Genomic DNA, 58,527 nt, shown 5'->3' with positions numbered 1-58,527 from the left:
CCAGAAGAAACCACCAACTGAACATATTCGCTGCACAAATCTGGGGGCGGCTGTCACAAACTGTAAAGGGCAAGTTCCCCTCCGCTCCACAAGGAGACTCCACAGTGGTTCAGGAAGGACTCGTGGCAGTGCCTCACTTCCTCCCCCTCACTTCCTCACAATAAAGCAGGCCTGGATGCTCACTTGTCCCTTTATCCCCAACCACACAGCCATACCCTTGTTTGCTGTGTGCATTCCACAGATGATTTCCTATGCGTCTTTGAACTTGTTTCAATGTAAGTCACCTCCATGATGTGGGTTATATTTAAGACTGCATTTGATTTATGACTGATATTCTGATTTATAGTATGAACTTATACTACATATGTGGCTAATTATTATTTGAATATGCAATAGGAAATGTATAAATATGAACTAAAGGCCATACTTTATAATTTAATGTTTATATAGAAATATATATTATAATTTGTTTCCTTTCTTTGTTTATAGAACCATAAAGGCAATCATAAAGGCAATCTTCATGCAAATGTCAACCTTTATCCTGCAAATAAAACTGGATAATACAAAATCCTGATTTCCTGGTGGTTTGTGGCTCCAGTTGAACTTTATATCCTAACAGGCTATAACCCATGTTTTTTGAAATTTTGAATTTTCTTCAAATCCTCAAAAATGATGAAAAATGGCGTGCTATAGTATGCCGTACGTTAGGGGCTATAGCCCATGTTCAAAAATGATGAAAAATGAGGATAACATTTTTTTCAAAAATTCAAAAAACGATGGGCTATAACCCATGTTTTTTGAAATTTTGAATTTTCTTCAAATCCTCAAAAATGATGAAAAACGGCGTGCTATAGTATGCCGTACGGTAGGGGCTATAGCCCATGTTCAAAAATGATGAAAAATGAGGATAACATTTTTTTCAAAAATTAAAAAAACAATGGGCTATAACCCATGTTTTTTGAAATTTTGAATTTTCTTCAAATCCTCAAAAATGATGAAAAACGGCGTGCTATAGTATGCCGTACGGTAGGGTTTATAGCCCATGTTCAAAAATGATGAAAAAAAGAGGATAACATTTTTTTCAAAAATTCAAAAAACGATGGGCTATAACCCATGTTTTTTGAAATTTTTAATTTTCTTCAAATCCTCAAAAATGATGAAAAACGGCGTGCTATAGTATGCCGTACGGTAGGGGCTATAGCCCATGTTCAAAAATGATGAAAAATGAGGATAACATTTTTTTCAAAAATTCAAAAAACGATGGGCTATAACCCATGTTTTTTGAAATTTTGAATTTTCTTCAAATCCTCAAAAATGATGTAAAACGGCATGCTATAGTATGCCGTACGGTAGGGGCTATAGCCCATGTTCAAAAATGATGAAAAATGAGGATAACATTTTTTTCAAAAATTCAAAAAACGATGGGCTATAACCCATGTTTTTTGAAATTTTGAATTTTCTTCAAATCCTCAAAAATGATGAAAAACGGCGTGCTATAGTATGCCGTACGGTAGGGGCTATAGCCCATGTTCAAAAATGATGAAAAATGAGGATAACATTTTTTTCAAAAATTCAAAAAAACGATGGGCTATAACCCATGTTTTTTGAAATTTTGAATTTTCTTCAAATCCTCAAAAATGATGAAAAACGGCGTGCTATAGTATGCCGTACGGTAGGGGCTATAGCCCATGTTCAAAAATGATGAAAAATGAGGATAACATTTTTTCAAAAATTCAAAAAACGATGGGCTATAACCCATGTTTTTTGAAATTTTGAATTTTCTTCAAACCTCAAAATTGATGAAAAACGGCGTGCTATAGTATGCCGTACGGTAGGGGCTATAGCCCATGTTCAAAAATGATGAAAAATGAGGATAACATTTTTTTCAAAAATTCAAAAAACGATGGGCTATAACCCATGTTTTTTGAAATTTTGAATTTTCTTCAAATCCTCAAAAATGATGAAAAACGGCGTGCTATAGTATGGCATGAATTGAACAAAGGGCATTGTTCAATTCATCAAAACATTTAGAGACAAACAAATAGACACTTATATGTAGTTAAAGCAACAGAGTTAAGCAACAGAAACAAACAACAATGGATTCTACAGTGTAAAGACACCAATTTAATTATAAATGTCAATAAGTTGAATATCTAATAATATCAATTTAAAATGTATTATCCAATACAAATTTACTTACCATTTTTAATGTTTTAGTTTTGTATGGCTATTTTTATTTGCTAATTGTAGATTGACCTACTTTTTGTTTCTGGCATTCCGCTGCTTGTTATTTTTTATTTTATTCAAAAAACGATGGGCTATAACCCATGTTTTTTGAAATTTTGAATTTTCTTCAAATCCTCAAAAATGATGAAAAACGGCGTGCTATAGTATGCCGTACGGTAGGGGCTATAGCCCATGTTCAAAAATGATGAAAAATGAGGATAACATTTTTTTCAAAAATTCAAAAAACAATGGGCTATAACCCATGTTTTTTGAAATTTTGAATTTTCTTCAAATCCTCAAAAATGATGAAAAACGGCGTGCTATAGTATGCCGTACGGTAGGGGCTATAGCCCATGTTCAAAAATGATGAAAAATGAGGATAACATTTTTTTCAAAAATTAAAAAAACAATGGGCTATAACCCATGTTTTTTGAAATTTTGAATTTTCTTCAAATCCTCAAAAATGATGAAAAACGGCGTGCTATAGTATGCCGTACGGTAGGGGCTATAGCCCATGTTCAAAAATGATGAAAAATGAGGATAACATTTTTTTCAAAAATTCAAAAAACGATGGGCTATAACCCATTTTTTTTGAAATTTTGAATTTTCTTCAAATCCTCAAAAATGATGAAAAACGGCGTGCTATAGTATGCCGTACGGTAGGGGCTATAGCCCATGTTCAAAAATGATGAAAAATGAGGATAACATTTTTTTCAAAAATTCAAAAAACAATGGGCTATAACCCATGTTTTTTGAAATTTTGAATTTTCTTCAAATCCTCAAAAATGATGAAAAACGGCGTGCTATAGTATGCCGTACGGTAGGGGCTATAGCCCATGTTCAAAAATGATGAAAAATGAGGATAACATTTTTTCAAAAATTCAAAAAACGATGGGCTATAACCCATGTTTTTTGAAATTTTGAATTTTCTTCAAATCCTCAAAATTGATGAAAAACGGCGTGCTATAGTATGCCGTACGGTAGGGGCTATAGCCCATGTTCAAAAATGATGAAAAATGAGGATAACATTTTTTTCAAAAATTCAAAAAACGATGGGCTATAACCCATGTTTTTTGAAATTTTGAATTTTCTTCTAATCCTCAAAAATGATGAAAAACGGCGTGCTATAGTATGGCATGAATTGAACAAAGGGCATTGTTCAATTCATCAAAACATTTAGAGACAAACAAATAGACACTTATATGTAGTTAAAGCAACAGAGTTAAGCAACAGAAACAAACAACAATGGATTCTACAGTGTAAAGACACCAATTTAATTATAAATGTCAATAAAGTTGAATATCTAATAATATCAATTTAAAATGTATTATCCAATACAAATTTACTTACCATTTTTAATGTTTTAGTTTTGTATTGCTATTTTTATTTGCTAATTGTAGATTGACCTACTTTTTGTTTCTGGCATTCCGCTGCTTGTTATTTTTTATTTTATTTTCATGTGAAGTACTTTGAGTTGCATTTTATGTATGACATGTGCTATATAAATAAAGTTCAATATGTGAAGTACTTTAGTTGTCAAGGATGCAGACAGAGTTGAACCCAGGAGCAAAGTCACAACAAACTAGAGTATAATAATAAAGTATTTAATAAAGAATTACGAGATATCTTACACAGGGGAATGCAGGTAGGAATCAGGCATGAATCAGAATGACATCAAAGTCAACACATGAACAGGCAGGACATCTGTGACACAGGTTATGAACTGACAATGAGTGTTTGTACTGAGTCCAGTTTTATAGTGAGCAGGTTGATTGGAGAAGTGTTCACTGCTGGGCTGATTAGGTAGTTGACAGGTGTGTAAATGGAACTGGGTGTGCTGGAATGGGATATGGGAGGCCAGTGTGGAGACTGAGGGAGAGACAGAATGTGACAGAGTTGCATTTTATGTATGAAATGTGCTATATAAATAAAGTTTACACCACTGACTGTCCCTCCATATAAAATAAAGGCGAAAGTCACAAAAGAAAATTGATCAGTTACAATTCCAGACTATGAAGAATCATTTAATAAAGGAATACTTCCAGATTCAGTTAAAGATTAGCTACAATAATTGTGATATTAAAAGTTAAATGCTCGTCATATGACATAACAGAGAGGAATGGGCCGGACCCTCCCTGCAGTGCCCTGCTCAATGTGTTGTATTTACCGGAAAGGATGGGAAACATTAGCAAATTGCGGAGTGTTAGAAAAAAAAGGATGGGTTATAGCCCATGTTTTTTCATTTTTTTGAAAAATTGCGGAAATTGCGGAATTTTGCGGAAAAAACGATGGGTTATGTTTGGTTTTTTTTAAACGCACAATTCCATAGTTCGTTCGCAATTAGCACAACTTACCTCAAAGTAGTCATATCTTTCCAACTTCTGCAGTCATGTTGAGAATGTGTAGAAGCAAACACTTCAGCTGGTTTGTTGCACATGGGTGTAATTTTCACAAAAGACCACTACATGGCAACAAAGTGCTTCTTATGCTTCCTTATTCCTAATGAATCTACAGTACACCAACCAACGTCAACAGGCATTATTGCCTGTCACCACCACCGCAGCAGCAGCTCCATTAACCCCTTCGGTTTGATGCAAATTTGCAGCGAGCGTCCAAAAGGGGTATGCATAGTTGCATACCCATATTATGAGGAGGACATTAATGATCAGAAGGTCAAATCAAGTTCATCCTGACAAACATAGCTCACAGGAACACCTGAAGAGGTCGTGCACTTACAAGCATACATTACATACATTACATCTTATATTAATGCTTGTTATGTGGCAGACTGCCCGACAGTGTTATGCCTGACAGTATATAATAGGCAGTATAGCTACATAACCAATACAGAAAGGTATTTGACATATTTGTTCTGGTGTGTCTATTTTTACATTTCTTACAGTACAGCATTGTTATATCTCCCTTCCTCACCAAGCTTGTTTATATTTTATTATTGTACACCAGTTCTTAATTTAAAATGTCCATGTGTTTGATTGAGTATGAATAGGCATTTCTGTTAATCAACTTCTGGTAGTCAAAGAGCTAAATATTATGGAAAAAAACCCCTCTTCCTCCCAGCCAGATGAGCGTATGGAACGATGGACTGCCAAAAAGTGTCTGAGTCCCAGGGACGTGCTGGGCCTCTAATTCAGCCTGGGAAATGGAGTTAGAGAGGTCGATTTACTGGATGCCCTCTACATTTAGTCTATATCTGACCATAATCCTTGTTTTTTTGCCCAGTGCCTTCAGCCACATGCCCAGAAAAAAAAGTGCCCTCCGGCGGCATGGACCCAAAACTAACCGAATTTGGCCTCAATTCAGCCTGGGAAAGGCACAGCATTTAATAACAAATTCTGGCAAAAACCATGATACTTGCAACCCTGAATAATTCTCCCTTTGCTCATCTGCTTTACAATCATTCTTTAAAACGGCTTTTGTCACCTTTGATGGTACAAAGGTTGACAGCCTTACAGTAGACCATAAAGCCAAGGAACAAAAATGAGTGCTTAAAAAGCCATAACTGCACACGACACGACAAATCAATATGAACACGTTTTATGAAAAATAATCATGCACAGTAAAAGTTCTGAAGACAAACAGCCGAAGCAAATGGATACACAATAGATATTTACATACTGTATTAACGCCACAGATATTTTCAGCATGCCTCTGTTTACCACAAGACCAAGTAGAGATAAAACATAATGCTTGACTTGAAGCTTGATTAAAACAACCCACAATGAAATGACAGCATTGAGAATCTCAGTTGTGTGCTTAAAGATGCTGTCCATGTTTATAACATAAAATAAATAAACAATAACAGGTTGATGTTATTGTTTACAATGTGTTTAAGGAGATCACCTGTAGCAGCATTCTGAAAAATACTGATTTGATTTGAAACTTGCAACTGTGTTAATTATTCCATCATCATATCCATATTTACTTATACAGTGGAAATTAAGCCCAGTTGAATTCATAGCAGTGTCAACAGCCAATATTTTTTGTTGTTGACACAACAAACATCTGCGAGGAAACTTAAATGAAAAAAGCAATCTGTGCATAAAATGTATTGCTTATTTGCTTTGTTTAGTTTTTTCCCTTGTGAGCCAAGAGTTATCCAAATGAATAAACCTAGGCAAAATCTGAATACAAGACATTTTTAGATTTTTTTGATGTAGGGTTCATTCATTCTTGCCGGTGGGGATGTGTTTTATCCCTGTTTCTATCAGACTGAATAGAAATGTAAATTGTAGACTGCCTGATGTGTTTGATATTTATGTTGATAATATCAAAATTTAACAATGTAATTAAAAGCGTATGTCATACAGTTAAGTACTGTATATAGGGCTTAGTGGTTAGAGAAAGAAAAGAAAATCCCTCCTCTCGTTATTTTACAAAATGTAACCCTGATTTACCTTTCTCCACAATTTTTTTTTTTTTAAACGGGCGCATCACATTTACACCAAACATGCAAATTACTTACACATACATAACATGGAAGAACCATTAACTGTTTGTTATTAGGTGCACTCTCTCTTGCATTACCATCTGCAGGCAATTGGATGGAGATCAAATAAAATCCATTCAAAATGTCTGACATTAAGACCACTTAGAATTCTCTGGAAGCATTAGGCATAATGTTATTGCAAAGGAGATGTAAGTAGGCAGTGACTGAGATGGTTATGCAGGCGGAACTTTGAGGTTAGAACAAATCAGGTTTTAATGAAAGTTCCAAATCCAATTTTAGAAAATCAAACAAACAAACTGGATAGATGAATAATGAGGGCTAAATTGCAGATTATAGAATAATATGATTCACCATCCCGGTTTAATTTTCTTTTCACATGATTTAAATTAGCTTGACAGTTTGGGATCTATTATATGAAGCATGGCTGTACTGTAAATGACATGGATAAAGATGAACAGATTTCTATGAATACCATTAAAATTCCCATTGTGTAAAGCTATACTGCTGACGTGGAATGTTTCACAGATTGGATCTTCCAAGAAGAACTTGTCCATGAAGAACATAAACATCATCATAGACCAGTAGTTCTCAGAGTGGGAAGTTCCAGGCGGTATCCCCAACCAAATTTGTTAGAATTGCATCAAAATCAATTGAACCATTTAAACCCTATACGTCTTTATGAAAATAGTTGATCTACAAGCTCAGAACGTGTCTCGTTCGTAGAAAGAAAATGGATACATTTGGAATCTTTTTTTAATCATTTTAACAACATAAATATTGTATGAGGGTCCCTGGCACAAAATCTATTCTGATAGGGGTCCGCGGTCAAATTCATTTGGGGTCCTTAACATGAAAAAAGAGAAGCACTGTCATAAACAGTTAAGTATGCATTTTTATACTAATTCGATTTTCATTGATAAGGCCTAAGCTATACTCCATCACATGACGCACGGCACAACACATTTTCAGTTGTTTTTAACAAGCGACATCATGCAATGGAGTATAAATTATTCTGTATTTCACTTTTCATATCCCAAGTGTATGAGGACCCCCCACCCTCCGGAATTATTACGGTTACGGAATTATTTATAACACAAAATGAGGATATAAATCTCTCAGAGTCATGCAGTAAATCTCCAAAACATGCGGTGAAATGTCTCCGTCCAGAATCGTCAATAGATCTTGTTAGGTGTTTGGTGTGGTTGGCTGCACTGCTTATTCTGGCAGTGTGGATCCAGGCAGCTCATTGGTCAATGTGTGCCAGCGCTCCACCTTAGTACCTTTGTTCTTCAGACAGTCTATCCAGTGTTGGAGCGTTTCCCCTTGTGAGTGACATCCTAAGGACACTCCTCCTAGGGGGCAAGGAAAATAAATTATAATTTTCGTTCGAGAATTCTAAATACACCATTTGGGGATTTAGCAGTGGGGACTAAAGTGGCTATTTTGGTCACCTGTCTAAATCCCTAAAACACCTCCGCTACCCGTTACATTATGCATAGGTGTGGTTTGGGCGTTACAATAATGAAACCAATCACTGTGCCACGTGCCATTGCCTTTAAGAGATCCCTTATCCATTGCCCGTTATGCCCAGTTCTATATTGCTTCATAGCCTTACGATTAATGGAAGAGTGATGCGTTGCTTCCTTGAAGTCTCACTTGTGCTGCTTCCCCCCGTGCCGTTTTTCTTCTTTGTTTTTTCCTCCAGCGCACAGAGCCAAGAACACTTCTTTTCAGTCACAACTCGCTCAGAGTCACAACTCGCTCAGATCTCACTCATTGTTTTACATTTCAAAGTGCTGTGCGAACTTTCATTTGGTATATAGATTGTGCGTGTAGGCAGTCTCTACGAAACGGTATCAAGCGAAAATGAAATGTCAGGGGCACGGTGGCACAGTTGGTAGTGCTGTCGCCTCACAGCTAGAAGGTCCTGGGTTCGATTCCCGCTCGGGACGCTGTGGGTGCTGGCGGCGTGTTTCCTCCTCCGCGTCATCAGTGCCCATACCCGAAGGCGGGGTTGGCGAAAGGGCCTTTCTTTGTGGAGTTTGCATGTTCTCCCCGTGTCCCCTAGGGTAGGTACCCTCACAAAAAACATGCAGTAATCCTGGTCACTAAACTGCCTTCCCCTGGCCAGCCGGGGCGCCTGATGGAGGGGAAAGGAACTGGTTGGAATAACGTGTTCCTTCCACGCGCTACGTCCAACCAGGGAAACTCCCCCCTGTCAGGTGTAAAGGAGCAACTTGGACACTCAGGCATGAAGGAAGCATGAGTTCAAGTCCGTTGCTCTCCCCTTGTCCCCCATATATGGGGACTAGGTTGGTGGAGGGTGTGTAGAGCCCAGGTTCACATTAGATGATTGACACAGGGGTGAAAAAATGGGTTACAAAATCGTGGGATAAAAAATATATAGAGAAAATGAAATGCCGGGAAATCAGATTAAACCACATTTGCTGCGCTGTGATGAAACTGAACGAGCAAATGGAATCACGCACAATGGCTGGCACAACAAGTCAAATAACTTCTTTGACTAGACAATTATATGGACACAAGGAAGTGACAGGTCACAGCAGTGAGTGCACTTCTGCTGATTATAGGAAAATTACAAAGAGACGCAATAGGAGAATAAGGAGAGATGATCAAGCAGCCTGACTCCGTGGACATCTCCATTGCAGGCGCGCGGTGCGCGCCGCTCTACCACACTAATTTGGCATACGGCTTACGGGTGCTTTTAAACTCCACTATCGCCTTCCCAAATATGTGTGACCAAAATAGCAATTTAGGGGAAAGCGTGCCAACACGCCCATTACCACACCTCTAGGCGCAAATACCGTTGTCGGTAAAATAGATAGCGGGTGACGCTGGACCAAAATAACATGAACTCTTTTTTCCCCAAGTCTGTATATATACGTACGTCGACGCTAGGTGGCGTCATATCCCAGGTCTGTATATATACGTACCCCAACATATACTCCGTCTATATAATGGTTTAGTCCTATGGAAGCTTTTAACATTGGTCCGGCTCTATAGCAACGCCCCACTGTTCCAACTATGGGATTGAAAATATATTCACAGTGCAAAGCAGTTGAAAGGAGGATTTTCAAGCCTCCATAAGTCGGATTCGCTGCCCGCACAGAATACAAAACTCTGATGCTGGCATTCAAAGCAACCAAAGGTATGGCTCCCCCATATCTTGCAAGTTTGATCGAACCCTACAAACCCTCCCGCACACTCAGATCAGCCAACGCAGGGAAGCTGGAAGTATCCTCACTAAAAACGCCGGGACAACGCTCCACACATCCCAAACTCTTCTCCCTTCTGGCTCCAAAACTGTGGAATGCACTTCCCATTGCAGTCAGAACTGCAGCATCACTCCTAATCTTCCGCCGTAGTCTGAAAACCCACCTTTTCAGACTCCATCATGGCCCATAGCACAGGGGGGCGGGCAAACTCAGACTGAAGTGAAAAATTGGAAATCGAGCCCCATGTGTCTAAACTGCCTCCCCCTGGCCAGCCGGGGCGCCTGATGGAAGGGAAGGGAACTGGTTGGAATAACGTGTTCCTTCCACGTGCTACGTCCAACCAGGGAAACTCCCCCATCAGGTGAAAAGAAGCGGCTTGGGCGCTCATGCACTGAAGGAAGCATGAGGTCAGTCCGTTGCTGAAAAAATGAGTTACAAAATGTGATTAAAAAAAACTCTCGTATGCCTTCGGCTGGTGGAGACAAAAAGTACCAATGGGGGCGAGCAGCCCACAGATTTTTTATTATTTTGGAACAAGCGTTTCCGGTTACCACGAAAAGTATCAAAAGTAAAGAGCTTGTGTCTATAATAACTGCATTGGGTCCATTCGAAGACAGATTATCTTTCCCCTTTCCTGAACAGTAACAGTTATGGACATACAAGGTGTCCACCGTGACCCGTCAGCGACTACTCACCTATGAAGTCATTGGATTTTCCAAGGTCATAGTCCCACACAGTGACCTCCAGTGTCTTGGTGGACAGCTCTGTGAAGGAGATCTCATAGAAGAACTCCTGCGCACAGAGGAGAAAAGGACAGCTCTGTGAACGAGATCTCATAGAAGAACTCCTGCGCACAGAGGAGAAAAGGACAGCTCTGTGAAGGAGATCTCATAGAAGAACTCCTGATCACAGAGGAGAAAAGCCAAGTCCACACGTCGGTCCGTCACATGGTCAATGCTGCTTCAACAGATTAGCACTGATAGAAGGCATGAGCTTTGAAATAAAAGGATAATAAACTACGTACAGAGTGGTTTAAATACTATTTAGGAGCTAATAAATTCAACTATTTCAAAGTTTCATGTTTTTTTTATACAGTATTTTTGTATTTTGAAAACTTCATACATTTTGAAAAAGAAATCTGAATCATATAATGACTTGATTGATTGTTGAACTGTCATGTAGAAGTGTCAGGGTGAACATCGACATTAACACTATATTACATTATCATATTCACAATAAAACAATTAAATAACTCCTACACGTTGTCACGTTGAACTTTAAATACACTTAATTAGATATATGTTTCGTACATTAGAGTAAAGTTGAGTAAAAAACAACATTCCAGACAGATATCCAACACCTCCTCAGCTGAGTCCAATCAGGGTCCATCAGCTGTCAGCAGTCTATGCATCTACATACTATAATTTATGTGTGTCACACATAAATTGTTCCATGCAGAACTTGGACTCAAACTGTGTCTCATAACCCTGAGGTGGTGCCAGGGACAGAATTGAGATAAGACAGTTAAGCCCCATAAGTCATCCTTTATTTCGCAGGTTTTGTATAATTATAAATATAATTACTTTTGAGAAACACTTCTCTGATGAGACATCTGGCGTTGGGTTAGATTTGTGCCCAGCAATTAAAAACAGATATTTTAGAGTGGCTCTGACGTCAGAGCCACTCAGAAAATCTAAAATATCTAAAACCAGAGATTACACACAAAATAACCCCAGGAAAGTGTTCTAAATCACACACTGCTGACATCTCATGGCCTGATTGGCCTCTCCTGAGGTGGTGTTGGCTACACAGTATCTGCCTGGAATGTTCTTCACTCATCTTTTTCTAATCCTCAACATTTATATTTATATATAAAATAACAATAATGTTTATTGCAAGTTGCCAAGTTCAATTCTATGTTGATAAAAGCAGGCATCCGTTAATGGGAAGTCTACTTGGAACTGTTTGTTTGCCATTTCATCCAGAAGATTTTTTTTTTTACAATAATCCTCCCAAGTATACTTTGGGAGCCCTTCGTCTAAAATGTCAAACCTAATGGTTAAAGGGACACTTCACCCTTTTTGCAAAAGAATATATGTTAATGACATTTAGGAGCTTTAGAACACTTTCCTGGGGGTATTTATGTGTGTAATATGTGGTTTTAGATATTTTAGATTGTAGCAGTGAGCCTGTTGTCTCTGATGTCATGGACACTGGGCTCACTTCCTTCCTGGACTACATGTTGTCTCAGTAAGACAGCTCTCCCCCCTATCCACAAGGAGGAGCAGTGCACCAAAGAATTATGGGAATTGTAGTCCAGGAAGGTAGTGAGACCAGTGTCCATGACATCAGAGACAACAGGCTCACTGCTACAATCTAAAATATCTAAAACCACATATTACACACATAAATACCCCCAGGAAAGTGATCTAAAGCTTCTAAACATCATTAACATATATGTTTTTGCAAAAAGGGTGAAGTGTCCCTTTAAGGGAGCAAAAGAAAAAACATTGTGCATTTATAATTGGCAAGAGAATGGGTGCTGCAACTAGGTATACATACAGTATGATGTCTCTGTGGACCGCCTATAGCCAGAAATGAACTGTTCCTATACACAACATACTGTACCACTGGTGTAAACCTAGCTCTGGTCCATAGCTAGTGTAAACCCAGAGGGGTTCAAAGAATCCCTTGGGTGTAACATAAATATGAATGCACGCACGCGCGCGCACACACACAGTCTCACACACACACACACACACACACGGTTGCGTACCTCATTAAACTCTGGGTTAAGCGTCTTTTTTATGACCGCCGTTTTGTGCTTGGATTTCTTCTGCAGGTCTGGCTTCAGGTACCTGGGACGAAGGAATGTGATGCCATTAAGTTATGGGCAACGGAGCAGAAAACTATTCATTGTCATTCCTGAGTGTGCTGAGTGTTATTGATCCAAATGTAAAGACAAATACCACTGACAACGTTGACAAAGGTCACAATAATGTCTGGTAAACAGCAAATCACTGGAAAATCCTGAGTTATATTAAACACACAATTTTGCCATTAGTGAAAAATGTACTGTAATGTTCCTTTAAAACAGTTTAGCTGCATAACCCATGTACCACGCTATTTAATCCATGTTTCTCCCCTGCATAATACGCTAAACCAGCCATTTGTTTTATGTGTTTAATTCACAATTGTTTAATAATTAAAAATAAATAGCGGATTTGTCGCAGACCTGGTGACGAGGCCGTCGCGTTATGATGACGACAACGGAAATCGACCCGTGCTCTGGGCTGCAAGGGCTTCTGGAAAAATGAGTTCAATGCAAGTGAACCGTATTTTCAACTGGGCTCCAGCAGCCCCATAGAGTATAAAGAAGGATAGAGACTGATCTGGCGCGAAGCTCCGCCCCCTCCGCTATTCATGTCAGTGGAAGTTGCTCAGTGGCGTTTTGAAGCACCCGACAGGACCGTCTCAAAACGACTACTTCCGCATTGGACCACCAAATTTTGGTGGTCCAATGCGGAAGTGCAACCGAGCGCTCAATGTTAAAGCCAAGGGGCCAGCTAGGCACTCCAATGTTGAAGCGCTGGTCCCTAGTGGTAAGAGGAAGGACTGCAGGCGGACCCGTGGATTCTTGACGAGGAAACCCCGTGCAACCGAGCGCTCAATGTTAAAGCCCAGCTGCACTTCCGCATTTGGACACCAAAATTTGGTGTCCAAATGCGGAAGTGAAATGCTGAATCAGCGAAAAGACGGTACTTCCGGCAGCCTTCCGGGTGCTTCAAAACGCCACTGAGCAACTTCCACTGACATGAATAGCGGAGGGGGCGGAGCTTCGCGCCAGTTTAGTCTCTATCCTTTTAATACTCTATGGTTAAAGCCCAGCTGCACAGGGTTTCCTCGTCATGAATCCACGTGTCCAAGGGGCCCGTGAAGCTGGGCTTTAACATCGAGCGCTCGGTTGCACTTCCGCATTGGACCACCAAAATTTGGTGGTCCAATGCGGAAATGCGCCCAAAAAGGCGGAAATTGACGGTCCTGTCGGGTGCTTCAAAACGCCACTGAGCAACTTCCACTGACATGAATAGCGGAGGGAGCGGAGCTTCGCGCCAGATCAGTCTCTATCCTTTTAATACTCTATGCACTGGCCCCTTGAGCAGCCCTCACTGCTTGTTCTTCCGCATCGCGACGGTGGAATATTTTTCGGTTCGACAACAAGCCATGGAACTAAGGCGCAAATACTTCGGCGTATGCTCCAAACGTAAATAAACAATCCCAGCAGCCGCGGTATATGTCATCTTTTAATATAAAGCCCTCAAAGTTTAAACATGTTATGGGATATATTTCTTTTCACAAATTGGCACCACAATTCTAACACCACAGACAACGAAAATCTAGGTTCAATCTATAAAATCAATTATTTTCGATTATGAATTGATTATTTTACAAAACTAGAACAGTGCCTGTTGGGGGGTGATCAGGTGTTATCACTTGGCTAATAATGGGCGTTGTTGCCCTAGACTAGAGTGGTGTCCGGTGGGCACTGGCCTACTTGGAACGATGCAAGTTGGAAATGCATGCCCCACCCAGTTATTATGTCCCTTTTATGCCCATATGTCAAGCATGCCCAAATATGGAGTCTATGCAGTGTGTCGAGTTTGAAGTCTGTGGAGCAAACGGTTATCGAGTTACGTGGATTACAGAGATTTAGGGGTGATCTGGATTTGGGCCCTGTCCGAGCCTGGACAGAGGCTTTTGTGCTGATTCTGGACAACGTGGGTCCGATGGACTCGACACCGGGCACTGCACTCCCTGTGTTGGTGTGGCATGCATGTGTCGGTTCTCGAGTTACATGGATCGGGACATCTCTAGTATCAATGTTATATCCATATTATGATATTAGACTGGATATTGTCTGTTATTTTGGATATTGTACTATTGTTGTGACATGACAAAAGTGTAAAATATTTCGTATCAGGAAAGATCGGTATCGGCAGATACTCAAATTTCAATGATCGAATCGTATCGGGAGCAAAAAATGTGATCGGGACATCCCTAGTTATCAGTTATGATCAATTAAATGGATTGGTGCGATTAACCGCTGTAACCCTAGTTCAATCCACGATCATTGAAATAAGTCCTGGCTTTGTGCAGCAAAACAAAATATGTGAAATTCAAATTCACAAATAGCAGTTATAGCACTATAGCACAGCAGTTCATTTCTCAGGATATTTTTAAGCTACAGCCTCAGAGCATAGCGAATCTCTCACAACCACTTCCCTCCTGCCACCCACAGCTCGTATGGTGCACATACGAATATGCACCAAAATCGCTGTATGTATGTTCCCACACACTCAGACACAACAAAGCAGCTGCGGAGGAAGCTTAACCACAGAAGGTCAGAGATTGGAAATGTGTGTATGCGTGAATAAACAATTTGTAGCCTACAAGTATGTCTCATACCAGCGATTCTCAACCTGTGGGGCTGGAGCCACCTGGTGGGCCATGAGGATATTGCAAGTGGGACCTGAAATAATTGCCAAAACACCACGATTTAGAAACTTAAAGTATATTGAATTTGATACAGGCCGGAATACAATTGATTGTTAGATATATTCATTTATCATTGAAACAAAAAACGCATGCGGCCCACCCATCTAACCACTTAGGCCGCGAACGCTTTCAAGATTTTCAAGCAGGCCGTGATCCAGAAAAGGTTGAGAACCACAGTTTTATACTGCATGTCCACAGTAAAATGGATATGTGTAACACGGGCGATTTCACTGTGACGATGTCGATGTGTGTGTGTGTGTGTGTGTGTGTGTGTGTGTGTGTGTGTGTGTGTGTGTGTGTGTGTGTGGGGGGGGGGGGGGGGGGGGGGGGGGGCAGAGAGAGGGGAAGTGAGAGATAAAGAGAGGGAGGAGGAAAGGGAAGTGTGACTGTATAAAAATGGGATGAAGACGAGATTGGATTGAATGACACAAAGAGGAGGAGGGGCACTGTGTGTGAGTGTGAGTGTGAGTGTGTGTGTGTGTGTGTGTGTGTGTGTGCGCGCGCAGCATATCTATTTGTATGCTGCGCTTGTTCTTAACCACACAGGGTGATATGGCTGCTGCTGAGGATTATTTCATCCAAGAATAACTGTATACAAGTGTGGTGTTTTTGCTTGACTGGTGTGTGTGTGTGTGTGTGTGTGTGTGTGTGTGTGTGTGTGTGTGTGTGTGTGTGTGTGTGTGCGTGTGCGTGTGTGCGTGTGTGTGTGTGTGTGTGCGTGTGTGTGTGTGTGCGTGTGTGCGTGTGTGTGTGTGTGTGTGCGTGTGTGTGTGTGTGTGTGCGTGCGTAAAGCGTAAGCCAAAAGCATGATGTAATCTATGGCGTTTTACTTATTCCTGGTGCAACCTCGAGGTCATCAGTGACATTCAGGACACCATTACAGCGGTGGGCGGTTCAGCCTATTTGTATGGATTATCTGATATATGGATTTCAACATGCCTCATTCAGCCTCCTCTCTGCCCCCCACACACACACAATATATACACTGTATATCACCACTGGTGGGCAGAAACTCCATATTATAACTTTTTTTCGTAAATTACCGCCCTACTTGTTCGTACTACAGCGTCACAAAAAAGCATCCACAGTTGCAGATCCACAAGTTCCAAACGAAGCAATGCGTTTCCAGCTCGTCGAACTGCTATTTTTGATGCTTTTGAATTTGAATCCTGAAAATTCTTGGACAAATGAGTGTTTTCCACCCGACAGAAACGATATACTTTCTTTTGTACAGAGCAGCTCTTTACCATGAATTACAGCAGTTGTCACACTTTTGCTATTTCAGTGTCTGCTGTGCCAATTAGTCCTGCAGCTGACCACACTGGCGTAGAATACAAAACAGTATTGTCAAGAGGGTGTGTTCTTCAATCTATCAGACTTTTAGAAGGGTGTCAATACGTTTGTAATTACTTTGACAGATGAGTAAAATACTTGACACGGGGCTACCAACAACATGGGAAGTGGCCTCATCTATCTCCATTACTTCTAATCTATATTGTTAACTTAAACCAATCCATCACCGGGTCAACAGCAACAATAGGGGGCCAATCGGAGCCAATGGTCAACAATTGCCCCACACAGCTAGAAGGAGAGGGAGATTGGGGCCAGATAGGTCATGTTGAAATGGCTGTGCAATGGAGCTTGAAAGATATAACGCCCCCATCAGTCTTAAGAGTGCATTCATTACTGCCAATGGAAAATAGGATACCATAATTCCACTAAATACAGATGTATTGAATTACAGTTCTATTGTTTTGGACGAGCTCATGATTCTCACATGTAAAGTTCACCAATACACATGAAACCATATGACCTTCACATTAAAATTCGGTATCCTCACGTTTTTACATAGGGGTCAGAGAAGCCGTTGACATCCATGGCTGCTAGGTGGGCACAGCGCTTGACGCCTACACAAAGTCCGCCTCGGGCCCTGTCCTTGGCCTCGCCCTGGTGATCGCCCTCACCGGACGGGGGCAGGTACTGCAGGCAGAGCAGCAAGCGGCCCCTCTCCTCCAGACTCGTCTGCTGCTCGCTCTCCCACTGAGAGAGAGAGAACAGACAAGAGGACAAACCCAGTAGATGTTTAGAAAGGCAGAGAGTAAACAAGAACAAAACAACAATGATGTGCAAGCTCCATTTCCTCCAATATTCTGCAGCTGTTGGTGTTTTGCAGGTAGTTTTAACCACAACTCGTCACATACTCTTTATGAGTGTTCTGATTGATCTGTGATTCCATCGGCAACACAACAGAGGCTACAGCAACATTCACTAAAGCATCCCTCAGAGCTCTCAAGTTATTTATTAAAAAAAAGACCCTGAGAGCACACCTGCCCTACCATATCATTAAAGCCTGGTTATTATGTGTCGGTGACAAAGCTTGACAAACGCTTGCCTGAAATAACGTATTTTGTGTTTTCAACAAATTTTCTAAATTGCAGTGGTGACCTGCTGCACCATACGTGTGTGCCACAGACTATGTGGCGGTCTGTTCAAAACATCTGACAACAGAAACAGTGCTGGAACAGATTAAAAGTGACAGATGCAAGTAGACGAGGATGCAGCAACTGGAAATGATGCTCTCACAGGCCCCGTGACTAACCCCCATGGCCAAAGGCACCGCCACACGTAGTGCACGTTATTTATAGTGAACGTGCTATGTGCACAGCTGTTCTGCCGAGCTGTTTTTGTCACTTCACATGTGCGCTTCTTCAAATAACAAGGTGGCCATCTCAGTAATTTGATCACTGCAAACGGGATGCAGTGGCACTACGTCTCATAGTCACAAGTTAAATTAAGTAAATGATAATATCACATACATCACTCTGATGTTTTGCCACATGCATAAAATGGATAAAGGCGCCTATCCCTTCAATCTCTGTTGAATCTCTCTTTTCTCCTGTTTATCTCTTCATCTCTCATTAAGTCTTATCTTGAGGCAAACGGTGGAGAAAGACAAGTGGATCGATAGGCTCCACACCCCACATTTCTCCCTTACTTCACTCTCTTCATCTAGACCCTCTTTATTTCCAACTCTCCTTCATCTATCTATCTCTCTCTGTCTGTCTTTGACTCTCTGGGCTACCCAGTATGATCTGGTATGATTAACTACTGTATCGAAAACTAAGGCTCAGACAAAACCAGTTAGTAAGGATGATTCCCACCAGCTACGTGGGCAATAAAATAAACAAATCAATAGGAAGTAACTCATTAGGCAGGTTGAGACAAACAACTACTGCTGTGCTGACACATGGCCAAGAAAGATGGAACAGAGAGAAAAACAGTAACAGATTTTTTTTCAATCACTTAAGACCTATTGCACATGACGATGTCACAAGAAAACAGCAAACATTATGTGTCCGCAACACTTCGTAGCAATGTCCATTGCAAATCTTTGATTAAAACCCAATTATTGTACCATGCTGCATTGATGCATAGAGCGAGTAGACTATACACAGTGGCCGACTTGCCAGTTGCCACTCTCCAAGTTTTCTTCAGAATAGGTGGGACACTGATTTAATTAATGCAGAAATATGTAGTACATTAATTGGCATAGACACTATGGCTCATTAGGGGTCATTTAGTTAGCCTAATAGCCTGACACTCAGACTGAAAGCCCTCCCCACGGCAGCAGTTTCTGGAATGGGCGTTGTCAAAGCGGCAGTCTTCTGCGATTGGTTCATACCAACCAATCTGAATTGTAGGAAAGCAGATGACATGTTTGTCAATCATGTGGCTATGGCTAACCTGGTTGCAAAGCGATTCAGGGCTGGAGCCAGGCTAGCATTTAGTATGTCCGTGGCAAAAACAACATTTTGACGAAAACGTCCATCTCAAGCCGGCATATATGATAACGCCTGCTCACAATGCATTGCAGTGTGATCCGCCGTGAGGTTGCAGATCTACTATTTTTGCTATATTTGAAACTGTTGGAAAATCTGCGCTCCAAAATAGGAACACCAGGTTGAAAGTGGTTAAAACACAGTGAGACGGAGGAAAGACTAAAGAGACAGTTAACATATAGATACACCAGCTATCACAGGACACATCAGACAACCTGAAAAGAACGTAGAGACAGACACGCCGGTTGGTAGACAATTTGTACGAGGAGGACCGGTCAAAAGGGGGGACAGCCGGATAAATGGATTGTCAGGCAGACAGAGAGGAGAGTGACGCAGCCGGACAGACATACTGTAGGTGACCAGGCCGGACGGCGCTCGTTACCTCTCTCAGATAGCACGATATCCCTCTCAGGGCGGCACTCATCGCAGAGGGAGAAGACAGCTGGAGGAAGGAAAAAGGGACAGAAATATATAAGCTTACGTACTAGCTTACTGTTGGTGACTATACACTTAGTTCTATACGCCTGCTAATAGCTGTTGCATCGCGCTAAGGAACAGCAACGACTAAAACGAGAACTATTTTTAAAATGATACATTTCTACAGTAGCTCTAGTTAGTTAAAGGGACGCTAAAATATATATGTTAATAACGTTTAGAAGATCTAGAATACTTTCCTGGGGTCTTTATGTGTGTAATATGTGGTTTTAGATATTTTAGATTTTCGCCCAGTGTCTACACTGCATGGGCTCACTTCCTTCATGGACTACAACTCCCATAATGCTTTGGTGCACTGCTCTGTGGCTAGGGGGAGGGCTGTCTTACTGAGACAACATGTAGTCCAAGGAAGCTTTGAGAAGGAAGAGAAGTGGTCACGTGACGGGGCTGCACCATGACACTATCATGGACACTTTCATGGGAGACAAACTCACACCGGAAGTGAAATGAATACATGGCAGTGAATGGAGCTGGCTGGACAGCTCATAACAAACATTATTTATGAACAATTGAGACCTTTGTCATATAATCGGTTCAGGAATATAAAAGAAGACATATCACAGGTTGTTTTCTAATCACTTACTTTTCGATGTGCACAGAGTGCACATAAGTATAATTATATATAATATAATTTTATCTGAGTATCTAAACAGCAGCAGGTATCGTTTCTGGCTCCGAAGTATCGCGATATTTGGCTGCCAGACAGGAAACGGTGGGAAGTCTCGCGATACTTGGTACATTCAAAAAGGTACTTTGTGTTCTTTAGATACCATACCTATATACAAATTACACATGTTCACATCGAAAAGCATCACAGCAGACAATAATGTGTTACATATCTTCTGTTATTGTGATTACTTTACAAAAGGTCTCAGTCATTCATAAATAATGTTTGTTCATGAGCTGGTCACTGGTCAAGTGCATTCTGCGGGTAGTTTGGCTCCCATGAAAGTGTCCATGAAAGTATCATGGCTCGTGTCACGTGACCACTTCTCTTCCTTCTCAAAGATTCCTTGATGTAGTCCTAGATGTAGTCCAGGAAGTAAGTGAGCCCAGTGTCCATGACATCATAGACACTGGGCTCACTGCTAAAATCAAAAATATCTAAAACCACATATTACACACATAAAGACCCCCAGGAAAGTGTATTCTTTTGCAAACAAAAAGGGTTGGTGTCAACAGTTCCCAGGCAGTCCAAGTGCAGAGGAACTTAAGATTTCTAAATTATTCCTAAATCCCCTTGTTTCTACTCTATTTCTAATCCCTGTAAAGTTACTACTTGCTTACTCTTTATTATTATTAATTTATGACTTTTTAATGACTATTATTTGTTCTTCCTAGCTGCATCTCTTTTTCTGCACCTAACTTCATAACTGTGGCACTGCATGCCAACTGAATTTCCACCGCAGAATCAATGAAGGCCTATCTATCTAAGGGCGGGTGACGAGGACAGTGTGAGGAGGGCAAGGGCTTACTTTGTCACACAATACACTTGACGAAAATAACAGATTATTATTATTATAAATTAGATATTTTTGTCAAGCAACACGGTCTTGTGCCAAAGTATAAATTAGCCCTGGGGGTGTGCAAAGGATGAATAGATGGTAAAATGGAGAACTGAGGGAGAATTCTACTTTGAACAATACAGGCCTGACAGCGTCTGGTCTATTGGATGACAAGGAGCTTTGGCTTTTGATCATCAACAGGCCACTCACCGAGATAGGCCAATCTAATACCAGCAGCCGCTCTATGGCTCTTACTAATAGAAAACAAACCCCCCCTGAGCATGGAGCTACCTCCCTATTTCACTTATCTATCTCCTCCTACTCTCCACCACGCTCATTTATTTTTAATCCACTTGCTTCTGATCTCTCGACTTTGTCCCTCTCCATTGATGTCCCTCTGCTCTTTGTCTCCACCTTCTCTGCTTGTCTAAATCTACACTTTTCCCTCTCGCTGCTACTGGTATTTTAGATGGTATGATAGGAAGCATACAAATCACAGGACGTCTGGTTTTTAGAGTACAGTGGAATAAATCTCAAATAATGTGGAAGTAGATTAGCTTTGATATACTGTATGAGAACATCTTTGAGTAATGGCTTTACTGTAGCTATCTATACAAGAAATGCACAGAGTAGTGTGAAGACCTCTCCACCAAGGAGGCAGTTTATCCATAGTGTTGTGGTGGTTGTGGCACAAACTGCCACATCCCCTTATGGGAAAAGTAGCAATTTCATACTTTTACAAGGACATGGCCCCCTCTGAAGGCATTTGAATGACTGGAAATGGGTGACAAGTCGGCAGCTCTGAGCTGAGTCTGAGGACACCCCACAAGGTCTGGAGACAAATAAAATAGGGAGGGAGGTCAACCAGCAATCGGAAAAAAAGATAATGAGTTCTTCCATGCCCAATGACAAACTTTTCATGTAAAAGAAATGTCATAACGTTTGGAGATATCCTTCTAACAGTCAGACTCAGAGAGACAAACAGAATGTGGGCAAAAATATAGGCCCCATCCATTTGATGGCTGCATTGTAGGGATTTTGCCCATCACATTCTGTCTTTATTATAAGAGCTGGTTGAGTGTTTGTTGCAGAACTAATCTGTTACGATATAGGCCTACCGTATCTTAGGATTGACATTTATCTACTTGACCAGTAAATGTATGGTCCACTCTCAACTGCATAAGCATGATACTGATAAACTTGTTGTTGTGACACTACAGTATGGCCTGCATCCCATGGTCACTGCTTCATCAGGACACTGACACCTATGCACAATGATACGAGATGCAGCCGTTGTTTTCTCATTACTTTCTGCTCTTTTCCATGACTCAAATGAGTCATATCACCTGGTCAGTCGTGTAACGAGGCCAGTGGCCACTGTACTATATATATTCTGTTTAATAATGCTGCCTTGGTGTCATATTGTTCTGCAAGCTTGCTGCTTGCTTATAAAAGATTCCTTCAATCTGAATCATCACTCACTGTCCATAATAAATAATCACTCTTAGGACTCTTCGGGTTTACTAAACGATGTCAATTAACTTTCAACTTTTGCTTTCCCTCCACTCTGCTGCGCTCTCGTCTTCTTATCCCTTATGCTTAATTTATACCCAGTTCTGCACAGGTGCCGTGTGCTGAAAATAGCCGATCACCAAGCGCACAATACGTCACTAACCCTCTACCCTACAACCCTGTCCTTGCCTTATTGTCTTTTCCTCCCTGAGATAATTTTTGGCATTCATGCGCCGCCATCGGACAATGCAGTGCTGAACTACAGTCAAAGTTGACCAAGATGCCAGCTCGCTCATGTCCGCCGTCTCCCTGGCTATCTGAAACTCTCAGATCTGAACGAACACCTCTAAGGGCAGCCGAAAGAAAGTGGCACAAGACAAAGCTACCAGATGACCTTTCCCACTTTCACTCACTCCTCTCTGCCTTCGCCCACTCACTAACCACTGCTAAAACCTCTTTCTACCACATGCTCTTCTCCACTTTCTCCTCCCTCCTTAAACCCCCTCCCCCCACTCAACCTTCATCCCTCACTGCTGATGTTTTTGTCAACTACTTCGAGAAGAAGGTTGATGATATCAGCAGCTCCTTTCCTCCCCTCCCACATAAAGTGGCATCTGACTCAACCAACACTAACCCCAACATACCATGCATGTCCCCTTCTCTCCTCTTTCCCCAGACGAGGTTCTACAACTAGTGACATCCTCAGTCTAGACCTACCACCTGTCCTCTTGACCCTGTCCCGTCTCCAATCTTCCAGACCATCGCACCTGATCTGCTCCCCTTCATCACCTCCATCATCAACACCTCAGTAACCTCAGGCTGCGTCCCTCAAGTCAGCCAGAGTAACACCACTCCTCAAGAAACCAACCCTTGACCCCTCAGATGTCAAGAACTACAGACCGGTATCACTCCTTTCATTTATTTCTAAAACCATTGAACGTGTTGTCTCCAACCAGCTCTCTCTCCATCTCTCACAGAACAACCTGCTGGATCCCAACCAGTCCGGATTTAAGAAGGCCCACTCCACAGAAACTGCCCTGCTGACAGTCACAGAAGCACTACATGCTGCCCAAGCTGCTTCCCACTCTGCAGTACTGATTCTCCTAGACCTATCGGCAGCATTTGACACAGTGAACCACCAGCTGCTCCTAGACACCCTAGCGGATCTAGGCATCGGTGGAACGGCACTAAAGTGGTTCTCCTCCTACTTCACCGACCGGACCTACCAGGTTTCCTGGAAAGGTCTGTTATCATCCCCAAACTCTCCAAACTGGGGTCCCACAGGGATCTGTACTTGGTCCCCTCCTTTTCTCACTGTACACTAAATCCCTTGGCACTATCATCTCTGCTCACAATATATCCTATCACTGCTACGCTACACACAACTGTTTCTATCCTTCCCCCCCTCTACCACTCAGGTGGAAGAGCGCATCACTGCATGCCTGGCTGACATCTCACAGTGGATGTCCTCCAACCACCTCAAGCTGAACCCAGACAAGACTGAGCTTCTCTTCTTCCCAGCTAAGTCCTGCCCTATGCGGGAGCTAACTATTTCTGTAGACAACGCCCTGGTAACGTCTGTCCCAACAGCCAGGAATCTTGGTGTTGTCCTGGACAGTCAGCTCTCGTTCAAAACTCACATCACAGCTGTCACTCGATCCTGTAGGTTCACACTCTATAACATACGACGAATTAGACCGTTCCTCACCCAGGAATCAGCCCAGCTCCTAATCCAGACAACAGTCTTGTCAAAACTCGACTATTGTAACTCCCTCCTTACTGGCCTAGCAGCATGTGCACTGAAGCCTCTCCAGCTGATCCAAAATGCCGCAGCTCGCTTGGTCTTCAACCAGCCAAAATTCTCACATGTCTCCCCCCTGCTCCGCTCCCTCCACTGGCTCCCGGTCGCTGCCCGCACAGAATACAAAACTCTGATGCTGGCATTCAAAGCAACCAAAGGTATGGCTCCCCCATATCTTGCAAGTATGATTGAACCCTACAAACCCTCCCGCGCACTCAGATCAGCCAACGCAAAGGAAGCTGGAAGTACCCTCACTAAAAACGCCGGGACAACGCTCCACATGTCCCAAACTATTCTCCCTTCTGGCTCCAAAACTGTGGAATGCACTTCCCATTGCAGTCAGAACTGCATGTATGTAGTCATAGCACGTCATAGTACATATGTATAGCATAGTAGTATATATGTATAGTTTCATTATATAGATATTCCACTGTTACTTTCTTAGCTTAGCTTACGCATGTTTCATGATAAATGCTTTTATGTGATGTATTCCCATGCTTTTTTTTTCTTGTTTAATGTAAGTCGCTCTGGATTAAGAGCGTCTGCTAAATGCCTAAATTGTAAATTGTAAGATGCAGACAGCGAGTGACAGGGCGACGAGACGAGACCTCTCAAACCCTCAACGTCACGAGCACATGGCAATTCACCTCCAAGAGTGTCATTATTTAAATCTTGCATACTCCCTCCATGTCTCCTGCCTTCATCCTCTCATTGGGTGAATATATCAGTCAGATTCTGCCTCATTTCCCCCCGTTACCACCACTTTAGCTCTCCATTCCTCTGTGCAAACTCCTTTTAGCTTTTGCCTCTCTGGTTGCAGCTCTTTGCACTCACTTTCTAGCTGTCCGTTAGCCCCGTCAGTGTCTCTGACCTACTCTCTGTCTGTCTGTCCATCTGTTAGGTTGCCTGTCCATCTGCTTCTCTGGACCGCTCTCTCTCTCTCTCCCTGTTCCTCTCCCATGCACTCTGTATCCCTCTCTCCCCCTCTCTCTCCCTCTCTCACAGGGGGTGGGTGCTCCAGACAGATGTTAAAGTGTTTGGTCTGGTCAGGCTTCACACGGCGCAGGGCAACCCGTGACTCCCCAATGAACTCATTATGCGTCAACTTGTCCTCGTCACACACCGACACCCTGGGAGAAAGAGGGAGAGAGAAAAAGAGAGAGAGACAAGGAAGACAGAAAGAAAAGCAGGGTAAAGTAAGGTGAGGAGACAAGGAAGCAGGGGAATTCAAAGGAAAGAGAGCAGAGGCAGGCTGTACGGGGTACAGCTCGACTGAAATAAGCAAACATACCTCATTAGCCATAGTCGAGAGATAAAAAAGAAAGTGTGAACGATATGAACGATTCTCTGTCGAAATCAGCAGGGGGATTGCTATGCTACAATGGGGGAGATGGAATTAGAGCTAAAAGTCCAATTTACCAGCACGAAAAGCAATCAAGCTAAGAAACCAAACAAACTGAATACTGCTGTCTGTCCGTCTGTCTCGACCCCCTTACAACAAACAGGTTCTATACAATCCAGAACGCTGTCTGTGGTTCAGGGGTTCTGGATTCCATACAATCCCCATCTGTCCCTCTACACACAATAGCATAGACTGTACAAAATATGTACTAAGGGATTCTGACGTCACCTAATTGGTGTCTACAGACCCGTTTTGAAGCCACTAGTTCAGAAAGAATTGTGACCGCAACCAGTGTGTTATTGGTGGGTAGGGAGTGGGGGTTGCGTGTGCCTGGGGCGCCGCCCCAGTAGTTCTGAAGCTGCACGCACTCCCCCCACATACACGCACATGCACGACAATACGTGTTGACGGCACGCTCAACACTTAAAACAAAGCAAGCGGTGGCGCCGTCTACTATAGCTGGCAGGCTCCTTTGTTATGCTTTGCATCACATTACCTGATGTTCTCACTTAGTGTCACTTCACATCCTCTCAGTGCTAGGCTATAAACGGCCAAGCTTAGCCTAGTATTATTCTGAAGACCTACCGAAGAAAACATCGTTTTGTGCCTAAACCTGTGCGCCTGTCGACATATAGACCATATGAAAAAAAATGCATATTATATCGGCTCCTCGTGGCATTCATTGCGCTAGTGTTGCGTTTTCTGTTATTATAGACAGTCACTCTTAGACAATTTAAGTGAAATAACGTTTAGTTTAGTTTTTTCTATCATCAACAGTATTCATAAACATTATACTGTACATCCAACATTTCTTTCTGGTTGATTGAAAAGGTTTAGGCTGAAGCTCAAAGCTTTTATGCCTATCCTACATGTTGGTTTATTTACAAAAGTTCAGTGAATGAACACATTTATGTTTTCTTTCCATTTAGCTGTAAATTTACTAAATAAATACTACTGATCAGCTCAAAACCGATTGTTTTATATCCGCTGTTTTGAAAGAAAAATAATGTAAGGGTGAGTATATATGCAAAGGGTTTTTATATAAAACTAAAAGGAAAATAATTCATTGAAACAAAAATAAAAACAACAAATCTACAATGCAACTAAATAATAAGAAATATAATTACATTATAATAGCTGGTTTCCATCATATAACTAGCACGAGCTGAGTGGCTATGTGCACATGCATGCGCGTGCACGTGATGTGCATGTGACATCATTCAAATATAGCCCTACTAGTTAAAAAATCCACAGCACACCACTGAGCATAACCCAATCACAAGCCCGGAAAGCATACCCTACTGTGTGAAAGAAGTCTTGAAACTATACTGTGTAGCGATTGAAAACATAAATTAATTAACATGAAACATTTTACAAAGGTAAGTAAACCAAGTGTAAAGTCGCGTCAAGCCCCCATTGACTTCAACAGAATGACCTTCATTTTACAGCTGGAGGAGGGGAATCAGCACCAGCTTGGTGGGCCATTAATGAAAACTGTAGCGTTTTTATTACTTCCACATTGGCTTCATTTTCAAGACCAACCCCTTGGCGCCTGCTACAACAAACAGCGCTGTCCATGGTTTTGGATTCCATACAATCCACAGCTGTCACCGGATTGTCACCAGGTGGCTGTAGCGACCGTACCACAATACCATAAGGCATATTTAATCTAAACCAAATCATCCCCATATCTATCATGGAGCTGCAGCAGTATGCTGACAACAATGTCCTCGTGGCACGTTCAGAAGGACATGATATTTGTGCATTCTGGATGCCTTTGCGAGGCATAAAAGCATCAACATAAATAAGACCAGTAGTACTGTAATTATTACAGTCTGTTCTATTGCAGTGTAATATACCAAAAAGACTTCATACTTTTTCAGCCTTCTGTCCTCCAAAGCAAACAATTGATGATAAAATGCAACACTGCCAATGTTCAGTTCTCGATACTGTGAAAACCCAAACGCACTAGGGACCTCAAGATCATCTGGGAAGATGGAAGATAGACCAATGCCAGCATCCCCACATCCCCACCAGCACTGCCACCATTGTCCAACACCAACTCAAGCCCATAATTCCCAGCTTCTTAAAACAACTCTGCCCAGGGAGGTCAAAAGTATATGTATAACGTCAACATAAAAGAGAACATAAAACAGAAGTGCCACACAGACTTTAGCACTTCATGGGAAGACACATGGGAAGGCACTCAATGACCAGAAGACAGAAGTAGAGAGGAGAGAGCTTCCACCAAAACGTCCCAAACTAAACCCAGAACCACCAAAACCCACCCAGCCCACACGGAACCAAAGTATGTGGCTCCAGGATTAACCTCTTTCCACCAAAGACCCACAAGTACTGTGTGTGTGTGTGTGTGTGTGTTTGATCCAGACAGTCGTTCGTTCGATCGATCGATCGATCTATCTATCCAGACGGTCGATCATCCGTCTGGATCGTTCGACCGACCGTCTGTTGGGGGGGGGGGGGGGGGGGATTTGACAGCATCTGAATCGATTCGCTACGTCACCCTCATTAAAAAAATCTCACTGATGTATGATGTATCATCATTCATTCATACATCATCACATTCTGTGTTCAGCCAATCAAATCATCACATTCCGTGGTACACTCAAACACACCTATATGCACACAAAGTTGTGCATAGGAGAAGATGTTTTGGCAATTCATTGAATAAAGTGAAACTACATTAAAATTGGAGTGTCAGCCTATAGTGCCTCAGGAGATGCATTGGGACGGGGTTTTAAAGAGCCAACATTCAGATCACACGTAGTTAATATATGAATTAATCAATAGAATTGATAAGAATGGTGTGCAGGTTGGAACTGAATGAGCTGTTGAGTGGGCGTGAATAATGAAATGATAGGAGAAGAGATTGACAGGGAGGAAGAAACGCATGGGAGGAGTACATCAATAAACACGCACAGCCACACACACACACACACACACACACACACACACACACACACACACACACACACACCCCTTAGTTATAAAAGTGATAATGCTTAAAGAGTAAAAAAAGAGACTTCTTGCTAGTACCGTATGTCACCTGCATACGCAAAACGCAAACCGCGCATATAGGCTCTAATGCAGCCTGACAATGAGTCGTGGGTTCGATTCCATAGCCTGACTCCATTGGACCATCAAACTGTCTGCTAAAGCAACTAACTCCACCACTCTCCACCATCAAACTGTCTGCTAAAGCAACTAACTCCACCACTCTCCACCATCAAACTGTCTGCTAAAGCAACTAACTCCACCACCTCTCCCCCTCTCATGCAAGTAATTAACAATACTAGTCCTTACCCGTTCTGAATATATGAACAGAAAAAAAAATATATATATATATATATATATATATATATATATATATATATATATATATATATATAGAATATTAGTGGTCCATGACATGAAAATTATGTTTGACAGTCAGCAATAGTGTTGCTTATTGTAGATTAATTTTCGGATTTTCATAGACCTGGTTGCTTGTTTCCCTCTCAGTCAATGTGGCAACCCTGGTCAGTGCCGTGTTGACAATGTAGCTTAGCAGTTATCACACAACAGCTAGGAGGAGCAGCCTTCTGGCGTGGCCGCGTCATGTTTAAAAGTATTTTGCGCAATTTATGTCCCCTAATGTATGGATAATGGACTTATGGCTCCGTCGCTGCCTCTTTCTTTAGTAGAAGTAGAAATGTAACGTGTTGCAGAGTGTTTCCCGTCCGCGCGCGCGCACACACACACACACACACACACACACACAGCGCCTCCTGGCCTGAGGGGGTTGGAGTGATGTAAAAACAATATTTTAACAGTGAAATACGTCGGTAAAATGGGTAAAAAGTAGGCTAGGTTCATTCTGGGAGCGTGCAGATTTTGTTTTGCGTGGAGAGATGTTCGCCAATAGTGTGGCTCGGTCGAAGATAGACGACAACGGCTGTGCTGTGTATTAGGAGAGACACACACACACGCGGCGCCAAATTGTATAGGGCACATTTTGTTGTGTTGCAGCGGTAGCTAGAGGAAGCATGCCAGTGGAGGGACGGAGGTGGACGGAGGTGCGAGGTTAATTCACTAATAAAGTCATTATTAATCATTAATGTGTGAAATAAAAAGGGCTCCGTTAAGACCTCCATATAATTATGGTCCATGCCTGTGTGAAAAGTGGGAGTGATTGGGCCAGCCAATGTTGAGATAAAGCTCTGTCAGTGACATTAGGAGATTCGCTGAATTATTATAAGGATAAGGATATAAGGATATAAAGTCACAACAACAACTTTGATGAGGCAGTAATGCTTTGTTTTAAAAATATAAGGTTTTCTTAATTTCCTGAAAATATTATATTTTTAATTTCCTGAAAAATGAACATTTTGGAGCTAGGTGGTTTCTTCCCGATAGCAGAGATATATATATAACATTTAAAATCATCTGTAAGAAATGTGAAATAATTGGGTTATTTTGGCTGATTGAGACACAGAGGCCAAAGTAATGCAGAGAGTCCTGACCATATTGGCTGCCGTGGGGATTTAGAATGTGAGAGTGCATCATATAGGAGCAAAGGCTCATATTACTCAATCCATATTTATAGGCCCGTCCAACATCTGTAATGTAACCCACCATCATCACCTGCTCGAAACGCATCAACACCAAGCAGAATGGGAGAGAGAACAAAGAGCGACAGAGGGATAAAAAAGATTTTAGAGGCAGCATCAGTAAATCGTGTGCGCACTCACGAGTGCGTGCATGTGTGTGTGTGTGGGGGGGGGGGGGGGGCATGCACGCACGCGTGCGGAAGATTGTCGTGCTGCAATTTAAATTCAATCGAGCGATTGTGTTCCTCTCCATGCTTTATGTAAATGTAGATGTGCGACTTCTGCGGGAGAGAGGCAGAGAGATGCAGTGATGAGTTGATGGTACAAGCGAGGAGGAATTGACACAGAATGTGTCCACTTTAGTTAGTGGAAGCTTTTAACTAAATCCATAAGGGTGTGTATTAAATGGTCTGATTCCTTCTCTGTCTTCAGCTGCTCATGGAAAACACAACATGCAGAAGTATGCAAGGTGCAGGGGGGGCGGTTGTGGAGGCTGCCTGGGGAAAACACTCAATAGCTTTTAAAGGTTCCCAGAGGTCATTTCCAGTCCACTGCCTTATTAGCTAAAAAGAAACCTTTTTTTTGCCCTTTCGCTGAGATCGAACAGCGAGGAATCGAATGGCCAGTGTTGGGGAGGGGGCAGACAGACGCAAACAAAGAGCGGGGAGTATGGAAACCAGGGTCAGAGGGGGGACAAGAGAGGGAGGGAAATGAACAAGTGGTTCGATAGGTCTCGAAAACACAGGCGAAGGGGGTTGTGGGAGGGTCACAGCAGGTCTGTAATCACAGCGCCTGGGGAGGGGGGTGGGCAGCCTCGGTGGGGTAAGAGTTAAGTAGATCGAAAATAGATGGATCAAAACATAATGGTCTGGAGGAGTGTTTGGGGGACGGATTGGCTAAGGCTAAAGTGGGGTCCGGGGACCCCCAGGGGTGCTTGAGGGAGTTCCCCAGGGTCCACAGCATTATAGTTTGAAACCAAATGGACCCTTAGGGGTCTGGCTCTGAGTGTACACCTTGTAGCCAAATATGTGAAAAACGGTTAACTTTTCAGCAAGTGGAGCGTTCGTGGAGCGATCCTCGCAGGGATGTCAAAGACTGGACTAGGCAGCTGAGCTATACCATTACCTGAGTTATATGAAATAGAAAGATTATTAACTATGGGCCACTCGCCATCTACATGACTAGCGGCATGGGAGGCACACATTATGGGAAGGTATATGTAATAGACTGGGAAATATCGGGGGGACAGGAAAAGGACATATAGTGGCAGGACCCACCCAGTTAGTTCTAAAGTCTGAGGTGGGTATTAAGGTCTGCATCGGATCATGCCGCGGTTCATATCACAAGTTAAAAGCTATAAACTTAATAAAGTTGTGCTGCAGGCTGCAGCACTTTGGTTCCCCTTCCATTTAAATTAATGCCATCCTCCTTGTACAGGTAGGAGTTTTGCCAGAAATAGTCAAATTAGAGTAGATCGAATCACACGGCAGTGCAAAAATCCTTTAGCCACAGGTGGAAACCATAGTCTAATAAAATGTTCAGATTTTTTCCCTAGGCCTAGACTTTCTATTGTAGTGCAAAGAGATTCCATGTCAATCTGCATCTGGATGGATTGTTTATGCATGACGTCATTGATGCACATGTGCGGTGCGATATTACAATGTTGATGGCAAGATGTCGTTCAACAAGCATTGGAGCAAGCTCAATTAAATATTTCCCCCGGAAAGGCAGTAGGTAATAGGTAAGGTAATTTTATGTATAGAGCGCCTTTCAAAACAGTTGTTACAAGGTGCTGTACAATAAAATAAAAGGAATAAAACAAGAACATCTCAATCAAAAATAAACCAACAATGAAATAAAAAACAGAGCAGCAAAGACAGTACCTAGAAATAGATAAGATAGAACAGTACATATAAATCAACAAAAAATTTAAGCAATCACTGGAGCAAACCAAAATGTTTGCGGTACAAATTCGTTTTTAGTAGCGTCTTAAAGATGCCAACAGACACAGCGTTTCTCAAGCAGAGTGGTAAATCATTCCACAGCGTAGGTGCAACAAATCACCTTTGGTTCGCAGCTTAGTGGCGGGGATAATGAGAAGACCTTTGTCTGAAGACCTAAGTTGTCTCATATTCACCTTGGGGTGCACCAGTTCACTTAAATAAATTGGGCCCAGCCCATGAAGAGATTTATAAGTAATTAATACAATTTTAAATTGAATTCTGGAGTCGATTGGTAGCCAATGCAAGGCTGCAAGCACAGGAGTGATGTGTGACCTCCTTTGTGTATTGGTTAGCAGTCTATAGCAGCCGCATTCTGCACAAGTTGGAGGCGGTATATAGAGGAGCGACTCAATGTTGTAAACAAGGAATTACACAATAGTCCAGGCGGGACGAAATAAAAGCGTGGATACGTTTTTCAAGGTCTTGTGGTGTTAATAAAGTCTTAATTTTGGCAATGTTTCTCAGTTGGAAAAAACATGTTTGGACAACATTTTTTTACATGTGGTTCGAAACTAATTTGGTGATCAAAAAGTACACCTAGGTTTTTTGACACCTTCGGAAAATTTGCTGTAATACCCATAGACTGCCGTATTTCACAGTGGGTGCTCTCGGGTCCTATAATTAGGATCTCAGTCTTGTCAGGGTTCAACTGTAAAAAGTTTTGGGACATCCAGTCCTTAATAGAATTAAGACATTCTTTTAAAATGGATAAGTTAGAATGCTGAGAGGATTTAAAAGAAAAATACAATTGGGTGTCATCAGCATAACAATGATATGAAATGTGATTAAGGTCTCGGGAGCACCCACTGTGAAATACAGCAGTCTATGGGTAGTACCCGGGAGAATTAAATGACAAACTAGACTGTCCCCCAATATTAAAGCACTGGGGTTTCTGTTGTGTTTAGTATTATTAAAGCATGCCAGCCTGCTAAACGGGCGGGCTGGGATGCTAGCCCGGTTGTCATACACCAAAAGCTGGACATAGGAGTGGCTATCGCCCCTCAAAAAACACAGACTAATATAATCGCTTTCACGGTCACTTAATTTATCTTGTACAAAAATTGCAGATTTCTTCTACTTCTACTACTGTGTTACACTGTAGTAGGACAGAGTAGGGCATTCTTTTACAAAAACAAAAAGGTTGACATTATGGATATACAAGGTTTCTGCCCGAAAGCGACGAATGCTTCATGATTCTCCTATTAATGTGACAGCTGACATTTTGTGCTCCTGGGGGGAGAAGAATCTCACCTCCCAGACAGCAGAGGGTGGGATGCTGAATTTAATTTGTGTGCAGAGTGAGTGTCACACTCATAAGGTGTCCAATCAGCGAAATACGGCCCATTCGTCAGGGAAAGAGAAATTAGCATAACGGCACAGCGCTTTTGTTTATGCCTGAGACAGATTCCATAAGCTTGCGGATGATTCAATTTTCTGCTGATATGGTATGCAAGTCATGAATGGATATTGAGGGTCTTTTGCCGCAGGGCCATTTGATAAGACCACTTAAGGAGGGGCAGCAGAATAATAGATATTAAACAAGCAAGCTGCAGAACTTGTCTCAATGAAAAATAACGCAATACTGTATTATGGCTGTATTCCATCTCACGTCCAATTTACTTGGCCAGCGTTGGATTCTGGGTAGTAGAAAAAAAGAAAAACGTATTCTGAACCAGTCCAGGGGTCACACTTTCGTATTGCATCTCTTAATAGTGCAAACAAACACTCCCTGTGGGCAACCGCTAAACCGCACCATTGAATTAACAAAGTCTGGCCGGCGGATGGCCATCTGACCTTCTTCCCCCAAGAGATCGATGGCATAATGTATTCATGCACTCCCTCGCATCGGCCCAAAGTTTTTGTCACAGGCCAGGGCACTTCTGCCCCAATGCTGACTCCAACCTCAATCTGTCACTACAGCAGGGACAGAGAGAATCAGAAGCGGACAGAGAGTGACTGAGAGAAACAGGGAAAGGAAGAGAGAAAGTGATATCAGGGGTGGAGACATAAAGAGACTGAGTGAGAGAGAGAGATTGAGGTTGAATGACAAAGAATAAGATGCCTGACTGAAAGAGAGAGTGAGACAGAAAAAAGAAAAGGAACAGCTGAGACAGAAAGAGAGCATAGATGAGGAAATGGAAGACGGATGAGACAGACAGACAGACAGACAGACAGACAGACAGACAGACAGACAGACAGACAGACAGACAGCGGAAAAGATTGAATGATTGAAGAAAGGGTATTGAAGGGAATCAAGGGATCACAAAGATGGGAAGGAACTGAGAAAATTGAGGATTAAGAGAGAAAGAGAGAACAAAATGATCAATAAAGACAGAAAGGAGAGAATGAAAGCAATGAAGTGGAGGAAAGCGGTGGACAAGAATGACAGATGAAGAGATAAGAGGGGAGAGATAGATGGGGCCTAACAGGATAAACGCTAATACAGAGATGGCTGAAAGAGAGAGAGAGAGAGAGAGAGAGATAGACCCAGTAATCAATATACAATGTAAACAATCCTCTCTAAGCAAAGGCTACACCGTGAGGTTTGATTCAACTCTGAGCGTTAAGAAATGGACCCGAGGGGTTCCAACACTTAGGATGTGGCAGCGTAGCTCTGAGATAAAAGCAAGGCGGGAGAAAATAGATTGATGAAGGGGACAGAAATAGTTACCGGAGCGTCTTGCGGTACATGTCCTCCTCTGTGATGCCGTAGTAGGTGAGCGTCTCGTTCCACACAGGGTTCAGTGTGTTGCGAACAATCTTGGTCTTCAGTTTGTTGGCCTGCGTGTCATCAGAGGAGCGCAGATTAAGAATCACAAGTCAACACAAAGCCTCTTAGAGAGGGAAAGTGTCAGCACTGAAAGCAACCTTGATACAAAACAATGTAAGACCTTATCAGCTCAGCAACAGCTCAGAGTGAGCATAATGGGGGACTTACATCATTGTCTTTTTGATCATGATAACAATCAAATAATAAAAAGCATTTAGTGTGAGTCTCTTTATCGCCCTCTAATTGTACATACATATTCTAGTCTTTACTTTTGATTGATTCGTTTCATATTTGCTAAACCCCTCAATTGAATTGAGTTAGGCAATCATGCCTTGCCTAATAACAGGAAAATGGATTTAACAAAAACCATGTTCTAAAAATACAAAGCAAACCTTGCATGCTCCTGGGAGCAGGTGTAACTTAACGTATGGATCGGCCAGGCCATTGAAATCCATTGGTTTCAGCCCCTTAGAGAAGGAGAGAGAGAGAAGTAGTCAGAGACTGAGAGAGAGAGAGAGAGAGAGAGAGAGAGAGAGAGAGAGAGAGAGAGAGAGAGAGATGGGGAAGTATAATAAAAGGGCAAACTGCCTACACCAATAAAGAATTGTTAAATGGCTACGCATGTGGGCAAGTGAGTGGTTCATTGTTTAGAACAAACAGCAGAGCGGAGGTAGTAGAACGCCTGGGGATCCTTCATTTGACAGGTAACTGTAACCACTACTGAGTCACATAGTGCCAGATGCCTGGCTGACTGTTTAAAAACAAACATGCTTCCAAGACACACTGACACAGTGAATGGAATTAAAGATGAATCTGGAAAACATCAGTAGGCTACAGGACAGACATGCTGTAGACAGGCGGGAGTGTATTTGACTAGAAAGGACACAAATAATACATTCAAGATAAAAACCAATGATAAAAGAAATCCCTTCCATAAGAAGTGAAATTGGCGGTTTGACAAGGCCATGGTGGGGAAACGGATTCAAAGCTGTACTAAGTGAGGTGGGTATTCTAAATGACGGTACATACCTTGGCTCTCAGTACTGTGCAGTGTAAGGAGCTGGTCGCCCTCTCGTATACCAGGTCAAATGCCAACGTTCCCAGTGAAGCTGTTATGTCATAAAAAAAAAGAGAAAGTCTGAAGAGCTGGGAAATCATGTGAGTTTAGCAAGACCCACAACCCTCCAGTTTACGTACACATCTAGCCACCCTCACACATGCCCACAAGGTTTGATTCACTGGAGGTGATGGGGGGGAAACCCACGCCTATGCTTTTCATTTTTATTTGAATCTCTGTTCATACATTCTTCATCATGGGTGGGGATATGTTTTATCCATAAAAATGAAAAGGAATGGGCCGGACGGTTAGCTCAACTGTCTGGGCACCTAGGCTGCCAAAACAGCCGCGTGTCACTCCCCATTTCTCTCCCCCTTTCCTGTCTGACTACAAATACAAATGAAAAGGAATCCCGCAAACTGATTTCACAGACTTTGTTTTTGAAAAGATCTTCAAACCAAAAAAAAGAAAATTTATTTTAAATAAACTAAAGTAAAATCTGTGTGCGCCTGCCTGACTCCTTTTAATATTCATGGATGTACGTTTGGGGTTTTGGATTCCCCGAACCATGGAAGAAAGTCAAGCAATTAGGTGTGCACGCTGTCCTCAACTTATCAGGGATATGTTTCATTCCTGCTTCTTATCAGACTAAATTTAAATACTATTTTCCTATATTTACTATATTCCTTTTCAGAAATGTAGACTGTCTGACTGTCTCATATCGTCGCTGTTGGGTGGACATGTCCAAAACGTTTGCTTTTCAGGATTCAAATTCAAAAACAGCCAAATTAGCAGAGCCGTGTTTTGAGCTTGTACTGTATATCTGCTACTTTTGATACTTTTGTGTGGCGCTGTATGATCAAGTAGGAGCCATTCATTTACGAAAAAATACAAAAAGTTAGAATATGGAGAAAAGAGGTTTCTGCCCGACAGCAACAATATGCTTAACAATATCCGTTTTATTTTTACAATGCGAACCCACACAACACACTACAGGCCTACCGTCAAAACCCATCACTTCAGCCCAGACATGTGGTGCTGACTCCATTGCCTGCAAGCAGGGATGTGGACTGTCACTGATTGTCTCCATGACTCATGGTCATGGCTGTTAACAATATGCTATTGCCTATTCAGCTCGTCTGTATCTGTATCTGCATCTATCACTATGGACTGGGTGGATACACCACCACCACTGTATGGAATCCATTAGAATGATTGGAAATGGAACATTAATAGCCTATTCTAACGTGAGTTACATACATCCATCTCACTTTCACAATGAAACATGGCGCCACCGCGCCGCCATTTAGTGGGTTTTTCTTTCTTTCTTTTTCTTTTGTCGGGCTTCGGGCTTAACATTATGGTAAGTTTTAGGGTCGGGCCGAGCCTCGGGCCGACCCAGTTAGGGTAGGGTTGGGCCGGGCCATAATATTTGGGCCTGTTGAGAATTTTAATACGGGGTTAATGCACAATGTTCAGAATCGATGGGTGATTAATTGAAGAGCATTGGGGTTGACTGCATTAAAACAGGTTGTAAATTGGTCTGTGATCTCCAATAGGAGTCCCGACCCACTGTTTGGGAATCAGTGCCTTAAGTAGACATAAAGCACCGGCAGCCTTCTCAACAACACCAAGGATGATCTCGGGTCTGGAGAAGTCATGTGACATTTCCCCATCGACTCACTGCTGTCATCGCTGTCACAGCTGTCTATCTCGATGGAGGTGTCCATGCTGCTCATGGCCGAGAATGTTCCCCCTCCTCCCCTCGCTGTGCCCGGGGATAACAACCCGCTCCCTCCTCCTCCTCCTCCCGTAGCTCCTCCCACTAGGCCAGGCGCAAGCGAGGTGGGAGGCCCCGATGGATTGGGCGAGGCAGGCTCGGAGACGGAGGAGGTGGGCGAGAGGCGGGGGAAGTAGGCAGAAATCTGGCGGATGGGACGGATGGGCCCGGGGCACACATCGATGGCCATGTGCTCCTGGATGGAGACGGCCAGGCGCTTTCCCTTTCGCACAGTCATAGGGCTGTAGAGAAGAGACACAGAGAGACACGTACAGTATAGGATTCATTCAGGAAGGGTGATGTAGGGCTGTCACCATTACAAATTTAAGTTGACGATTAATTGTCAACACAAATAATTGCGATTAACCATACAATTGTGTTTTTTGCATTAAACATTGTAATGTTACAATTTGTATTTCTGTTTGCCTTTTTAGGCTTCGTAATCACAAATTGCACAGGGCAGAAAACGGACAAATAACTTAAATCTACAAAGAAATCACTGATACATTTAATAGTTAATATTTTTTTCAGTCCAATTTTTTTACAAAAGAGATATTTTTTTTTGAAAATGTTCAACATGGAAACAATTGATGATTATGCAAAAATAATTGATATTATCTCAAATAATTGCGATTAGACGATTATGTAATAATTGTGACAGGCCATAGTCATACAATAGGTACAGAGGAGCGTTCCTATCCTTTTCTGGATCAGGGCCCACTCTCAAATGCATTCGAGGCCCACCCATCTGACCACTTAACAACCAATCAAATGATTGTGTGCTATACTCTTAAGTTCCCATTTATCGGTAGCCTGGTAAACCATCCTGGTGGCGTAAATTCACATTATCATACATCGAACGACCGATCTGGCCCCAAGTGCTGTGTGTGTGGGCGTTTTGCAGCAACCAAAAAGTGCTGTGTGTGTGGGCGTTTTGCAGCAACCAAAAAGTGCTGTGTGTGTGGGCGTTTTGCAGCAACCAAAAAGTGCTGTGTGTGTGGGCGTTTTGCAGCAACCAAAAAGTGCTGTGTGTGTGGGCGTTTTGCAGCAACCAAAAAGTGCTGTGTGTGTGGGCGTTTTGCAGCAACCAAAAAGTGCTGTGTGTGTGGGCGTTTTGCAGCAACCAAAAAGTGGAAGAGCCAATCAGCGTTTGTGATTGAAAAACTGGCTCCTCCAATGTTTGGTTTCGCTAAAATGCCCACACAGCACTTGGGGCCAGACCGAAAACACATTATAATGTGAATTTACACGACCCCGAAGCATGGTTTACTGCTAATCTTTTGGTATACCAAGACATTTATTTTAATATATATTATCAATTAGTTTTAGGGCGCGTTCGGACTGAGCGCACTGTGGAATGTAAACTAATAGGCGAGTGCGCTCCGGTGCGGTATTTTCGAACGCGCCCCCAAGTGTTCTGTCAATGATCTGGGGGCTCATTTGCAGTATTCTCAATTTCTCATGGCCCACAGGTTGGGAATCCCTGGTATAGAGAGAAAATAAACACAGAGGCAGAAGTAGTATTCGTTCAGAGTGAGGACTCCGGCTGCCTGTGTATTACATTATCCCCACTACAAAGACATACTTTTATGTGCAACTTGAAGCAAGCACATGGGCAATGTAAGTTTTCTGAAAAACCTGTCAAATATTTTCCATGTCAAGGTCCAAGGACCCTCAAAATTATATTATATTCCGTCACCGACCCCCACCTGAAAATGTTTTTGTACCAGGGACCCCCCCGGGCCCCAGCATTCGCTGTGAAAGAATATATATTCAAAGATTTGCGCAACCTTTTCACAATTTAAAAACAATAGCAGATCTACAAGCTCATAGCGCGGCATTCTGTGCCAGACTATGAGCTTTTTTCCCCCACAAGCTAAGGTTTAAAATAATGGTTGAAGTGGTTAAAACCTCAGGTGACACAGATGCGTTCCAGGTCTTAAGCAAAGCAAAATGAGTGGGAACAAGGAGCATGAGAAAGGGCAATAATCATCGATCTGTATTTGGGCTGCACGATTATGGCTAAAATAATAATCATGATCATTAATAACATTGATGATGATGATGTTTGGTTTGTATATATTCTTAATGCCTTCGTTACTCTTTGTGCTTTATTAAATGAATTGCAATCTAATGGCCGCTGTGACTGCATTGTGCCTCTGTTAGCAAGATGGATGGAGAGATGGGTTGTACAATGTTCTGTTTATTAACCCTTGTGTACTGCTGAGGAGATGAGGACCAGGTGCAGCAGCTGACCAAATAAAGTGTTTCAATTAATTGTAATGATGAATTTGAGAGTATGCTTTAATCGTATACCGGTACTCTCACTGCGATCTATTTAACATAATTAAAAGACAAAACACAAATTCCTCAGAGAATGAAAAAAAAGGACGGTCTGTAGAGAATTTTGCAACTCAATTGAATACATTAACTACATTTAATATTCAGAGATAATGACTTGCTCTGGACAATTGGGGTCTCCCCCTGTATTCTAATTATCTATAATGAAATTGCTGCATCATCAATGCTTAGTGAGACGTTATCTTAACATGCTTGACAATCCAGTACTGATGGATGGCTAATTATGGAGGACATTTCTTTATGGTTCAGATAGAATGAAGTGTCGTGCTGATGATAGTGGCTGCTTAGACAGGCAGATGTGTCAGCACTTTTGACTAAAACAAGATTTTAAAAGGAAATGGAAATGGGGTATGGATGGATTCAATTAGAAGCCTCTCACAGTCACAGTCTCAGTTTTGTTGTCTGGAGACAGTGGGCCTGAGGGGCTGTGCAGTCCTCAATACCAGACAAACAAGCAGTAAAGGTAAAGGATCACTTTATTTTGTTGAAGACTGTGTGCCCGCTCTACCTCTTCTTTGGCCTAGCATCTACTGTCGATGTGCGTACAATTAGGTTTGCTTTGTATTTATTTAATTTAACCATTAAGATCTGAGGCAGATTCTACAAAATGTTTCCAAAATGTTGAAAAATAGCAGATGTACAAGCTCACAGCACGACACAAAGTGACGCGCTGTGAGCTTGTATATCTGCTATTTTTAATAGCCAACAAAAACCAGGAAGTTCCTTGATATTAAAATGTTTTTCGAAGGCTACACATTGCTAGTTACAAATACCCGTATATATATATAAAATGAATCACACCCGTGTGAAGTGAGGGGCGATCGTATCATCATACATCATCATACATCATCTCACACCGGCCAATCAGAATTTGTGTCATCAATGTTTGTGTTGCGCAATGTTTGTGTTTACAGGAACACTCAAAACTGTCCATTGACTGTCAATGGGATTTAATGTTTGTGTAGGTAAAGTTTTTGTCCTACAGGTTTAATGTGTCTTTAGTTAAATTGAAAACGCCATTGACAATTAAGGGAAAATGTACGTCATAATGTGCCTCATTACGTCACATTGTCTCTTTATTGTTAATGGCGTTTAATGTTTGTGTGGGCACCGTTTGTTTTACATCACCATTACATCACCTAATCAACATGAGTTAGGCTTTAATATATTAGCGCCCCTCACTTCACACGGGTGTGATTACCGGTATTGTAATATAGCGCATACACCAAAAGCTGGACATAGGAGGGGGTATCGCCCCTCAAAAGCAGATACCGGTATATAATACAAAATCCAACTTGGAATAGCAGACACAGTTACACCATTTTTTACCAGGGCTTTAAACTGCCAAGGGAGACAAAATCATTCATCTGTAGTGTTGTTCTGGAGGTTATTCCATGACCAGGGTGCAAAATAAGAGAAAGCTGCTGAAAGCTCCAGCAGGAAAGCCATGACCTCTCCAATATTGATTTGTTATAAGAAAAATCAAATAGGGGCTTCCACCAGAAAATATCATATCTCTATACTTTATGTCACACTGACAACCTAACATCAGTATAAAAAATAATCCCTGTATTGAATCGTTGACGCAGAGCCTCAACTGCAGTCTTCCATCCCTGTTACTGATTGAGTGTTGAGGGGCGCTAGCCCCTCCTATATACAGCTTTTTGTCCTAACTCGTGTCACAACTGCCGTTGACATTGAAAGGAGAATTTGTGTCTGAGCAAATCGGCCAATCGGCTATATAGCAGACAGATTTTTCCACAAGATTGAAGAAAATATGTAATGTACAATGATAAGCGCTCCCCTCACTTCACAGTTCACATGAGTGTGATTTCAGATGAATACAAAGCGAAAAATGAAATCAACTAGGAAATGTGTCATTTGTGTCATTGTTTGTTTTACATCACCATTACATCACCTAATCAACATGAGTTAGACTTTAATATATTAATTATATATATGTTTGAATACCGGTATATACAAAAATCACACCCGTGTGAAGTTAGGGGCGATGTATATACTGTATACTATGTATCACTACGAATGTATATATACATATTTTATGACGTAATTATCAGACATAACAAACATGGACAAAACAAACATTAAACTCTGTTCATTTCAATAGCGATTTCAATAGCGATTGTTTATGGAAAAACAAACATTAAACGTGTATATAGGAGCAGCTATAGCGCCCCTCAAAAATCACACATGTGAAGTGAGGGGCGCTCTTATTATCGTACATCATCCATTCGTTGTCAATGGGAATTTGTGTGTGATGTAAATACTCCATTCATTGTCAATGGCATTTAATGTTTGTGTTAGGACAAAGATCTACACTAGCTGAATATAAGAGGGGCTGGCGCCCCCCTAAAGTCTGGTTGTGTCAGTACAGTACAGTACAGTACAGTACAGTACAGTACAGTACAGTACAGTACAGTACAGTACAGTACAGTACAGTACAGTACAGTACAGTATTTTAAATTTGAATGCTCGGATCGCCACTCTTTCTTCTGCATTTCAAATGAATATTTTCCAAGTTACTATAGGCTATAGAATATGGGTCTAAAAGGTCCCTGCACACCGGGCGCGTTTTCTGATTTTTAGCTGCGGTTTTCCGAAAAACGCGTCCAGTGCATGTGCATTCTGGGATGGATTGGGCCAAAGCGTGAACTCGCTGGCCGTTGACTATCATTGCGTGTGTTCACGTATGAAATATAGCGTTAACACGTCATTGCCCCAATAACATGAACGTTCGCAATGATAGTCAACAGCCCAGCGCTGGCTGCAATACTAAATTCGGCCACTATGTCCATTTCGCCTCAGTTTCCTCTCGGTGACGTCTCTATTATTTATACTCCAAGGGTTGAACTATTAAAAACATATTTTCAAAACAAAAGGCAAAGTAGTTTAGGGATAAGGGGTTTAGTAATAGCATGGATGGAAATGTAGCTAGAAATGGCCTGCTGGAAGCCTCCACAGTTAAACAGACCAATCTAGAGACAGTGGTTCCCAACCTTTTCTGGACCAATTAAGGCCTTGGAAATATCTAAAACATGCACTGCCCACAGGTTGGGAATCGCTGGTCTAGAATCAACTAATATAACCCATGATGATCAGACTCTAGTCTAAAGTTTGTCTCCAAACAATGACTTTCAACACACTTGACAGTTGTTGGTATACAAGCCTGGTCCATGAATCTCCCTTCTGCGAGCCGAATGGTACTAGGCACGTGGACATCACGGCTCATCCAGCTTTCCCTGGACCGAGATGAAACAAAACATACACAACAAGCGCGCCATGCAGCGTGACATGACATGCACGCCAGCCTGGAAGCTCAATCCCACTCTCTCTCCAATTGACTACAATAACGTGAGAATGATTCTTGGCTCTGGCTGGTTTCACAACAACGTTCATCATGGCTCTGGTGGCCAGCCAGTGGCAGCCGCTATTTTGGTGCCGCGCGTCCAGCAGACCCAAAACAAAAGCTGTGAGCAGCGTTAATGACTGGATGTTGAAGCCCTGATTTTGTCAGCACTGAATTAAGTAGGCTGACAAAGAGAGATAAATCTAGGATCCGTGCACTTCGCAACAAGGGGCTGCAGCTCTCCAAAAGGACAAATGACTCATATGGCGCCCTGTGAGACACGGTCCACTCCATGCTAATGCATGATTGAAACCTGTGATCTGTCAAGCTGGGCATGGTGACCATCAAATATAGCAGCTCAGCATGGCCATAAACCATGGTGCTGAAGCAACGAAGTAATCAGAGCTTATATGGAGCACTCATCATGGAATAATAAGCTGAATATATGATCCTCTTGATGTAAGTTATAATGAAATTGCCAAGGATGATTAGATCTGATGAGAATTGATGGGAAGCATTTAATAACGATGAATGTCCTTATGGGGGCAATTATTGTACAGAATATCTCTCTCTCTCTCTCTCTGCACACCACACACACACACACACACACACACAACACACACACACTTAACATGCCTACTAGCTCGTACACATTTGCATAAATCAACATTAATTTCCACATACCGTTTGTGCATAATTTCCAATACCCACACATGGCACACACGCATGCAGCTGTTGCCAACTGGGGACATGGTGGCTGATATAGAGCATGTATACTCAAGTCACATCCACACCAGGCAGATCCATCCAGCCACGAGGCAGAGCCTCTGTATGTTCACCTATTATAGGGCTGCTACAGATGGGGGGGGGGGTCCTTCTGCCTCACAGCCCCGTAGTAGCTTATGATTGATCACTCTCATATTGCCCAAGAGAATCTCTCCCATCTCACATTTTCATCACACCCTTTATTGGTTAGGTGTATTCTATCAAGCACACATGCATTCGCACTCTCGCTCATACAAGCCCTGGGCCATGGTGATTTTATCCATTTTCACAGATAACATGTTTTTCCATGTGGAAAGGCTGTCCTACATGTGTGTGCATATGACTTGGAGCCTCTGAAGTCACACAGCAAAACATGCTTTACATAATTCCAGTAAGAAAATGGCATAAATGGCCCCCAGTGGCTCCAAGTTATGCAACCTAGTATGTTAGGCACCGAGTCGCCTGGAGGGTTTTTGATGGCTTGCATAAAGTGGGCTTCCCCACTTCAGAACAACATTGATAACCAGGACCTTGTGTTCAAAAGCATCTTTGAGAAAGACTGCAAGATGTTTCACCTCTTCCCCCTCCACTTTGAGATCTTTCACTATGAATTAGAGTCATTTCTGTATCTGTGTACTGTACTGTAGGCACGGACACCAACAGCCTCCCCCACTCCCCTCCCTCCGTGTTTGTACCCTCCTCACATTTACAACGCCACCTATCATCATTCTCCCTGTTCCATCCACCCGTCTCATTATCTTTGTCACCTGTCTCTATTCCTTACCTGTACCTCTCCTGTGTTTCATTCTCACTGCTGCTGTTGTTGCTACTGCTGCTGTGACACCTGACTTTATACCTCCGGGGCTCAATACTGTTTGATTTTATGATATCTTTACGATGGAGACACATTCTGTTCCCGCTGTAGGTACAGAATGTGGGGAATTGTGTCTCTCTATGCCTGCCTGCGCCCCCCCCCCTCTCTGTTGCATTCCTTCTTCAACTGACCCCCCCCCCCTCACTCACCCCATGCACCTGCGGCGGTTTTCCCTTCAAACAACAAGAGGCTGCTTGACAGACAGTTCAGTACGATGCTGCACACTGTAGCTACTCATTAGGATCTAATAGGAAGGCAGCGCATCACCGGGAGCCGATGTGTCAGGGAGCGCGTGTCAATTATCCAAGTTATTTTCAGTCTGCTGCCGACAAGTAAACTTCAGGTTTAGTCGGTGCTCATCGTGTGTCAATCTTTGGTACTTAATGAAGGACATTCATATAGAAAAATTAAAAGACAAGCCACATGTTGCATTGCTGTGCTATGAGTGTATGTATGCAACACAGACACAGACACAGACACACAGACACACAGTGTGTGTGTGTGTGTGTGTGTGTGTGTGTGTGTGTGTGTGTGTGTGTGTGTGTGTGTGTGTGTGTGTGTGTGTGTGTGTGTGTGTGTGTGTGTGTGTGTGTGTGTGAATACATAAAATAAGAGAATGTGTAAAGTATGAAATTGGACCACATGCAGACAGCTGAAGTCTATTTTAAAAATAAATAAGATAGGTGAAAAAAGCATTAACATATCCGTCTATACAGCCAGTAAAATGACAGCTTTTGCACCTCACTAAGTGCAAATCAACAAGTCAATCAACAGATTTACAGTACTCACCTCAGCGATAATGCAAGTGTGAAACTCCTCATAAAAAAACAGGGGATTCCAGAATGCACAGCAACGAGACTAACAGGTGGCAGAGAGACAAGCGGAGAGCTAGGGACCAAAGCAGCGGAGAGAGAGGAGAGAGAGTGTGCAAATGGGAGAGCTACAGAAAGAGACAAGGAAGGAAAGAGAGAGACAGGCAGAGAGAGAGAGAGAGAGAGAGAGAGAGAGAGGTGGGGGGAGGGGTTGAGTTGGTTGGTATCATTAAAGATGGGGTGTATGAATAGTGAAGATGGGAAAGACAAAGGGTGAAAGATTAGAAGGGCATGTTGAAGCTGGACAGGGATGGAGTGACACAAAAATGAGAGAGGAAGAGAGAGACAGAGGGAGAGAGATCAGGGAGTTATTCCTTGACAGTCTTTACTGTGCATGTGACTATCCTTGTCTTCCGTCTCTCCCTACAGTCATTGTTCTCTCTTTCCCTCCCTCCAGCCCTTCAACCCAATCACCACCCACCCACCCACACTGTCACTTCAATGCAGCCATGTGGGTCTCCTCAGGAAAAGAACATTAAAAGAAAAAAATCCCTTGCCTCTCCATGACTGTGTTCACATATAAGATTCCTGTGTAAAACAGCATGCCATCAGAGTTAATTTAATCTCAGAGTGTAAAAATGGACCTGTGGAGACTTTACTGGGTAGAGAGTCTCTTCAGTCTTGCTCTCCGTTATGCTAATAACACTTGAGGCAGTGATAGACAAGTGGAAACATGCCATTTCCCCATTTAGTCTCTAGTTGAAGGGTCATTATTGGTGTTACTTGCTCTGTTCCACTGAGTCTCCTCCTCTGTCTGTCTGTCTGTCTGTCTGTCTGTCTATGTCATCTTTCAAGCCATGATCTTTTCAAAGAGGATGTTTTCAGAGACTGTAAACAAAAGAAAATGTGGCAGGTTGGATCATAGACTAATACAGGCACTTTTTCCATGAGATACAATAAAATACCAGTGGGCGTTTTTGTTTTGTTTCTGGGGTGCTTGTGTTCTGTGACCACACATCCCTGTCTTTATCCTCACAGTAACAGATTCACCGGGTGGTGAACAAACCATTAGATAAGTTGAGATAACTAATAGCAGGTTGCTCACTTCAACAGATAATCATCTGACAAACAGGGGGCATATACACCTGCTAGCAGGACACAGGTGAACACAATAAAAAAATCAAATCCTATGTCAAATACTAATATAATACGTATAGTAGATGTTTTTATAATTGACTAAATTGATGTACTATACTTTGTTGTACAATGGCGGTGTAGCGTATTGAAAGCAAAAGTTTGAAATAATCTGTGAGAATGAGAAGCGGATGGGAGCTGCTGCCACATGGACCCGGACGTAACGTAGGACTACAAAATGACGTCGGACTAAAATACCGAATGATCAGTTGAAGTTAAGTCTTCAGGGCACGATCACACATATGATTCATGTGCATCCATTCCATAGACATAAAAAGGTAGACGCCCCCCCAATGGCTCTGAAGGTCGAAGTTCATTGTTAAACATTGGTGAACTTTGACCAACCAATATAAGGAAGCGCTGTGGTTGACCCCATGAGTTGGCAGGCATTTGGCTAGCAGTATTCTTTCAGTGAAACAGCTCAGTGGTCTTGTGCAGGGACGGATTAACCCCCACGAGGGCGCCTGGGACGGAAATGTTTGGGGGCCCCCATAGCACGCATGCACGCAAACTTTTCAGGTTATTTCGGTTTTTTATCATCTTTTTTTACCTACATTGTTACACAACCAATGGCCAATGAAGGGCTCTAGGGCTCTAATACCGCACAGTCCAGTTTCCCCAAAGGGCCCCTGAGAGCCAAGGGCCCCTCAGCCACGGCCCCACCGGCCCAATGGATAATTTGGCCTTGGTCTTGTGGTTAGAGTGTCCACTCTGAGATTGAGAGATCCAATCCATGGCCCAGGTCAAATCAAAGACTATCACTAACAGGATCCAACAATGCCTCCCTGCTTGTCACTAAGCATCAAGGGTTGCGTCGGGGGTGAGTTCCTGTGACATACTAGCACTGTGTCCAGGGGGTGTACTTGTACAAAACGGCTACATGCTACAGAAACGGATAGGCTCCTGCCCTATGGGCCACATGGCTCAGGGACCACTAGAGAAACGGATAGGCTCCTGCCCTATGGGCCACATGGCTCAGGGACCATGGTTCCCAAGGCTACTTATTACTTACATTCTTTCAGTAAAATTAACTACACACGGACAACATGGGAAACTGACACGTTTGACTGGCTCCGAGCTGCTGACGCAGATGTTTGGCCTGTACCTTCAGGCTGAAGGGGAACAAGGCGAGGGAACATGTGCAGTGGTGGAAAAAAAGTACTCTGTTTTACTGCAATAAATACTGCAATGTAGAACTACTCCGTTACAAGTTTGGAATTCAAAATGCACTCGAATACAAGTGCAAACTATTGGCATCAAAATGTACTCAAAAAGTACTCATTATGCAGAATGTCTCATTTCAAGTTTTCAAATGTAGCCTATATAAAAATGAAATAGCAGATCTTCAAGCTCACAATGCGTCAAATGTACATAGGGCTGAAGTGGTTAATGCATGTTTTGTAATAATCAAAATCTACTAGTAACTAAAATTTTCAAAGAAATGTAGTGGAGTAAAAAAAAGTACAATATTTGCCTCCGAGATGTAGTGGAGTAAAGTAAGTAAAAGTACTGGAAATTGGTATTGGTAAGTATAAAGCACAAATACCAAAAAATTGCAGTACTTAAGTAAATGTGCAGTACTTAAGTAAATGTACTTAGTTACTTTCCACCACTGGAACTGTCCAGAGGGAAGAGACAAAGACACATGAACAGGAAAGAAGGGAGAGATAGACAATACAGTGTGCACAAAATACACAGAATAGTAGACGTAGGAAGTAGACAGAGCAAAAGACAGAAAATATACAAATTGAAAATAAAATGACATAATAGATCATACGTGGGCAACTGGCGGCCCGGGGGCCACATGTGGCGTCCACCTTCACTTGATGCGACCCTCAGGTTAATATCAGAATATTGATATATTATAGCGGTTACAATTCCAAACATGCAAACATGAACAGCTTTACTTACTTCAGTCTAAATTAGTAGCTTAGAATTAAAATGTTATTGTTTTTTTATGTCCAATGTATTTGTATTAAGTTCATAAAGTTAACATAACTATAATTAAAGGCCTTTAAAATGCATTTGAAATTACATGAAAATGTTAATTTTCAGGATTCCAATTCAAAAATAGCAAAAATGGCAGACCTACAAGCTCAAAAGGCGCACTGCGACACGTTTTGAGCTTTTTTTTATATGACACTATATGCAATGTGGCCCTCTAGAGTGACTGTGGAAATATAGTGGCCCTCTCTATCGTCAAAGTTGCCCACCACTGTAATAGAGGATGCACATGCATCACTTTTCCACCGGGACAGGCCCCCCTCATCTAGACTGAGTGCCAATTCTGCCAAAACATTGAGCAGCATGCACGGAGCATTTGAGTTTGGAAGAGCTCTTTGGAAATCACTCAACTTGTTCTAAATTGCACATAATGCAGTGTGCAGCAGGATGTTGAATCGAAAACGAGCAATTGCACACGCACGCACATGTTTACCAACACAGACACGCACGCGCACATGTTTAATTGATTTCAGTCTCTTTCTACCTTGATAATTCAGTATTTTTCTCTCTTTCAGTGCATCCTCCATTGTTTACGAAAAGTGAAAATCCTTCCAATTATGGATGCACGCAGGCAACTGTTGTGAAAGCTAATTACCTCCTATCTTTATCTTCATGCCAATTATATCAATGGTGGATATATGTGCATAGCGGAAACTGGCCAACCACAAAGGACTCATCAGCAACAAATCACAATGACAGACACACACCGAGGCCATTCGTCTACTACAAATGTAGAAAATAATCTAACAGGGTTTGAGTGCATATGGTGGAAAAAAGCACAACTGCCATTCAAACAGTCCGTCAGGGAAATTAGGCTAACTCATGGTTCCCAACAAACGGTGTGACCTGCAGGCACATTGGTATGCCGTGACGGTGGCAGGAGATTATTATTATCGTTAATATTTTGCAATTTACAGGTAAATATGAACACTAAAGACATGTTTCATCTCCTCTATCAGCAAACCCTCCCCCCAACATGCATTAATTGTTATCATCGCAGGTAGAATAGGCAAACGTGAATTTACTCCAAAGCAGTTCAGTCTCCCATTTGTTCCAGCTCCTGGGAGCCAGAGGGAGCATAATATTTAAACAGATGAGAGACTGGTAAATGTTTTGACCTGCTTAGATCTTTTTTGTTCTCTCAAGATAAGAGGAATATTGGGTTTTCACAAAATGTCTGAACTTAAACGAAAAAGGTTATTCAGGTGCATAATATTTTCAAAAGGATCTGAGAGTTTGGTAAAACCGTAGTAGAAAGCATAGTCCAGACTAGAGGGAATTAAGGAATAAGTGGTTGCCAATCATAGGCAGGGACGGCTCCAGGGGGGGGGCTTTAGCCCCCTCTGGTGAAGGCTTAGCCCCCCCTAAGCCCCCCCTCCAAACAAGCCAAATTGACTGACTTCTATGTAAACCAAGATTCATTAGCCCCCCCTCTAAATAGCAAGCCCCTCCATAGCACTCACAGTCACAATTTTCTGGAGCCGTCGCTGATCATAGGACTATTAATAGAGCTATGTTTAAATTTAACCACACATACAATATACTTCCTATACAAAAAATAAATATATACACACACACACACACACACACACACACACACACACACACACACACACACACACACACACACACACACAGGTATATATATTCAATTGCGCACTCATTTCCCAATACAGATGCAAATTTAGCACCCTAAAGAAATAATTTAATCAATTAAAACCTGGTGTCCTTATTTTGACAACACTTGCCTATTTTCACATTGTTTTGATATTCTTTGTGAAAGTATGAAATAGTGTACAAAACGTTTATTTGCCAAACAATAAAGGTTTAGTGATAAGAGTGACAACGCGTCATAGAGGCTATTTTGCACAGACATGAATGAATGATGGTTTATTTCGATCTTTTACCGTGAGACATTAGCAATTAATCAATCCATCGATCATTCCATTTGGTATTTGTCCAATAAAGCATGTTTGAAGGATATGTCTTCGTAAGACATGATGTGTTGTGGTATATCTTTTCCAACGCTGTAGCGACATAATTATACACCAGGCTAAATGGAATCCACAGACTCCAGAGGACATTCAGTCTTCCCGTTAGGGTCTGTCATAAAAAGTCACGGTGAACTGTTTGGCGAGAAGACTGTGGAGCAGGGCTAGCAATTTTCACATACAACGTTATGGTGTGACACCCGTGGTGTGATGAGCTATCCCGAGTGTAATGCATGATACCCTGGGCCCGCCAATGTGAGATTGGCTACACAGTCTCATAATTGTGCATTGAGAAAACACAGAAGCTGTTATGAGATGAAGAACGTCAGACCGCTGCTGCTCACACACAAGGAGGAGGGGAGACAGATGATGAATTGCATGTTGCAGATGGAATGAGAAATTGTGTCCGAATAACGTCAATGAAAGGGGGTACAAGTGGTACAAATGGAAAGAGAAGGATCTTAAAAGAGAGACCCTAAGGGACTTGCTTGTCTTAATAGTTAACTGCACTCGGTCAGAAATGCTACATACAAATGATTGCATCTGGTTCATCTGGTTTTACCTGTCTTTCTACCAGCGGTGGACAGTAACAAAGTACATTTACTTGAGTACTCAGTACTGTAGTTCTTAAGTAAGTTTTAAATACAATAATACATTTTGAATCCACTACTTTATACTGTAGGAAGGGAAAAGGTAATTATATATTACTTATGCTATGTTCTTGGTTTACCTGTGAAGGCTGTGATCCTAGTTTCCTGAGGCAGAATACAGAGAGACAGTGTAGTGACTACACTGTCTCTCTGTATTCTGTATAAGTTACAGTTTATAAGTTTATAATGTACATTTTGTATATGGATAAGAGTCTGCTAAATGCCTAAATTGTAATGGTAAAAGCATGTACTTTTGAATACTTGAATATTTTTAAAAGCAAGTACTCCAGTACAAATTTGACAGATCAACTTTCAATTGAGTAATACGGTATTTGACCAGGAGGGGTATCTATACTTTGACTTAAGTACTGGGGTTGAGTACTTTGTCCACCACTGCTTTCTACACAGTCCACTACTGAAAAATAAATCTATATAATAAAGTTTCAGGAAAAATCCAAACAGGTGCACCTGTGAGGCAGAAAACAGGCCTATCTGCTATTTATGTATTCATTCCTTTATGTGTTTATTTTAAAGAACCAGCACTCAATCCATGTAACGATGTATAGAAATAGCATATAATCTTTGCCTCGAGCAGGCAAATCGACAGATTTGCATGGAGCTTTACTACTGAAATTCAACATAATTGTCCGTAACGGTTCTTTAACCACTTAAACACCACAGTGAACTGTATGTATATAGTTAATTGACCGGTGTCCTCCAGGCCAGGGGTCTTTACTTGGTCCCCACTTTATTTCTGCACTGTAAATAGCAAGCTACAGCTCACAAAAGTGTTGCGATGTGATCTTGTAGATCTAGATATTTCCTCTGAATGTCATGGCACGAATAGGGATTAAAGGATTAAGGGATTATTACTTGATTAAAGGAGAATGGTAATAACCTTCATCGACAGGGGAAATATGTTGGACAAGCTTGTGAAAACAGTGGCTGCGTCCAACACACATCCGGGCCAATAAGGTCTTGGCTGAGGAGAGCCATCGGAGGGAGAGAGGAAGAGCTTCACTCTGGTCCCACGCAAGAGGCGGCGAGTGCCTCCAGTGAAAATTACCCTGGACTATAAACACCCAAAATATGGAGAAGCTGCCTTTAGTTACTATGCCCCTGTGCTTTGGAACAGCCTGCCTGCCAAGGCATCTACGGTTCTCTGCATCTGTGGACATTTTTAAACGAGATCTTACGACACACCTTTTTAGCATTGCCTTTACTTTAGATTGTTGTTCCTACTATTACTATGTATTATTGTATTTGAATTTTGATTCTTGTTTTTTTCTCCTTTTCTTTTGTTCTGTGAAGCACTTTGAACTACACTGATTGATTGATTGATTGATTTCACTGTTCACATTGTGCCAGTCTCGGATACAGTACAGTGTGGGGAGGACCAATGTGCCTGCATATTTAGTCCACAACTAAACTCGCAACTAAAGTCACCAGGCTTTCCACACGGAGGAAAACTGAAAAAGGAGTTGATCCCAGGCTAGTCGACAGAGACAGCACTTTTTCATGACAGACTTTAAATATGTTGGTGCCTATGTCAAAAGAGAAGGACCTCAGGGCCAGATGGGGACTGTCATGGTGAGCAGGAATTAAGTTTGGACGTCGGCCTTCAGCACAAGACTCAAAGGGTCACTGTTTCGCTTGAGTCAGTACTACTCTGCGTCTCGGAGACAACACATCAAACTGAGCATTCCTGACTACTACAGACTAAACGTCGGGAGATCAGTCAGATCAGACTGCAGTTGAAAGAATTGGCTGTATGCACGCTGTTTTACATACCGAACAGATGGTCTTCCAATGCTGCTGTTCTGTGCCTGCATGACAGGGAATAATTCCATGCCAGGAGGTGGCAGTAGTCTGCAGAAATCTGCAGGGTAAACGAAAACTAGAAGGGTTTATTGCGACGGTAGGTCGCATTTACTATGAAAACCTGCATCTCCCGTTAGTCACGCCCATAGACTGTAAAAAATATGGACAAAGCGTTCTCCGGGTCTAACATGAACAAAATGAAGTCCTTGTATTGTAAGTCGCCATCTTTCTAGATCCGTTTTGGCCCAGCTGGCGAGGGGTGGGAGGGGAATCCCGATCATAGACTGTAACGGTAGCCACGCCCCTCAGAACATACGCGACTTTATGGTATTTTTTTAAATAAATGGGACCATAATTTTCCAAAAAGAATATTATGACATTAGAAATGAGACTTTAAACTAGTGACTGGAAGCAGAAAGTATTCATAACCATGTTTATTAAGGTAATACAGTCTAGGTGAAGTTGGGCCCAAATACATGGACTTCTATGGGGCTATGGGTTTTTCTGGGTCCAATGACAGCGCCACAACAGGCCATTATGAACTTTCAGGAAATCCCGCTTTCCTCAGTGGCTTCACAAAATATCTGTCTGACTGCCCCCCTGGTCACGCCTCCATATATGGTCACGCCTCGTGACATCACACCTCCATATATGGTCACGCCTCGTGACATCACACCTCCATATATGGTCACGCCTCGTAACATCATGCCTCCATACATGGTCACGCCCCGTGGCATCATCCCTCCATATATGGTCACGCCTTTTGTGCATTGACCGTGGCATGCTGAGAGTAATAGGTGGTCTGAAGCTTACTGGCCACTGTGCCCAACACCCTGAACTTAGGCTGCCCGACTCAGAGCCATTGAAAGGAGAGCCTTTCTCACTCTTCGCCAATAGAAGTCTATGCAGAAGATCCGCCATTGGACAGGCCCCATGAAGTGAGCGGAGTTGTCGTAACTCTGTCATATACGAATCTAGCCCGACTATACTGTGGGGGGGGCAGCTCAAGAGGGACACACAGATATCACAGCCGCAGAGCTGCACACTTGCATGGTGGAGAGGGAGAGTTGAAGGCTTGTATTCTGGCTGGTTATGTCGCCACCATCCAGGCAGCCCTGACAGGCTGGACAATTTGTGCTGCTTTGCTCAGGAGACAGTTGAAAATTGAACAGACATGCGACAATGCAGCCATTCACACGGTGGCCTTGGTTGCCAACAGCTACTTGAATAATAAGTGAGTGCAGAACACAAGTTCACATCGCATCACATCTGCTGCGTGCATGGGTGTGTGCACTGCGGCAATATGTAGCACACTGTAAAATCACCAGTGTTAAATTAACTCTTAGACTGTAAGATTGACTCAAATGGAGCCTTCCATTTTAACACATAAATATGCAGGCATGTGCGCATCCATGCAAGAGGCTTCCTCGCACAAGCGTGTGCGTGACGTGTGTGTGTGTGTGTGTGTGCTCTTAATGAAGGGGTCTAAACCACAGTATTTGCGCATGTGCTTTCAGGCAAATGTTGCCATTAGGTTAGTACTGTAAGCCTCCTGGTGCCTGCCGTCTTCTCTCCACCATACAGCTGCTGTATTCGTGTTTCTTCAGCGTTAGTTGATCTAGTGCTGTCCTGCCAAACATCGAATTCCCAAGACGGGTCTGTCTTATAGACACACAATCTGTCTGCCTGAACTTTATACGGGAAAGTTCGAGAGGAGAGAAAATGAAAATGGAATGCCGAAAACTAAACTGAATGACTAAATCTCTTGAACTGAATGGTCAAAACAAGGTAAAGGTTAATAATGTCCGTCCATCTACCTCCAAAAAATAAAATGCTAGCCACAAACCATTGTCTTGAACGCGACATGTCAGACTATGACTATTGTCATCTATGATACTAAGAATTAACAGACCACTCCTAAAAAGATCATGCTGCAAATGTGGTCAGCTTTGTGATTTTCTTCATGCATAATAGAATAAAGTAATCCCAAATTCCACAGTGAGCGTTTTACCACTAGCAACACAGCTTCCTTTATAAATATATTGTGCTGTAATAATGGAATTTCAACACTTGATGATGAATTTATCAGCTGAGGAAGATACTTGGAAAACCAAATTCACCAATGCAGTTTGAAATAATAAATAGCATTCGCTGATGAAAGACGAGAAAATTCCCTAATGACTGAATTTACCGTAATTATTAACCGGTCATGTATGTCGGACTGACGGAATGTCGGACTAATGCGCAGTCCCCAGAACACAGACCTGTGTGTGCGTCTGAGTGCGCGTGCGTGTGACACTTGCATGTGAGATGGAGGGAGAAAAGAGACAGATTGGTCTCTCAACCCATACTGTACACACGGATGACATATTTAACATTAAATGAAGCAGGGATGTCTTAATCAAAACCACCCAAAACATAGCTTTGCGTGTCATTCTCTTGTTTCACTCTCTTTTTGCTTAATCCTTAATTATGTTAGAATCCTGCATGCTCGTGTCTGTGATTTCAAGATGGGTTTAATTCGGCTATATCAGTTTTGGTGCATGCGTTGGCGAACGTTGGCACACTGAACTCTTTCAAAGTGGCTAATTACAGCTTGGGCAAAGCTGGATGTGTGCAGACATGACAGGCTTTTTTGCCAGTGCACCCCCTGTTACCTCCTAACCTAGCTGACTAATGTATATTTTAGTGTTCAGCTAATGTGAATGTGTGCTTTTGCATGTCTGCAATTGGCTGTACTACCATTGCAGCCCATAAGCTGGAGGGTCAGGAGCATTGTAATTGGCTAGTTAGTATAGTATACATCCCACAAGCACCTGATTGGCAAGTTACAGTTATATAACCTCACAGGACGTGCTCATATCCCATGGCCTGCATGGACAGTTAATTGTGCTGCGATTATTAAGTCACAGAAATTATAGTTGTAATTCAATTTGAAAAATATTCTGGAATTGAGGTCTGCATGCTGGCAGTGTGCGCAAAATAAATATGAAGCTGATCTGACACATACATTTGCAAGATTAACTGTGGGCAGACAAACAGCTACAGACAGACAGACAGACAGACAGACAGACAGACAGACAGACAGACAGACAGACAGACAGACAGACAGACAGACAGACAGACAGACAGACAGACAGACAGACAGACAGACAGACAGACAGATAGACCTATTTCCTTATCTTAACTTCAAACTCATTTCATTTCACTATTAGACAGACAACCCTGTTTCCGTATCTTAACTTCAATCTCATTTCATTTCACAACTCTATAGTTTAGACGATGGGGTGAAGTCAGGGTTCAAGGAAAACTGTATTACTGCAACTCACTATTCAGACAACCTCGAGCTGAGATGAGGAGAAAATTGCAAAGAAAATAATAAAGAGCCAGACGCTAAAATAATTATAACTGATTTGTAGAACTTTACCTTAGTTGCCCTAACCAGAGCGTGACATCTATGAGAGATAAGATGCAGGATATTTGATAACTGGATAGACACTGACTATACTGTACATGCTGCTTAACGTAGACTGGGCAGCAGGCGGTGGATAATAGGCATGACATTACGCTCTAGTGGCTGAAAACTCAATTAATGCAAAGTGATTAAGCGTTTTCCTGTCATCGTGTTTGCCAAGTGTGCTCCTTAATTGATTGTTTTATTACTTGTAAACTCTGAGCTGGAGTGAACAAGTGTTTCTAAGCATGGCGGTGATGAATTATGAACACAGAGCACTGGTTCTCAGCGTGGTGTCTGGGACCCCACGTGTCTGGAGACTCCATGCTATTTTCAAATATGCTATTTGAAAATAAAAATTTTCAAATATGCTATTTGAAAATAGCAATAATAGCAATAGCAAATAAAAAATTTCAAATATGCTATTTGAAAATAGCATATCTAAAAACGTATGTGTCACATTGTGAGCTTGTAGATCTTTTATTTTCGAAGAAAGTTGAAATCCAAAATCTTATGGCGGGCCCTGGCACAACATCTTTTCAAATGGGAGACCATGGTCAAATACCTATACATTTGGGAGTCCTTCATGACATAAACATGTTTGAGAACCACTATGCCAGAGCAATGAGAGAGAATGGAAGGAGGGGGGAATAAATATTGCATTCTCTGAGCCTAGAATTATCTCTGTCATTTTATGGGCTTGAAATAGCTTTCCCTGAAACGTTTCTCTGTGAAAGGGTTTTCCAACCCAAGAGAAGGCATGCCAGCAGTCTCTCTGAATAAGTCAAATAATGCAATGAATGATTGCCAAGGAGATTGATGTTATATATTAAGCTATGTTGAGATAGCACCTCAACATAAAAACTGAAAGTAGAAAGAACTTATATGTATATTGTATATTATACTGTATTTGTTACTTTGTGCTGAGGAGGGTTATAAAAATAAAAAGCAAAAGTTAATAACACAAAGTAGAG

At 42.1% G+C, this 58,527-nt stretch overlaps 1 protein-coding gene across 1 annotated transcript; it reads right to left on the bottom strand.

The window, feature by feature from the left end:
* Positions 1 to 7,757: 7,757 nt before the first annotated feature.
* LOC308332716 (double C2-like domain-containing protein alpha) lies at positions 7,758 to 46,448 on the bottom strand (the record flags this gene model as incomplete). Its single annotated transcript, XM_080788751.1, has 11 exons — positions 7,758 to 8,046; positions 10,626 to 10,722; positions 12,707 to 12,788; positions 17,327 to 17,526; positions 19,708 to 19,767; positions 25,642 to 25,768; positions 35,325 to 35,434; positions 35,816 to 35,890; positions 36,453 to 36,532; positions 38,165 to 38,502; positions 46,417 to 46,448. The coding sequence occupies 11 exons, from the start codon at positions 46,446 to 46,448 to the stop codon at positions 7,910 to 7,912; spliced, it is 1,338 nt and encodes a 445-aa protein (XP_080644877.1). The 3' UTR covers positions 7,758 to 7,909.
* Between the last annotated feature and the right edge of the window lie 12,079 nt (positions 46,449 to 58,527).

Source organism: Protomyctophum bolini, assembly GCF_963924005.1.
Source record: "Protomyctophum bolini genome assembly, chromosome: 18".
In the NCBI taxonomy this organism is placed as follows: domain Eukaryota; kingdom Metazoa; phylum Chordata; class Actinopteri; order Myctophiformes; family Myctophidae; genus Protomyctophum; species Protomyctophum bolini.
Note: the sequence above shows the minus strand (reverse complement) of the source record. Positions and strands in the feature narration are given on the sequence as shown.